Below are 72,089 nucleotides of genomic sequence, written 5' to 3'. Positions count from 1 at the left end.
ATAAGATAATTTTTCTAGGAAAAATCGGCACAGAAGAAAGTGTAGCTTTCGGGATTTCAGCTTTTTATGGCCAAAGGCTATGAAGATTTTGAAACGTCTGAAGGGAAGGATGGAGATGAACAAGAGGTTAGAAGGGTTCGGCTATGAAGGAGAAAGGAGAATAAGAAAAAGGTTGATGAAGAGAGGGGAGAAAAATGAAGAGGGAAATGGTCAAGAAACGCCCAACTTCCCTTAATGCCGAATTTATATCGACCTTAACCCTAGCCGAATTTTGCCTCCCTAAAGCTCCCCTTGGCCGGCCAACTCTTGCTCCTCAAGAGTCCATTATTCGCCAACACAGCCTCTCTAATAAACTCCTAAATTCTCTCCTTATCCCTCCTTACTCAATCTCTGAGCAACTCCAACTCTTCCTAACAGTCTTTCACTTGGCCCACTACTTACCTTTTCCATTCATAAAAATTAATCCCTTATTTCTTGTCATTGTGACTTGAACCTGGGTCCTCCCAATCATCCACACGCCACTTATAGCATTCCCAAAGGACGCCACTTAGCCACTTTACCACATGCTTCCTTGTGATTTATTTTACACAATTAATACCTAAAAGCCCAATTAACTGTAACCCTTTTTCTTATGGAATTAAAATTAATTAAAACTACCGGTTTTACCTTAAGCTTGGGCCTTCTAGAGGCCCACTAACGTACTTAATCCTACGACAAACAAACAGGACACAGAATTTTTAAATTTTTCCAACATTTTTAAAATTCCAAAAAATTGGGGCGTTACAACTCTACCCTCCTTAAAGAAATTTCGTCCTCGAAATTTACCTGGTCTGAACAGATGAGGGTATTCTTGCTGCATCGCCTCCTCTGGCTCCCAAGTAGCTTCCTCTCTACCATGATTATGCCAAAGCACCTTTACTAATGGGACAGATTTCCTTCTCAGAATCTTAACATCTCGATCCAAAATTTGCACAGGCTCCTCCTCAAAAGTCAAATCAGTTTGCACCTCAATTTCTACAACTGGCACCACATGAGTAGGGTCAAAACGGTAACGCCTTAACATGGAGACGTGGAAAACATCGTGAATCCTGTCCAACTCTGGAGGTAATTCCAACTGATAAGCTACTGGGCCTACTCGCTTCAAAACCCGATAAGGCCCAATGAACCGCGGACTCAACTTGCCTTTCTTACCAAACCTCAATATCTTCTTCCAAGGAGAAACCTTTAAAAAGACCATATCCCCTACTGAGTACTCAATCTCCTTACGCTTCAAATCTACATACGATTTTTGCCTATCAGATGCTTCTTTCAAACGGTCCCTAATTATTCTGACCTTAGCCTCAGTATCAGCCACCAATTCCGGTCCAAGAACTTGTAGCTCCCCTAGCTCTGTCCAACAACTAGGTGTACGACACCTTCGACCATACAGTGCTTCATACGGTGCCATTCGAATACTCGCCTGATAACTGTTATTGTACGGAAATCCTGCCAATGGTAAGTAGTCCTCCCAACTACCTCGAAAGTCAATCACGCATCCCCTTAACATGTCCTCCAGAATCTGAATGACCCTTTCCGACTGACCATCAGTTTGGGGATGGAAAGCCGTACTGAAGTTCAACCGCGTCCCCAATGCCTCATGCAACTTTTGCCAAAATCGAGATGTGAATCTGGGATTCCGGTCAGAGATAATCGAAACTGGGACTCCATGAAGTCACACAATCTCCGCCACATACAGTTTGGCTAACTTTTGAAGTGAAAAGTCGGTACGTACTGGTATGAAATGGGCCGATTTGGTCAACCTATCCACAATCACCCATACCGAGTCTTTCTTCGATGGTGTCAACGGTAACCCACTCACAAAGTTCATGGTTACCCTCTCCCACTTCCAAAGTGGTATCTTTACCGGCTGCAACAGTCCAGAAGATAATTGATGCTCAGCTTTCACTTGTTGGCACGTCAAACGTTTTCCTACAAACTCCATCACTTCTCGCTTAAGTCCAGGCCACCAGTACAATTCTCGCAAGTCATGATACAACTTATTCCCTTCAGGATGCATGGCACATAGTCCCCCATGAGCTTCCTTCAATATTGTCTGCCTCAAGTCAGAGTCCTTCGGAACACAAATTCTTCCTCGGAAACACAGAACTCCATAACCATTTAAACCAAACTCAGAAGTTTTCCCTTCCTTAACTTGTTGAAAACGAGTGACCAAAGACTCATCTTCCAATTGCTTTTCCTTAATCTGGTCCACCCAGGTTGGCCTTACTTGCAATTCAGCCAACAAACTACCATCATCATACAAACTCAAACGAGCAAACATTGCTCTCAGATCAGATACGGTTCTACAACTCAAAGCATCGACTACCATATTAGCCTTTCCTGGGTGATACTCGATTGAACAGTCATAATCCTTAAGCAACTCAATCCATCTCCTTTGCCTAAGGTTCAGCTCCTTCTGAGTCAACAAATACTTAAGACTCTTATGGTCTGTGTATATAATGCACCTCTCTCCGTACAGGTAATACCTCCAAATTTTAAGTGCAAAAACCACTGCTGCTAATTCCAAATCATGAGTAGGATAGTTCCCCTCGTGAGGCTTAAGCTGCCGTGATGCATATGCAACCACCTTACCCTCCTCCATTAACACGCAGCCCAAACCTACATGTGATGCGTCGCTGTACACAGTAAAATCCTTCCCAGACTCCGGCTGAATTAACACAGGTGCTTTAGTCAAAACTTTCTTCAACTTTTCAAAAGCTTCCTGCTGGGTCTCAGTCCATACAAATGGTACCCCTTTCCTTATGAGTTTAGTCAGAGGTGCAGCCAACATCGAAAAACCTTCCACAAACCTTCAGAGTATCCTCGCCAATCCTGTGAAACTCAGTATCTCGATCTTGACCTAGGCGGCTTTCACTCCAAAACTGCTTCAATTTTTCGAGGATCCACCTTAATCCCCTCAGCAGAGACCACATGTCCTAAGAAAGTTACCTCCTTCAACCAGAATTCACACTTGCTGAACTTTGCATAAAGTTCCTTCTCCCCTAACACTTGTAGCACTATACGGAGATGCTCATCATGCTTTGCTTCTGTTTCAGAATATTGTCAATAAAGACGACTACGAATTGATCCAGAAATGGTTGAAACACCCGATTCATCAGATCCATAAATGCCGTAGGAGCGTTCGTTAGCCCAAATGGCATAACCAGAAATTCGTAATGACCATACCGAGTCCTGAATGCTGTCTTATGGATATCCGTCTCCTTGACCCTTAATTGATGATATCCAGATCTAAGGTCGATCTTAGAAAATACAGAAGCCCCCTTAAGCTGGTCAAACAGATCGTCAATCCTTGGCAGTGGATACTTATTCTTAATGGTCAGTTTGTTCAACTGGCGATAGTCAATACACATCCGCATTGTACCATCCTCTTTCTTCACGAATAACACCGGTGCTCCCCATGGAGACACGCTTGGCCTAATAAAGCCCCTATCCAACAACTCTTGAATTTGTGCCTTTAGCTCCACCAACTCCTTCAGTGCCATCCTATACGGTACGATAGACACTGGCACCGTTCCAGGCAACAAGTCGATTCCAAACTCCACTTCTCGGTTTGGAGGTAATCTCGGAAGCTCCTCCGGAAAAACATATTGAAACTCCTTTACGGTCCTGACCTTATCCACTGTCAATCCCTTCTCTTCCGACTGGCTTACGAATGCCAAATAGGCCTCACAACCTTTTTGAATCCACTTTTTGGCCCTCAATGTCGACACCACATTAGACAAATAATCCCTTCGCTCACCTATCATTATAACCTCCTCACCCTCCGTGGTCCTTAACACCATTCGTTTTATAGCACAATCCAAAGTTGCCCTATGCTTAACAAGCCAGTCCATTCCCAAAATGAGGTCAAACTCTCTAAACGGCAACTCCATTAGATCTGCGGGAAAGATCTTACCTTGAGTTTCTAGGGGTACATCCCTATACCGTTTGTCTACCCTAACCGAGTGGCCCAAAGGACTTAACACAGAGACCCCACTCACTATCTTTTCAGAATGCACTCCCAATGACCCAGATATGGCATATATAACATAGGAATGAGTAGATCCAATATCCACCAAAGCAGTATACGGCATGCTAGAAACCAAAACGCATTACAGTTATGACGTCAAAAGTCGTCCTCCTCTCGACGACGAGCCGATAAACCAACGTGGTCAGAAGCCTCAAGATTTCGGCACACCGCCAGCGCCTCGACCTCGACCATTTTCATTTCCATTTTCGCTCCCACCTTGTCCACGTCCTCTCGGTGGTTGTGGTCCACCTCTCGCGGGTTGAACAACCTTCAGACAAGAACTTTGAGCTCGATCGCTCTCGTAAGGCGATCTTTAACTCTATGCTCCATAGATCCGCATCGGAAACAAGCACCAGAACATTTCCTACACTCACCCAAATGTACCTTTCCACAGTCTCCACAAATTGGCGGTCTAACCACATTCACCGGAGCTGCTCGAACTGGCTCATCCACTCTCGCCTTTTGACATTCTTATTTGCTCCACCGAAGGTCCGAATCCTCCGAAATGGTTCGATCTTTCGACGATTCGCGCCTCAAGACGCTTTACCTCCTCAGCTATCTTAGCTTTTTCCACCAGAACCGCGCAATCCCACTCCCTCTGCGGAGCAATCAGCACCTTAAGGTCATCTCTGAGTCCATCCTCAAAGCGAACGCTACGCTCATACTCCGTAGCGACTATCCCCACCGCATACCGGCTCAGCCTCAGAAACTCATCCTCAGACTCAGCAACAGTTTTACATCCTTGGACCAGATTCAGGAATCTCTTCCTGCGGGCATCCACATAACTTGCCCCGACGTACTTTCCTTTAAAGGCTGTCTTAAACAGCTCCCAAGTAACCCTATCAGCTGAGGTTCTATCCCTCACGGTGAGCCACCACTGATAAGCCTCATCTCGCAGCAGCGATACGGCCCCCTTCAGCTTCTGCTCCACCGAGCCGTCCAAGTCATCCATAATTCATTCTGTGGCCTCCACCAATATTCTGCCACATTCGGGGCTACACCAGATACGCCCCTAAAGATCTCCGCTCCGTTAGCTCGAAGCCGTTCAGAAATCGATCCTTGAATTCCGTTGCCCGAACTTGCCCCGGCAACCTTTTCCAGAACTTGAAGCACAGCCTGCGACAAGGCGTCATCCCCGGCACCACGATCATGAGACTCCACTTCTGTTGCCGATGGTACCGGTGCATCTGCCGCAGGTATATGTCCCGAAGATGAAGATACCGCTCGGGCCCTTCCTCGGCCACGTCCACGGCCTCTTCCACGAGTGGCTCTTGTACTCATATCGTATTATCTAATTATGAATTTTATGCATTAATATCATTCCAATGTTTATTACAGATGTTTTATGATTCAGATAGTAATTCAGAGTTGGTTTTCGCAGAATCGATGTCTAGCTACAGTTTCAGTCTTTTAGCAAGCTTTTCTAGGATTTCAGTAGCATCCTATCTAGAGTATTCTAGTAAAGTTTCAAGATGCATGATATTCAGAATATATTTATAAAAATTCAGAATACTTACAGGCTTGGCCGGAGATTCGGAATGCCACCTTCAGAAGTCCGATTTTAAAATGTAATTTTTTTTTGACATCTTCGTTTTTGTAAACTCATTCCACGGCTGAGTTGTTGCAACTTGGCTCTGATACCACAAAATGTAACACCCAAAACCCGGCCTAGACGTTATGACCGGATCCGACGTGCCACATCAAAACGTTAAAACATTTTTCCATTCTAAGTCTAAGAAATCGTACTTGATGTTCCAAGGATTAATTCATTGAGGGTTAAAGTGAATGGAAGCTGCGCACCAGGTAGGAAACCGGAAAAAGGAGGTGAGTCCATCGGACTACTTAAGTACCAAGCTCTTTCGGATCTAATCCTAGACATGCACACCGTTATTGCCACACTCTAACATCGCGTATATTTTTAGGTTACCATTGAAATTATATCTATTTTAGAATAAAATATATTTAAGTTTGTAAAACGTTATCATAGCAGAAGCCTTGTTTGTAATCGTGTTACTTCGAAATCAGTTTATGTTTTTGGAAAACGAACCCTAAATCTAGCCCATTTTGATAGTTAATATAATTTAAGGTCATCATGATAAGTTATAAATCGAAACCCAATTAAAAATAATCATAAGCGGCCTTATTACATAACAAAACCCAAATCATCAAAGTAAAGAAAATTGAAGCCCAAATCACCAGAAGAAATCCATATTACAGAACGAGTGGCCACTCCGAATCCCTCGCAGCTCCAAGCCCACTATGGCTGGGGATTACCTGCATGGATGAAAATAGGGGATGAGTTTGGGGAAACTCAGTGTGTAAAATTAACCCAACCATAGCCCATATCAGCTCAAACCACAGAAACAGAATAAATTGGCCTTAGCCCATAACAGAATATAGAATTAAGCCCATAGGCCCATAACAGATCAAATCAGATATTTCATGTATACGCAAAACCCAACACATAACCAACCACATACACCCCCTTACCAACCTTTCACCATGTGGGGAGACTACTCGACCCACCCAACCGCTACATCGCCACGTAATTATGCATGGTCGCGAGAATGTATAATGTGACAGAGTCACCAGATACAGATAATCGTGGCAGAGCCACCAGAACAGAAATATGTGGCAGAGCCACCAGATCAGATAATTATGGCATAGCCACCAGGACGCTTCCTCCAAAATATAACCCATGTCCCCATGCAACAAATATTCATTCATGGCATACATCATATAGATTTAAATCAACATGCTTTTCAGACAAAATTAACCCTAGGGGCATATTGGTCATTTACACCTAGGGGTATCATGGTAATTTTCCATACATAAGGGTATTGTAGTGATTTAGCTACTTCTAGGGTTTTCATGCATATCCTATCCATTTACGTACTATCAGAATACTTACCGCGCATACTTACCAAATTGAGCCCGTTCGCCCATGAACCCGATTTTTGGCCCATTAAGCCCACATTATCAAAATGTATGAAATCACACGTACTCCAGTTTATTACCTTCAGAATACCAAACATTCAAACCCAACTATCTTACGAGCATTCGCACACTCGCAAATTCCCAAAATACCAACTTTCAGGCATTTCGACTTTTCGGTTTTTGTCGATCTAGTCTATGAGAGAGTGTCAGTTACACACCTATTTTGCGACGATTCGTTGTCGAGATCCACGTACGAACTGCCTACAATTAAATCACTAACATATTACTCTAGATATCGAATTAATACTGAGTAAATAGCCCCTTACCATATTCGGCCAAACATGCTTAGAACCTTCTTGCTCTTACCTTGTTGCCGAACTATGCCTTAAATCCAAAGATCTCGATCGTTCTCATTGGTCCAAGCCCTTGATCGCAGCCTCTAAATCACACCATTTACCAAAGGTAGCAGTTATTACAACCCCTTAGGGCTATAAGTCCAAATCGATGACCTCCCTAACATTTAGGGATTTCTGCCTTTCCTAAAATACGAAAGAAAGACTATGTTTTGAAACTACTTACCACCGATTCCTTCGACCAATGTTTCCAATTGATGCCTACTTAAATCCAATGCCGCTCTACCCTCAAACGATCACCAAAGTCAAGCCTTCAGTGTTTTCAATATTCGGCTAAGTCCCTATGAAATTGGGGTTTTCAGCTTTTTTACAACTGTGTAGAAAAAGATGAATTAATAGGGTTTTACTGTGGTCTTGTCGACAAAAACTTGAGGTTTAAAGGAGGAAATAATCGGCCAAAGATGATAAGCAAAATAAGAAAATTTTGCTAGGAAAAATCGGCACATAAGAAAGTGTAGCTTTCGGGATTTCGGCTTTTTATGGCCAAAGGCTATGAAGGTTTTGAAACGTCTGAAGGGAAGGATGGAGATGAACAAGAGGTTAGAAGGGTTTGGCTATGAAGGAGAAAGGAGAATAAGAAAAAGGTTGATGAAGAGAGGGGAGAAAAATGAAGAGGGAAATGGTCAGCAAATGGCCCAACTTCCCCTTAATGCCGAATTTATACTGACCTTAACCCTAGCCGAATTTTGCCTCCCTAAAGCTCCCCTTGGCCTGCCAACTCTTGCTCCTCAAGAGTCCATTATTCGGCCAACACAGCTCTCTCTAATCAGCTCCTAAATTCTTTCCCTTATCCCCTCCTTACTCAATCTTCTGAGCAACTCCAACTCTTCCTAACAGTCTTTCACTTCAGTTCCACTACTTACCTTTTCCATTCATAAAAATTAATCCCTTATTTGCTGTCATTGTGACTTGAACCTGGGTCCTCCCAATCATCCACACGCCACTTATAGCATTCCCAGTGGAGTCACTTACCCACTTTACCACATGCTTCCTTGTGATTTATTTTGCACAATTAATACCTAAAAGCCTAATTAAATAGAACCCATTTTTCTTATGGAATTAAAATTAATTAAAACTACCGGGTTTTACCTTAAGCTTGGGCCTTCTAGAGGCCCACTAACGTACTTAATCCTACGACAAACAAACAGGACACAGAATTTTTAAATTTTTCCAATATTTTTAAAATTCTCGAAAATTGGGGCGTTACATATTTGGTTTTGGGTTGTAATAAGGCTTATTTTTCTGGGATTATTTTATTTTATACCCTATATTTTACTGATAACAATCCAAAATGGGTTAGACTTAGGGCGCGTTTCCAAAATGATAATTGTTTTCAAAACAACGCAACAATACAATTAATCGGTTTATCAAAAATATCTACTTAAATGAATTCCAACTCGTTTTTCTCAAAACCTAACCTCGCACCAATGTGTGGCAATGGTTGTGGGCATGTCTAGGATTGGATCCAATCAAGAGCTTGGTACTTAAGCAGCCTTCATGGCTCACCTCCTCTTTGGATACCTACCGGTGCATGCTTCTATTCACTTTATTAACTTAGCAAAGACTATCTTTTAAAACACTAAGAAGGACGTTGAAAGAGGCATGGGTATTCTTAAAAACTTTAATGTGACACATCAGATCCGGCCATAACGTCTGGGCCGAGTTTGGGGTGTTACACCTCTAACCCGTATCCGATGCCAAAATAGGGTTACGAGGCATTACTGGATAATACATCTCATTCACATACATTTATACATTCATTATCGAAATCCATTCACAATGTCCCTTATAAGGCTCTACAAGACCTTAAAACATGCTTAAAAGTGGTTCGGGACTAAACCGATAACATTTGTAAACTTTGAGAAACTTAGAAAAAGTTTTAACGTAAAAGGGATCACACACCCGTGTGAATAGGCCATGTTCCTCACACGGCGACCAGACACGCCCGTGTCACAGGCCGTGTGAAAACAGGACATACATACTGACTTGTACCACACACGGTCAGTCACACGCCTGTGTGTGAGTCCGTGTGGCACACATGGCCAGTAGACACGTCCGTGTGTCTAGGCCGTGTCAAACCTGTAGGGTATACTGTCTTAATTCGAAAGGGTACCCCAAGGGACACACGGCCGTACACGGCTGAGACACACGCTCGTATCTCTGCCGGTGTGGACAAAAATAGGCCATGTGCAAAGCCAATTTGCCACCCTTCTCACAAACACACCTAGTAGCCAAATTGATACCATTTCCAAACACTTATAGGCAGCCAAAACATACCAATTCATACACATATCATGCCATCCATCATCAACCAATTCATGCTTCTCAAACATACCAATTTATTACCCACAAATCATACCAAAATTTACTATTCCTCAAACATTGGTAACTAACCAAATCAACATCCATTAGCTATATCCACAACTATGGCAAACATACCAAAAAAAACCATTATATAAGGCATTATATGCATCACATATATCACTTATCAAGCACATAACTTAAGCCAACTTAAATTGCTAAAAACATACCAACATTTACATCATTAACAAGCCATATCACATGGCTAACATCATTGCTCAAAACATACCAAAATGACACTAGCCTATACATGTCGTATACCATATATATAAGCTTCAAAAGTACCATAAAATTCATCGATAGTGTGACGATGCTCTTGACAATCCTCGAGTCCAAGCCAGCTTTGACTATCTATAAAACATAGACAAATAACACACAGTAAGTTTCATAGCTTAGTAAGTTCGTAAGTAAATAGCTCAATTCATCAAATAATATAGTTCAACCATTTGCTCATTATCGAATCAACATTACATTAACACAAACCTTATTCATGTCTCAAACATGATTAAATACCATTTCGTTAAACTTTCTCAATGTAGTATTTGAATAGGTTTCGTACATACTCGTATCACCTTGCAGTAACCTCTTTCTCAACCACGACATTTATTTATCCATTGAACCATTAGGGTTAGAATTCGGATACTCAAGAATCACAAACGATAAGTACCTATTCTATGATCCGTAGCCAAATCAAGGTAACTTATCCCGGAGTACCTATGCCATGGCCCGTAGCCAAATTAAGGTAACTCCTCTAAAAAAAATCAAGGTATTATTCACACCCAAAGTGCCAATATCATGGCCCGAAGCTAATGCATTAACTTAATGACATTACATTAGCATTACAACTGTACCTAAGGTTTAACTGGGAAGTTTCGCGTGTCGATTTCATCGTCGAACACTTTCGTATAGTCGTATTTACAATTCAAACATTATCTGTAATCTCATAAACATTTTTATGCAATATCAAAGCATATAACATCCATTTATAGAAACAACGAAACTAGCCGATTAATCGAGTACTTTTTTCTTGCTTCGATCTAAGTCTGAATTTCTCTTTTCTTGATCTATATAATATCAAATTCAACTTGTATATTCAACTACACATTCATTTTAACCCAAAAATACCTATTTGGGAATTTTTACACTTTAGCCCCTAAAGTTTCACATTTGTTACAATTTAGTCCCTATTTCATAAATACACAAAATTCACAAAAATCCAATATGGCCCATGCTTAGCCGAATTCTCTATAGCTTCATAACAGCCCATATTTTTATTTATTTCCCACTTTTAACCACAACATTTTACATTTTCTCAATTTAATCCCTAATTGATATTTTTACTCAAAATCACTTTACAAAACATGTAAAACTATCAACAATTATTTATTTTTCATCATCATCTATCACAAAGCTCAAGCATTCATCAATGGAAACTCACAATTTTAGCAACAAATTTGAAAATTAAGGCACGGGCTAGCTAGTACTCAAAGCAACGATCACAAAAAAGTAAAAATCATCAAAAATTAAGCAAAGAACATACCTTAATCAAGGATTAAAGGTGCCGAATCTACAAGCCCTAAATGTTCTTCTTTTTCTTTGATATTTTTGGTTCATGAATGCATGAATTAATGAACATTTTGTTTTGTTTTAACTAATATTAACTTAATAATCAAATACCAATTTTACCCTTAATGAAAACATTATAAAATCACCTATTTATGTCAAATTTCACTATCAAAGGTCAAATTACAACATAAGGACCTTTCATTTATTAAGCCATGATAATTAAGCACTTTTAACAAATGGAATGCAACTTTTGCATTTTACGCGATTTAGTCTTTTTTCTCAAATTAACTACTTAAATGATAAAATTAGCTTACGAAAATTTCACACATATAAAATCACATACTGTAAACATCAAAAATAATATTAAAATAATTTCTCAACCTCAGATTTGTGGTTCCAAAACCATTGTTCCGATTTAGCTAAAACCAGGCTGTTACAACTCTCCTCCCTTAGGAATTTTCGTCCCCGAAAATCTTACCATCGAATATGTTTGGATATTACTTTCTCATAGCATCCTCGGGTCCCCACGTAACTTCTTCAACCCCTTGTCGATGCCATAACACTTTCACTAATATAATTTTCTTATTTCTCAGCTCTTTGATTTCACGGGCTAGAATTTGGATCAATTCTTTACTGTATGATAAATCTAGTTGAATTTCAACCTCAATCGGGGAAATAACATGTGAAGGATCAGATCGGTATCTTCTTAGCATCAATACATGGAATACGTTCTGAATCTTTTCTAACTCAGACGGTAATGCTAGCCGATAAGCCACTGATCTGACTCGCTCGATGATCTTATACGGTCTGATAAATTGCAGACTCAATTTAGGTCATCATGGATCAATTGACCAAGTCTGCTCACTTTATTCCGATTCGGGCAAACTTTTCTCTTCAGAAGTTGGCGAAGTTGTATATCTCCAAAATAGTTAGACTACATGGGGTTTCGGTGTCGATTATTTCTAACAGAGATCCTCGTTTTACATCCCGATTCTGGAAGAAATTACATGAAGCTCTGGGGCCGAGATTGGACTTCAGTACTGCATTCCATCCTCAGACCAATGGTCAATCTGATAGGGTGATTCAGATATTGGAGGATATGCTTTGGAGCTGTGTGATTGATTTCCGAGGTAGTTGGGAGGATTATCTGCCATTAGTTGAGTTCACTTATAATAACAGCTTCCAGTCTAGCATCCAAATGACACCTTACAAGGCTCTGTATGGTCGTAAGTGTTGTAACCAACTATGTTGGACTGAGTTAGGTGAACTTCGATTTTTGGGTCCTGAGTTGGTTTTTGAGACCGAGGATAAGGTTAGATTGATTTGTGATCGTCTGAAACTGGCTTCGGATAGACAAAAATCGTATGCAGATCTGAAGAGGCATGATGTTGAGTATGCTATGGAAGACTTTGTCTTCCTTAAGGTTTCACTATGGAAGAAGGTTCTGAGATTTGGTCGTAAGGGCAAGTTGAGCACTAGGTTCATTAGGTCATATTGGATTTTGAAATGAATAGTGTCGGTTGCTTACTAGTTGGAGCTACCTCTAAAGTTGGACCGTATACATGATGTTTTCCATGTCTCATTGTTGAGGCAATATCGGTCGGATCCATCTCATATTGTCTCTATTTAGGAGATTGAGGTCAGACCAAACTTGACTTTCAAGGAAGAGCCAGTTCAAATTCTGGATCGAGATGTTAAGGTATTGAGGAGGAAATCCATTCCATTAGTGAAGGTGCTATAGCGGAATCATAGCACTGAGGAGGCCACGTGGGAACCTGAGGACTTGATGCGTCAGCAATATACTCATTTGTTCTGATCAGGTAAATTTCGACGTCGAAATTTCTTTTAGGGGGTAGAGTTGTAACGCCCCAAAATATTTGTTTATGTTACTATAATTGTTTGATACAAATCTGTATTTGCTTCAGTGGTTAAGTGTTCTAGGTGTGTGTGTGTGAGAGGTCCCAAGGTCGAGCCTTTGTTTTAGCAAATTTTGGCTATTTTTGGATCTAAGCTCTACCTTTGCTCGTTGGGCTTATATTAAATTGTTCATTTATTTATATCAGAATGAGCCTGCTGGTTCAAGTGGTGTTTTGGAGGTCTTGTGTTTGAGTCCCTGGACGAGCGTGGGTATTAAGTTTTTGCTCAGTTGACTTGGAGAGTCTCGATTGAGTTGGGATTCTAAGAAATGGGAGAGAGGGGAGTAATTTGAGGGATATGGGGATAATTGTTAGTTAATTTTTATTTTTATTATTTTTATTTTGTTTTTTTCAAATTCCCCAAAACTCTTCCAGCTTTTGACGTCTATTTTCCCCTCTTCTGTGCCAATTTTTCCTTGCCTATTTTCCTTCTTTTTGATTTACCAAAATTGTCTCCGTTGTATTCAACATTTGATTGTGCTCATTCAGTAAGTAATTCTTTTGCCATTACCTTTTTGTTTCGTGGTTACTCTTCTAAAAGGGGGTTGTTTGGTTCTTCGTTTAGGGGAAGTTTGAGATTTTGTTAGTGATCCTCCAGCGATTTAAGTGTTAAGGGTTTCATTCCATCATCGGTAAGTATGTAGATACATTGTTGGATGTAGTGAGTTTCTGTTTTAGTTTAGTTCCGTTAAGATTTTGAAGAGGATACTGAAATTGGGCTTTTAGATACATTGTTTTTAGGGTTCAATAGGCTTAGGAGTGGTTTCACATCAAACCGATAACAGGTGTGTACCCGAAATACAGAAAAGCAAGATTTAGCGAAAGTCAAAAAACCCTACTGTCGATGCCACACAACCGTGTGGTAGGCCGTGTGTGACGACACGGTCGTGTGATCGATGAAGGATAGGCTGTGTAGAAGAGACGACCGAGTGATGGCCGGAGTGTGGCCATGTAAGCCACAGGGGCTAGGCCAAATTGGGCGTGTGGGCTCACACTGGCAGGCTACACGGGAGGATTGCTATGACTATAGCCCTTGGTAAATTTACCAAAGATGAAAATGATTTATTTGATATTATGGTCGTGTGATCCATACGGGTAATGCCAATCTGGGCGTGTAGGCCCACACGAGCATGTGGGCCCATTTATCTAAATTTTTTCCTAGGGTTGCATTAGGTCATCCCAAATGACTATAGGCCTATTGTAGGGTCGATAAGGGCTAATTAAACCCTAAATTGTATGAACTGTCTGTTTGATATTCTGTCCTGATTAGAATTCTGATGCATGTCTATTTGCACTATTATTTGCTATTTGTATATGATCATAAGCATGTGAGCATGTTAGATTATTTTTCTATACTTGTATATTTCTGTATCTAATACTGGGGTTAGGATGATGTATATTGGAGGAAGTGTTCTGAAAGGCAATTTACACCTATTATCTATCAGCATGGCTGCATTATATCTATTATATACCACATCAGTACTATATGGTGTGAAGGGATGGGTGAGTGTTCTAAACCCCACATGGTGTGTAGGGATGGTCGAAGATGGTGTGTAGAGGATGGGGGTAGGATTCTGATTCTGATTTGTGTATCTGTATCTGTAATAGGCTTAGGCCCGAATCTGTACCTGACCGATTCTGTTTTACTATATGTGTTTGCATGCTTAATTCTATGAGGTTACACACTGAGCTTACGTAAACTCACTCCTTTTTGTTTGATCTGTTCAGGTAATCTATAGAGTTAAGCGGATCGGTATAGCAGGGGACTTGAAGGTGACCACCTATTATGTACTATTTTCGATTTGGTTTTACTTTAAAATTTTGATTCCTTTCTGGGTATTTTTTTATAAAATGTGAAATTTTTGGACTGTTGTTTTAATTTGGATTTGACTACGTATTATGCTTTTAATGTTGCCAAACTCGACAAAAGCGCAGATTTTACCAAAAAAAAGGTTTTACAAAAATATCGAATGATTTTTCCTAAACTTAACGATTTTATAAGCTTCCGCTAAAAAGAGGTACGTCTGAAGATACTTCGACTAATTAAATAAATATTTTGGAACAAATATAAACAAATAGGAGTTAAATATCGGAATTGGTTTCTACCGAGATAACCCCATTTTCAAAAATCATTCCATGTGAGATTGCCAGATTTGGCCATAACATCTAGGCCAGGTTTGGGGTGTTACAAGATGGATCTGATTGATATCTTCTAAGCATTGAAACATGAAAAACATCATGAATTTTCTATAATTCTGCAGGTAAAGCTAAGCGATATGCAACTGGTTCCACTCTTTCCGTAATTTCATACGGTCTAATAAATAGAGGATTGAGTTTCCCTTTTAGGCCAAACCTCAAAATTTTCTTCCAATGCGAAACTTTAAGAAATACTTTATCACCAACAGAATATTCAATATCTCGACGTTTCAAATTTGCATATGATTTCTGCCTGTCAAAAGTTGTTTTCAATCTATCTCGAATTTTCTTTACAATATCTTCCATTTCTTGAATTAATTTCGGCCCAATAATTTTTCTTTCACTCAATTCCATCCAACAAACATGTGATCGATATCTACAACCATATAAAGCTTCAGACGAAGCCATTTGAATACTTGATTCAAAGCTATTGTTGTATACAAATTCAGCCAAAGGTAAGTAACGCTCCTAACCTAATTCAAAATCAATAACACAAGCACAAAACATATCTTCCACAATCTGAATAACTCACTCAGATTGCCCATCAGTCTGTGTAACACCCCTAACCCGTAACCGATATCGGATTAGGGTTACGAGGCATTACCAGACAGGCAGAACATTTCAGACCAATTCAAAATCACAGATATCATATATCGATAATACAGAAGAAGTCAACACTAATTCATTCATCAATGTGGTTTATGAGACCTAAAACATACATTTAAGGAAAGGTCGAAACTAAACTGAACCTATACAAAATTTTCAGAACTTAACCAAATCGTTTAAATTGTTAAAGTCACACGCCCATGTGACAAAGCCGTGTGGCATACACGGGCACTAGACACGTCCATGTAAACCAACCATGCCGAAAATAGGTCTTATACTAACTTTTTCAAACGGCCAATAGGCACGCCCGTGCACTATGGCTGTGTTATACTTAGCTAGTTGCTGACTTTAGCCCACGGCCATATGACACGCCTTGTCAAGGCCGTGTGATTTTTAGGTGACTACTGTTTTTCTTACATGGCCACAAGGCACGCCAGTGTCCCTAGACCGTGTGGCACAATGCAGGCTTGGTTTAAGCCAATTTGCCACTTCCCTTTTTGGGCCAAACCTACAAGAAATGATATACAACATTCATACCAAAATTTTCAACCAATTCCATGTTCAAAACATGCTTCATTCTATCAAAAACATATTAGCTCATTAAACACTACAACCATGCGTCATTTGGCACCATTAACTAAATACCAAAACTATATACAACATTTCATTTGCTAGCCAACTCCCATGGCATAACATATGCACATCAAAATTTATAAACATAGTCCTTCTAGCCTATACATGTCATACTTTAAAATATATACACTTTCAAAAGTACCAAAATGAGATCGATAGTGTGGTGATGATCCTCGACTATCCCCGAGCCTTCAGTAGCTACGATAACTGTAAAACAGACAATAAACACACAGAATAAGCTTTCAAATGCTTAGTAAGCTCGTACTCAAAACATTCATAATATATGAACATAAAATGATAACCTATGAGTATTTACACAACTTCAATCCATATAACTATATCAACTCAATGATACTCATATACATAACATCATCTACCACTTAGACAATGTACAAACCTGAAGCTTCTCATACTTATTCACTTTGTACTTACCTCATGTTGAATGTTATAAGACTTTCCATAAGTTAATCGTATTTTATACATCAGCACACTTAGTGCTATAAGGTTAGCCAAAGCTAAATATTTCCACACACTTAGTGCCATCTCAAATAACCCATACTAAGTCGGTATCGCACACTTAGTGCCTCAAGTAGCCGAAGCTAGTTAAATCACACACTTAGTGCCAAAGCTAGTTTAAATCACACACTTAGTGCCAAAACTTCCATTTCATCACCATAATATCCAATTCAATGATATACAACCTATGTATAATACATACATCAAAATACACTTAACATCATATTTTAAGTACGAACTTACCTCGTACTCGGAATTTGTCGACTCGGACTATCTACTCGATAACCTTCGACTTTCCTTGATCTAAGTCCGAATTCCTACTTTCTTGATCCATATGTTTTTCAAAATTAACCCTTTTATTCACCAATTAATTCAATTTAATCCATAAACACAAATTTAGGGCAATTTGCAAACCAACCCTTACATTTTCACATTTCGACACTTTCGTCCCTATTTCATAAAATCACAAAATACACATAATTTGCATACACACAAGTTTAGCCGAATTCTTCTAGCTCTCAAAAAATTCCATGCATTTCATTTATTTCACATTTTAGTCCTTCAAAATAACATATTTACCATTTAGCCCAAAATACTCAATTTCATCAAAATTTCAAAGACAAAACATTTAAATCCAACTTCAAGCTTCCATAATTCATCTATTAACATCACAAAACTCATAGTTTCATCAATGACAAATTTCAAGTCATCACCAAAATTTGAAATTAAGACATGGGCTTTGTAATACACTAAGCAACGATCACTAAAACGTAAAAATAAACAAAAACCGAAGCAAAAACATACCCGAATTGAGCTTCCAACTAGCCGAACCCTAGAACTCTTGATCTTTTCTTTTTGTTCTTTAATTTTCGGTACAAACAAGGCATATAATGCCTATTTTCATGTTTTGTTATAACATATATTACTTTAATAAACATTTTCCCATTTTGCCCTTTTATAAACAATTATAAATTCACTTAACACATGCCCTTATATGTCCATTCAAACTTCTAATGGTCAAATAACCACATAAGGACCTTTACTCTAGAAATCCAACTCAAATAAGCACTTAAACATTTAGCACACAACTTTTATATTTTATGCGATTAGGTCCTTTTTTGCAAATTAAGCATACAAACAGTTAAATTTTCACACGAGACTTTCACACATGCCAATTCACTTATCATAGAAACATAAAATAATATTAAAATATTTTTCTAACTCGAATTTGTGGTCCCGAAACCACTATTCCGACTAGGGTCAAAACCAGACTGTTACAGTCTGTAGGTGAAAAGTTGTACTAAAATTAAGTCGCATACCAAGAGATTCGTGCAACTGTTTCCAAAATCTCGAAATGAGTCGCGGCTCTCGATCAAAAATTATCGACATAAGGACACCATGCAATCTCACGATTTCTTGAATATAAACTACAACAAGCTTTTGAAGTGACCAATCAGTCCTGACTACAATGAAATGAGTTTATTTCGTAAGTCAATCAACCATCACCCAAACAACATTTTTTTTACTTGCTGATAAAGGTAACCCCATTATAAAATCCAGCATGATATAATCCCATTTCCATTCAAGAATAGAAATAGGCTGATCTAATTTGGTAGGAACCTGATGTTCTGCCTTAACTTGCTAACAAGTTAAACATTTAGCCACATACTCAACCACATCTCTTTTCATTCCTGACCACCAATAAGATTCTGGCAGATTACGATACATTTTCGTTCCTCCAGGATACAAAGTAAAAGGACTATCATGAGCTTTGTGAAGTATCAACTCTTTTAATTCAGAAACATCTGGAACACAGATTTGGCTATGAAATCTCAAACAACCATAATCATTAATGCTGAAATTTTCTAATGTAACATTCTAAACCATTTATGTTTTCTTCGCCAACTTGTCATCTTCTAACTGCGTTGACTTGATCAAATCAAACATCACTAGTTTAATTTTTAATTCAGCCAATAAGCTTCCATCATCATTGATACTAAGCTGAGCAAACAATGCTCACAATTCAAACGCTACTTTTCTACTTAACCCATCAGCTACAACATTAGTTTTACCAGGGTGATAATCAATGACACAATCAAAATCTTTCAAAAGCTCTATCCAATGACGCTGTCTCAAATTCAACTCCTTTTGAGATAGAAGGTATTTGAGACTCTTATGATCAGTATAAATATAACACTTTTCACCGTACAAATAGTGTCTCCATATCTTTAGAGCAAAAACCACAGCAGCTAACTCTAAATCATGTGTCGGATAATTGCGTTCATGCATTTTTTAACTGACGAAACGCATAAGCAATCACTTTTCTGTCTTGGATCAAAACACAACCAAGGCTGTTCAATGAAGCATCACTATAAATGAAAAAATTCCTTTCCATAAGAATCGAAGACCTTTAGTAGATTACCTTTGAAGTTATTCTTATAATCCTATATTTCCTTTTTACTCAATTGGTCTCTTATTTCTTTTCTTTCCACTTAACCAAAAATCCGTTTTTCATTTAGTTTTCCTAAAATCATCTTTATAATTCTGTAGTTCCTTTTTGCACATATTTACCTAGCTTATCATTTGTATTCATTCTTTATTTATCACAACTATCTTATGTTAATCATGACACTATTCTTTTATCATTTTTTTAAGACTCTTCTTTGTTATACTTTTATATTCTCATTTTCATTTCCTTTCTTTTCTTTCTCTTTTCGAGGCAAACAATGATTATCTTAGCTATGGACTAGATTTATTACTCTTAACCCAAACCTCTTAGAAATCTATTGGCCCGGCTGCTGCCAACAATCTCCTCGAGGTAATTGTTCTTTCCAAAGTTTGTCTCTTTTATTACACAATTTACAAACTTTACTATTTTTTCTTCTTCTTCTTCTTCTTCTTCTTCTTTTCACACTTTAGATCGCTCATTCTCAAAATCATTTCGCTACCTTTTTATATTCTCTAAAGTACTTACACTATTTTTCATGGTCAATTCTATTCTTATATTCTATAATCTATTTTAAATTCTTTTTTTATATTCAATTTATCCTCTTATTAATACCCATTACAAACTATTTCTTGGTTTTCTCAACAATTTTGAACAATTCTTTTTTACCTTTCTTTTAGAGCCATACTTAAAGCATCTTTTAGAAAATATCCAATATTCACCTCAATGAGATTTTCTTTTTCACATTTATCACAAGGTCGAATAATTCTTTTCCTTAAACCTTTAATACTTGCCTTAGAGATAACCTGAGACCCTATTTTATCTTGCTCTTCATGTTCGTATACGAGTACAAATTCTCAAGCTTCTTTACCTTTCTTAGTTAATCGTGATAGAATTGAACTTGTCATCACTCTTTCTTAATTCTTTTCTCTTTTCTTCTTTTCGTACTTTTTCAAGAAAACCTCCAATTCATCTTCTTACTAGAATTTATACCTTAAAAATATATCATTGATAATTTTCACATTTTTTAACAAAAATACTATGCTTCTTAACTATAACTTATCTCTATTAATACATTATAATATTATATACCATCAATCTCTTAGAATTATTATATTCTCTTCATTCAAGAACCTATATTTTCTCTTATTCTCTTATTAATATTGATTATTTACTTAACTAAAGTCTTTATTTCTTTCTATTCTTCTTTATTAAAAAAATCATTTTCGATCTTCATAATTGGCTTTATTTCTTTCTATACTTCTTTATTAAAAAAATCATTTTCGATCTTCATAATTGGAAAATATTACTATTCTATTCCACTTCTCATATTTCTATTGTCTCTTCTATTTCCAAAATACTAACCTTATATTAATATACCAAACTTTTCATTCAAAAGCTTTAACTTTCTAAGTTCTCATTCTGTACATGTACAACTATATATATACTCATTTTCCTTCCCATTCACTAGTCCCTAACTTTTACTTTGTATTTACTTTTAACCACTTAAATCCATTTCTGTGTCTTCTTCCATCTCTGATTCTATATCTTCCCCCAGAAAATTCTCTATATTAAGTTCTAAATTCTCTTCAAATTCATCTTCTACGATCCAATTTGGAAATTCCTCAGGATATTATTTCTCTTCCATCTTTATAACGGGTATTGAATCTATAAATTCTCTTGTTAATTTCCTAACAACTAATTTTTCCATCCATGGCATGTCAAAGACATTTTGCTTCCCAGTCAACTTTCGTGAACCTACGCTTTGTCTTGCTATTTTCCTTGCTCCATCAAAGATTATATACTTCACGTAGTCTATAACTATATTCCAATAAGTTCATGGTACCAATGTCTTCCAAAGTTGATCTAAAATCATTTGATGCTCTCATTCTATTAATGTCCCTCTAAGGGTCAAGTATTACACTTTATTCTTTCTAATCAGTTCATGACCATTCCATTAACACTTCTTGCATCTTTCGGTTTATAGTAATAAGGTGTTGACCAATGTCTTATTCTAGTTTTATTCTATAATCTTACACTTCTCTCATCATACTATGAACTTTCTCCTTCTATGTTGAAGTTGTTATCTCATTATGCAATATCAAATTTATTGTCATTTCTTCCAATATCTATCATAGAAAATAATTTTTTATCAAATTTTAGTATTTATCTATTTCCCTCTTGAATCATTACTAACTAATTCAAAATCATTTCCTTATCAGTAACAATTTAGATTTTCAAACTTATCAATACTTCTAATATTGATATCACATCTCCTCACATCAATATATCCTATATGGCATGTATTTCTAGACTCGTTCTTTACCCAGAAATCAAAAAACCAAAACTCTAATACCACTAAATGTAACACTCCTATACCTGGTTCGACCCAAGAAACCTGATATAAGGATATTAAATTTGGTGCCAAAGTGATTTTGACTAATCACTAATATATTTAAACATTTAAAAAAAATTTAAGCTCATTTAAGCTTTCATAACTTATATTTTTGTCCCTACTACTTGGAACACACTTGATCTTCCTAAGTACATACCATTCTATTCAAAATTTTGAAATATATCCTCTTGGCACTTGGAGATGTGATGAGATGGATGCTCACAATCTCAATTACAACTCTTCAAAATCACTGTATCTAATCTGTGCACAGAAAACAAAATTGTACGCTGAGTAAAAACTCAGTGGTATTTCTATAATCCGAATTTTTAAAAACAAGATAATATAATAGGCACAATTAAATTATAAGGACATATTAATGTCTAGTATCATGACTATCATTTTTTTTATTAAACAATATCCTAATTCACACAATTGCTATATAAATGGTTATTCATATATCAAACCATATTTATTCATACAATGGCATTAGTCACATAATACTTAATTCATGAATACATCATTATATACCATACTCAATTTTCATCACTTGCTATATAATAGCTTTCCATAATTTGTTCACATATTAATTAAAGAATGGCACTATCCATTCCATAATCAATTCATAAGTATATAACTCATGTATTCCATGTATTTACAACATATTTCACATTCTATTTTCAATTCACTATATCAATTTCATTTCTCATACCAAGCCATTCCAATATCAATTATAAAACTTTATTATATGTTTATCTCTATTAACACGAATCGGACTCAGGCAGATACATTGATCCAACCAACACACCAGTTTGGTACCCAGTGCCTCATCGGATAATTCAAAGTAATAATTTGACACCCAGTCTCTCATCGACTAAATCGAAGTAAATTGGCACCCAGTGCCTCATCCAATTAATCCGAAGTAGTAAATTGACACCTAGTGTCTCATCGACTCGAAGTCGAATAAATTTATGAACTCTTCTAATCCTATGGTATGCCATCTGTATCTGACTCAACTCGATACAGTTAATAGGGTTTAATTTCACATTTCAAATATAATCAATATCTAATACCGATTTTTCTTATAATCACATAATTACACATATAATCATTTCAATACAAAATTAATTCATTCTAGATATATATATATATATATATATATATATACCAATTCAATTCATATATATATATATATATATATATATATATATACCAATTCAATTCAATCATTCAATTATCAAAATATCAATTACTTACCTCAACACTTACCATATACATCAAATAAAAATTACAACAATTAATAACTAGTTTCGGATTATAGAAATACAAATCGGAAATTCTGAGCTATTCCTCGTCAACTTTATCTTTTCCCTTTTCAGTCGAGGATTCAGGTATGACGTTAGCTACAAAATTGAAACAATTAAAATTCATTAAGACAATACAATTCAATCTCATATTTAATATTTCAATTTTTTACTCAATATTTTCCTAAATTTCAATTTAGTTCCTAAACCGAGACTAGCTTTATTTCTTCACAATTAATCTTATATTTTCATAAAAATTCTACTTTAAACTAAATTTAAATCCCTATTTTCACTTAAATTCCTAAATTTCAAATTTTCACAATTTAGTCCCTAATACTCAAATTTTACAATTTATTTTAAAATTCAATCTTTTTTCATTTCTAACTTAAAATCTATCAATTTAGTCCCTAATACTAAAATTATTTAACATAGACAACACTTAAAAACTCAATAATTTCTAAAATTTCAGCATAAGTCGGGTAGTATTTAACATCGAGATTCCAAAAACATAAAAATTACAAAAAAGGGGACTAAATTAACTAACCAATTGAACTTGGAAACTTTGAAACCCTTGGTCGTGGCTTCCTTCTTTCTCTTTTTCTTTTTCTTTCTATTTCGTTTAACCTTCTCTCTTTCTTTTTGTTTCTTTTATTTATTTTATTTACTTATTATAATATATAATATAATATATGTACTTAATAATTAAGATATAATATTATAGTATTATAATATATATATATATTTTTTTTTAAATTTAAGTTTTATAAATATCTATCTTATGCCGCCTCATTTATAAGCAATGACATGATTTCTTATTTAGTCCCTTTAATTTTTCTTTAATCTATAATTCAACTTTCACCATTTATGCAATTTAGTCATTATACCTAATTACTTTTAATTCATGCAAATTCACCTAACCAAAACTTAATTAACCACACAACTAGCTTCGTAAATATTTTTGATTTAAAAAAAAAGAGTCCCAAAAATGCACTTTTCGACACCCGTGACTATTGGGTCGTTATAGGTATGTCACATGATCATCCAAAAATAGATTCTGACCTTTATTTGACATTGTATTATATAAGGTGAACTACTTGTGTTGTTGTAGGTATGTCGTACGATCATCCGAAGTTGGATTAAGACATGATCGGTGCAAATGAAAGTGGCACTTTGGTGCAATTGAATGTGACACTAATGGCACTACGGTGCAATTGAAAGTGATTGTTTCGCGTATCCTAAATGTTCTATTGAGTCTTTTGTGGGCGAAACGGAAAGTGTTAAGTGAAATCAATAGAGTCTGCAAGTGAAATATGGTAAGATTGAAAATGAAAATGAGTATTTAATGATTAATTAATTAAATTAATTATGTTACATTTAAAGTTCTAATATGTTAAATTTAATTAAGGTATTGGTAAGTTTAATTATTGATGTACTTACTAATATTTTATAAGCTTAACGTGTTATTTTTCAATGCGTAGGTGGTAGAGGCTCGAATTGACGCTTTAGAGTGAGGATAAAATTCCATCTCAAGGTTTGGAAAAAAAAGGTATGGTTTTGATATTTTGGTAATAGATTATGGCATGTACTTAGGTTTAAACAAAGTATGTGTGTAAGATTTATATAGGAGATTTTTTATCAACTTTGATTGAGTTATGTGTTAAATTATATAGTGTTAAAGGTTGAAAATAGGCTTATGGAAATGAAATACTGGCTAAATTAGTTGAAATATGGTAGATGAGTATTGTTTAGGGTGTTAAGAATGAAGTATGGAAAATTCATGAAAATAGTGCACATCGCGAAAATGAACATACCACCTCACAACTAGACCAAGTCAGAGAGCGGTGTGGCAACATTGCGACGTTAGTCTAAAATTCTAAAAACTTTACAATTTAGTCATTGATAAATATTAGACTACTAAAAGAGTTTTCGTCAACTTTTACAGAACTCAGACATGAGTTTGAAACATGTTGTAAAATGTATAATTATCCTAATAACTTGAACGAAATGATAAAATGGACTAAAATTAATTGTCATTGCTTCTGCAACAAATGTAGCATTCCAATATCTTGACTCGACAATCGAGTCGGGTATTAAGAATGTTACAAGTAAGCCTTTTCTTTCATTCGAGATCATCTTACTAAATAGGTTTACATGTAGCAGCCCATTTTCAATAAAATTAGAACAGTAGTTTCAGTACCACAAATTTGATTTCGGAAGAAAAATTTTATTTTTATATTATTTTATTTTATGGTCTATAGTATGATAGGAATGTCGCATAAAAAATTTCGGAAAGAAATTTTACTGATTACATGTTTAATTTGATAAATGACCAAATTGTACAAAGTGCAAAAGTTGAATTCTAATAGCTAAAATGATTAAATAGCTATGGAATTCAAAATTTGAGGTCCTTAAATGGAAAATAGACCATTAAAAATGCTTAGTGGTTAAGGATGATGATTCATCCATGGAAAATAAAATAAAGAAAAGGATGAAATTGGAAAGTGAAATAATAAAATATGATAAATGATAAATAAAAAATAAAAATATCATCATTTTTATCATCTTTCAAAAATTAGAAGCATGGAAACCCTAGCCGTGGAAACCTAAGCTCAAGCCAACTTGTTTTGCTTGATTAGGTAAGTATTCTTGCCCGTTTTTAATGATTTTTATATTTCTGAGATCGTAATAGCTTAATCTAGCTATCTCGGGGATTAATTTGCAAAGTTATCAAGGTACTAGGGTTTTTCCATGGATGAACAATGATTAATTATGAAGTTTTATGGTAGTAAATGAAAGGTTGTTAATAAATAAACAACTTTTGTAAAGAGAATTTCGATTAAATAATGATTTAGGGACTAAATTGAAAAGATGTAAAATTCATGGAAAATTTTTAAATTTTATGAAATACATAGGCTTTAAATTTTACATGTAAAAATCGGCTAGGCTTGGAATAAGGATTAAATTGCATGAATTTTATTTTTCGAGCATAGGGATGAAATCGTCATTAATTAAAAGTTTAGGGGCAAAATGGTAATTTTTCCTAAGATGTGAATTGAATTGAAATGAACATGAATTAATGTTAAATTCATTCATATGGATTCGGATAGACCAAATTTGGAGTTAGAACGAGGAAAAGAGAAAATGTCGAATTAGTAGATTTTACATACACGAACATTTGTCGAGGTAAGTTCGTGTAACTAAATTGTGTATATTTATATGCTTGAATTAAATTTTGTGTATGTGAATTGTATAAATGCCAAATATATGAAATTGGTTACATGTCCGATAAAGCCCGATAAATATTAAATCCCTTTTGAATAATGGAATTCGATGGATATAGGATTTCCTAATTGGTTGTGGTCCTGCATGTGTTGCGAATACACCACAGCTCCTACGAGCATCCTGTTATAAGCCCTCTCAAGCTTCCTGTTATATGGTTCCTACAAGCATCTTGATCGGTAGTGATCTTGCATGTGTTACGAACTACCACAGCTTTTTGTGAGTGTCCTGTTATATGATCGGTTGTGATCCTGCATATATTGGGACACAAATGCAGCTCTTTGTGAGCGTCTTGATATGACTCGCTTGAACTTCTCGATATATGGCTAACCGGAGCTCCTGATTAAAGGCTCTTCGTGAGCTTTCTGATTAAAAGTTCTTTGTAAACTTCCTGATTATGGCTCTTATGAACTTCCTGTTATATAGCTCGGATAAGTTTCCTGATAGGCTCTATGTGAGCTTCCCGATTAATGGCTCATTGTGAGCTTCCTGTTGTATGGCTTGAGAGAGGATTTCCCGATTATGTGCTTTAAAGAGCACTCCTGAATATGAATTGATGGATTTATGATTTGTACACTTCGAATGTACTACCTGTGCATCAATCGATGTTTTCAATGATTTAACGGGCAAAATCCTGACATGAGAAAATACGAACATGAAATTAATTAATACACTTATCTGCCTGAAATACATGAAAATGATGATACATGATATATGGAAATACGATATGATAATATATGAACATGGAATTTGTTTGATGAATATGTTCATCCATGATTATAAATTTGTACACCTTGAGTGTAATACCTGTGTGACACTAACATTTCAAATGATTTAATGGACAAGGTTCTGACATGAAATAATTTGAACTTGAGACAAATTATTATGAAAATGTACTCGAAATACAAGGATATGATTTGTATATGTTATATGAATACATGATGTAGAAAGTATATGTATATGGAAATCTAATTATTGTTGAGCCCATCCATGTTTCTTGATATTTATATGAAATATATAACTAACAAGGGTGATGAGGATATGTGTTAGGGCTCGTGATCAAGTTGATTGAATGTGCCTTGTATGTTTGTATTGAATTTAAATGAGTGGTAAGTTAATTACCATGTTATACAAACTTACTAAGCATTTCATGCTTATTCTATTTTATTTTCCCTTGTTTTATAGTAATTCAGAGGCTCATTGGATTGGAAGCTTGGCAGAGATCACTTACACTATCCATTAGCTTATTTTGGTATATATAAATATTGGTAAATCAATTATCGTTATAATGACATGTATAGGTTAATTGGCCAATATCGGCATATAAATGCTTTAATTGTAACTAGCCATTGGAATGGCTTGTGATGGATATGTTTGGTATGTGTTTGAAACGGTTGACTGATAGAAATTATATTGGCATATTGATGATTGAATTAAGTTAGCATATTTGATAAGATATGCATTGTAACACCCCAAACCTGGCCCAGACATTACGACAGAATCCGGCGTGTCATATTGAAGCGTTACTAGAAAAGTCATGTTTTATCTAAAGTCTTTCTTAGTGTTTAAAGAATATCTTCGTTATAGATTAAAGTGAATGGGAGCTGTGCACCAGGTAGGATGCCAGAAAAGAGGAGGTGAGTCAATTAGACTGCTTAAGTACCCAGCTCTCCACGGATCCAATCCTAGACATGCACACAACCATTGCCACACTTTAACTAAGTGATTGTTCAGGGAAAACCAATTCGTTTAAAACCATTTGGAAAGGTTATTAATTTTGAAAACGTTTTCGTTGCGGAAGCTTTGTTTTGTTAACGTGATATTTTAAAATCAAGTAACCTTTTTAAAACACGCCCTAGAGCTATTCAATTTCAAACCATTAAAACAATATCATATCTAAGCTAATAAAACATACTAAAAACAATTAAAAATAATTAAAGCGGCCTTATCACAAATTAAAAACCCAAAAACATAAAGGAAATAATCTAAAATAAAAGTGAAGGTATAAACACTTATTTTAAATAGTCCACATGGCCACTCTGAATCCCTCCAACTCCAAGTCCACTGATCTAAGGCTCACCTGCAAAGATGGGAAAAAAGGGGTGAGTTTGGAAAACTCAGTGTGTAAAGTATCCCAACTAGAGCCCAAATTAGTTCAAGCTTTACTGGGCCGAAGCCCTATTCAGAAATTAGAGTTAACTGGGCCTTAGCCCATATCAATATTAATTTGGGCCATAGCCCTTTACAATATCAGAGTATACTGGGCCTAGCTCATATCAGTATCAATCTGGGCCGTAGCCCTATTACAAGTCGAGATATATTGGGCCTTGCCTATATCAACACAGTTGGCCCATCTAGTCTACTAGTGGGTGTTGTTTACACACCTGATTTGCGACAAATGCTACTAAAATCTCCCACGATATCCTACAATCGTCACTAGACATATCAGATCCAAAATACAATGGTAACCATCATAAACTTACTTACCATAATTGGCCATCAATACATATGACCCTTGAGATCCTACCTTTGCCAAAACTAGTGACTAATCTCGATCTAATCGTTCCTCTTGTCCAAGCCTTCGATCAGCAGCCTCTAGATCACACTAACACCAAAACAAATTAATCGTTACAACCCTTAGAGCCTCAAGCTCCAATCGACAGCCTCCCTATGCCTTTAAAGATTTCGGCTTTTCTAAAACCCGAAATAAAGAATAGATTTGAGTACCTACCTCAGGTTCTTTCAATCAAAATGATTCCACTTCAGTTTCTACTCAGATCTGATGCAGATCCAGCCCTTAAACACTTTCAGAAATTGAATCGCTATATGTCCCTAAAAATTATGGTGTTTTCGGCTTTTGGAACTGTGAAGAGGAAGATGATTTGGTATGGTGATTTTGCAGTGGTATTGCCGACAGGGGTTGAGGTTTAGAGGATGTGAAAATCTGTGACAGCCCTGATTTGACCCTAGTCGAAAAATGGTTTCGGGACCACAAAACCGAGTCACAAAAATAATTAGATGTTATATTCTGTGCTTATTGTATGTGTGAATATTTTGTGCCTTGATTTTATCAATTAGGTGTTAATTTATAAGAAAGGACTCATGTGATAATACTTGAAAATGTGATAGGTGAATTTTAAAGTGGCCAAATAATGCATGAATTTTGACATGGGGGACTTGCATGTCAAATGGACCACTTTTAATATAGTGGCCGACCATATTGATGGGTGATAGATGATATATACATTTTATTTAAGCATTATAATAGGTAATGGCATTATATTATGAAATAAAAAATTGATTAAATAAGAAAAGAGTGATAAAAACAATGTGTATTCATTTTTCTTTTATTCATTGCCATAACTAGAAAAAAAAATATATATATATATATATAGAAGAAGCCAAGGCATTCGGCCATGGTTATTTCATAAATCAAAGGTATGCTAATGTGATTTTTATGAAATTGTTTATGAAATTAAATTGATAAATGCATTGTATAGTTAACCCATGGTTTAAATTCATGAATCATTGAACATATATGTATTCGGCAAGTTGCTAAATTGTGATAACTTGATAGTTTTTGGAAGGTGTTGTTTAGATGTTAAATTAGCTTATATGATGTTTGAATGAGTGTAATGTTAATGAATGAATAAGTTGAATTCATTGTTGAGAAGTATGAAGTTGAAGTTGTCGTATATATATATATATATATTTTTAGGAAAGGAAATTTGTTTTTATTTAAGATAAGCTTGTTAAATTTGCCCTTATTATTTCCGGATAAGTTACTTAGTTAAAGAAAATTTTTAAAGTACTTAGTTAATTGATAATATGTTAATGGTGTGTGTATAAAATGTTTGAATGTTAAATAGGTTATTGTTTCAATGACCGAATGTGCCAAAGGCTAATGCATGGTCTAGTTGATCAATATGTGTTAAAGGAACGTGAATAAATATCTATTTGATGAACTATATATTCGAATATATGGTTGAGATATGTATATGGAAATATGATAAACCATATGAGTTTTGTGTTTGTGTGTGAACTAAGTATACAATGAATATTCGGCTATGAAAGTCATAGGAATTTTGGTAATGTACATATTTGGTCATTAGGGTTTTATGTACTTTGGATATGTGAGATATGTGTTAAGGTAAGTTACTTATTTGATATAAGTATTCGGTCATAAAGGTGTACATGAGGAAATGTTAAATAAATTGTATTAAATTGCTTAATGTGATTAGAAATGTGTATGACCATTTTGTAATTGAGCTAAAAGTAGCTATATGGCCTATTAAATTTGTTGTCATATCCGGCCATAAGCTAGCATGATGGGACTTTAATAAGTTAAATTTTATTTGAATTAGCACAAGAGCATAAGGAGCCAATTTTGGATAAAGGGAAAGCGAATCTAGTCGATTAGTCAATCCGTAGTTATTCGATAAAATCCAAGGTAAGTTTTTAAGTGTTTGTGTTTGATCATGTTATATGCTTAAGAGCTGAATAATAATAATTAAGAAGATGTTTGATTGTATATATATATATACATATACATATGTTCTTTGTGTTGAATAAATATTAAATTAAAGTTATGAGCCGTATGTGACTAGCATATCTAGTCGACTTTGATACTATCAAATGATGTACTAAGATATTTGTTCCAATGTGGAAATTAAACCTTATGTGGTTGAAAGGATGAAAATCTTTGTTCACAGATATGTGTTTCAGTTATACGTAATTGAAGTATAAATTATGAAAGTATGAAAGAACAGGTGAATTGTTCATCAAAATGTGATATTCGGGCCTCGGCCTAGCAAGCTTTAAGCTGGTGAACAATATTATCGGGCTACGGGCCTAGTAGGCTATAATGTTGGTGAGATAATATCGGGCTTCGGGCCTAGCAGGCTATAATGCCGGTGAAATGATATCGGGCTTCAAGCATAGCAGGTGAAATACCGGTGAATGAGTTCAGACATAAAGTCTAGCAGGCTTCGTGCTGGTGATGAATTCGGGTTTAAAACCTAGTAGGCTAAATGCCGGTGATTTGATAAAAGTCAAAGACTATGAGACCTTGTGTTAAATCGACAATTGAATTTGTTCAATACATTAAGTTGGCCAGGTATGTGATATATACTTATACATGTTAGATCGATTGGAATTGAATCATGAATGTGAAATGAGAAGCATAGGTGAAGATGTCATATGTGTATGTGCGTATTTGGTCATGGTGAAAGGTTATGTGAATTATGTGAAATACCATTTAGATATGATTGACGAAAGTAACTATGGTTATGAAATGGTACAATGGTTGAATTCGGTTCAATTAAAGTTGACACTAAAGTATTTAAATACCTATGTCATATATGTGAGTATGGGTAAAACCATCGTAAATTATCGATAAGGGTGGGCTATGTGCGGAACCATCTTATAATTGCTAATTTGAACGGTTGTGTCCTAATCATTGAGCATGATGTATTGTATTGAGATTATGCTTAAGTGAAATTATAGATATGTGATGAAATTGATTGGTGATATACATGTTTAAATAATATGAATGCAAAGAATGTGTGAAAGAGTAAATTTGTAATAAATCTGCTTGGGACAGCAGCAGTAATGTGATTTTGGAAAATCACCATAAATTGTGGGAGTTGATTTAGAACCTGAATAAATTATGTAATTAAAGCTTAATGAGTCTAGTTTCTTATAAAAGAAACAGTGTAAGCAAAAGAATTGCTGATAATGAGATATTTGAAGTGGAATAGGACAGAGTCAAATGACTTCGGGGTTCCCTATTCTGTTTTGAGAAAATCATTATAATTTATAAAAAAATGGTTATAAGATAAAATTTATATACTTAGACTCCTTAATGAGTCTAGTTTTGAATGAAATCAACGAGAACATATTTTGAATTCTGTACAATGAAAAATTTTATTCGTAGTGAAGAGTGGTCAGATTAGTCAAATAGTGAAATAGGGGAAACTTTAAGAAAAATCTGGTATTTATTGGCCAAACCAAAAATTCTGAAAATTTTATGGATATAATATATATGAGTCTATTTTCAGGAAAAATTAACGGCAATTAATTTGGAGTTTTTTAGCTCTAATTATAAATAATTTAGTGACTGTTTCTTAGGAAGACAACTTGTAGTGAATTTGTGATTATGTTGTAAACATTGATAAAACTTGTTAATGAGTTGTTTATTGATTTCTTATGAACTTACTAAGCGTAAAGCTTACTCCCATCTTCTTTCCCATATTCCCTAGGGTTTCCAGGTTAGCTCGGGTTGGAGGCCGTCAGAGATATTATCACATTGTCGTGTCTATGCTATCGACGTAAGTAAATCTTAGTGTTTCGAGTCTATGGCATGTATAGGGTTTTAAAATTGAATATGTAATATTATGATTAAGCCAAAGACTTTGGCTTGTTATTAAGGTAGTTTGATTATTCATATACTTGTATGTTATTATCTCCTGTGATGTGGTTTATAGCATGTATATTTAGAATTTGATTTGTGATTCATTGTTGAGTAAGTAAATGATATAAGACTAAGATATTGGTAAATATTTAATAATGCCTCATGAATGTTTTGGGGCCTTGTAAGCCCGATTAAAGGATAATATACACGTGTATGAAAAGTTTAAAAATTGATCAAAAAAAATTTACGGCCTAGTTTTATATAAATGGTTGAGTTTAAATCTGGTAGCACCTCGAACCCTGTTCCGGCGAGGGATACGGGCGAAGGGTGTTACAAAATCGACCAAAAGAGATGAAGAAAATAGGAGGATTTTAACTAGAAGAATCGGCACAAGAAACAACTTTCGGGATTTTGGCTTTTATGGCAATCTGCTATAGAGGTTTAGAAAAGAATGGGAATGAAAGAGGAGATGAGTAGAATGGTAGGAATGTTTCGGCTAGAGAAGAAAAGAAGGAGAAAAAGAAAATAGAAGAAGAGAGGATAAGAGAAGGAAGAATCCGACACTCAGAAGATCTAACTTTGCTTTTTTCGGCTTTTTGAGGTACTGAGAAGAGAATAGAATGAAAGGAAAGGCTCTAGGTGGCTAACCCTAATTCGGCAAAACAAAAAGAAAATAAAGCTTGCCCTAATGGCCATTCAGACCCACGGCCCAACCTTCCTAAAGCCCTAGCCAAATTTCCACTTAAGCTCTATCACATGCCTGGCACATGCACACAAAAAAAATAAAAGTAACAACACGCTTACCTTGTGACTTGAACTCTGGCTCCCCCTAAACATCCACACGTCACTCCCCAAACACCTAGGTGGTGCCACATGCTACTTTACCACAAATCTTTTTGTGTCCTATTTTACCACCTCATTTTAAAAGCCCGTATCGCCAGAACCCTCTCTCTCCAAAATTAAAAATTCAGGAATTGCCTCAAATTAAATTTACTCTTGGGGCTTTTAAAGGCCCACCATCATACTCAGACCCACAACAGACAGTCAAAACACAATATTTCTAAAAGTCATTGGAAATTATAGAAATCTTGAAAATCTAAAAAATTGGGGCGTTACAACTCTACCCTCCTTACAAAAATTTTGTGCTCGAAATTTCCAACTACCAACAAACCATATTACTCAAGTCAAACCACTATGCTTCTGCTACGCACTCTGATTAAAAATAATTCTTAGTACGACCTAGAACATCTAATTACCAAAGTAAAAAAACATTTATCAAGCACGCATACAACTCGTAACACACACTTAAATAGAATAAGCTTGGCAATCCTGAGCTCGATGCTCCTTGGACCCACATCTAAAGCATGTTCCTGTCTTCCTATGGCATTCACCCGGATGACGCCCGTTGTAGTTCTTGGAGGTTGGAAAGTTTGATCGTGTCTTAACATGTTTCACAGAACAAGGCTCGGTCTTTCGAAAACTAGAATCATTCCTCTTCTTACACTCCAAGCACTCTGCTTGAAGCGTTTCCCTAATTTCCTTAACCTTGGTCTCCAATACTTCTTCTACCACTTTTCTTACTAACTCGGCCAGTGCCTCAGTCCCAAGCTCCAAGTTACTGCTATCGAAGTTGGCAGACTTTACTTACCCTCAGAATCCATATCAATACTCTACATTACGGGCATGCATAACAATAACTACCAAGATCTCGATTCAAAAATTTCAGTATTTATACAGATGTCCTATGCATAAAGAGTATTTCAAAGTTCTTGTTTTCACAGTATCGTATCCTGGCCACAGACTCAGTCTTCTAAAGTTTTCAGTTTTCCCTACTATCTCAGTTTCTACAGTTTCAGTATTCTAGGGTTTTTAGTATTGGCCTAGCTATAGTGTCATGATATGGTCTCAGTTCTATCTACAGAAATATCTTAATACAATATAGTATGAGTAACAGAAATACTTACAGACTTGGTGCCGGGGATTCAGTGTGCCACTTCTTCGGTTATCAATTTTCAGAAACCCAGAAAAACTTAAACCATTTTAAGATTGAATCCTTAAAACATGTATACCTTGTAAAATATCTTTGAAAAAAACTTTCCAAAACCGTTTCCAAAATACCCTAAGTCTAGCAAAATTTTTCGAAAAGCTTTTTCGACCCGATCTACAGCCGAGTTGTTGCAATCGGGCTCTGATACCACTAAATGTAACACCCCAAACCCGGCCCAGACGTTACGACCGAATCCGGCGTGTCACATTGAAGCATTACTAGAAAAGTCATGTTTTATCTAAAGTCTTTCTTAGTGTTTAAAGAATATATTCGTTATAGATTAAAGTGAATGGGAGCTGTGCACTAGGTAGGATGCCATAAAAGAGGAGGTGAGTCAATTAGACTGCTTAAGTACCCAGCTCTCCACGGATCCAATCCTAGACATGCACACAACCATTGCCACACTTTAACTAAGTGATTGTTCAGGGAAAACCAATTCGTTTAAAACCATTTGGAAAGGTTATTAATTTTGAAAATGTTTTCGTTGCGGAAGCTTTGCTTTGTTAACGCGATATTTTGAAATCAAGTAACCTTTTTAAAATGCGCCCTAAAGCTATTCAATTTCAAACCATTAAAACAATATCATATCTAAGCTAACAAAACATACTAAAAACAATTAAAAATAATTAAAGCGGCCTTATTACAAATTAAAAACCTGAAAACATAAAGGAAATCATCTAAAATAAAAGTGAAGGTATAAACACTTATTTTAAACAGTCCACATAGCCACTCTGAATCCCTCCAGCTCCAAGTCCACCGATCTAAGGCTAACCTGCAAAGATGGGAAAAAGGAGGTGAGTTTGGAAAACTCAGTGTATAAAGTATCCCAACCAGAGCCCAAATCAGTTCAAGCTTTACTGGGTCGAAGCCCTATTTAGAAATTAGAGTTAACTAGGCCTTAGCCCATATCAATATTAATCTGGGTCATAACCCATTACAATATCAGAGTATACTGGGCCTAGCTCATATCAGTATCAATTTGGGTCGTAGCCCTATTACAAGTTGAGATATATTGGGCCTTGCCCACATCAACACAGTTGGCCCATAACAAAACAGTCTCATATGATTAATACATAATAACCCCATCCAACCCTACACTTGCCTCCGTCCATCCCTACACTTCCTGTGGAGAATAAATCACCCACGCCATCCTTACACTTATAGTGTTAGCACCGGTTGCGACACTAACTATAATCCGCAGCAAAGCTGCTTATATCAGAATATGTGGTACAGCCACAAGAACGGGTTCTTCCTCCATAACAAGACCCAACCCCATGTAGTATGACATGTATGCAAAATATATAAAATTAACAAGGCATGCTTCAGAAAGACAGTCAGATTATAGCGTAAGAAGAGTTATTTACCCTCGAGGGGCGTAATCGTAAACTTACCCTTTTAGGGGTATTACGATAATTCTACCTTACAGAGGTATTTCAGTAATTTTATCATTCTTTTAGGGTTTCATGCTCATTACAGTTATTAACGTGTCTTTAGAATACTTACCGGATGTTTTTACCAAAATGGGCCCGTTGTCCATTACCCAATTTCGGCCCATCGAAGCCCAAATTCACCGAGGTGCATGAAATTGCGCACTTTGCAATCTTACTATTGAAGATACCAAAATTATCAATACAAACAATCCCACAAGCACTCGCACGCTCGCAAGTTCTCGAAATGCTGGCTTTTCAGCTTTTCGGCTTTTACCAATCTAGTCAACTAGTGGGTGTCGTTTACACACCTGATTTGTGACAACTGCTACCGAAATCTCCCACGATATCCTACAATCGTCACTAGACATATCAGATCCTACCTTTGCCAAAACTAGTGACTAGATCTCGATCTAGTCATTCCACTTGCCCAAGCCTTCGATCAGCAGCCTCTAGATCACACTAACACCAAAACAAATCAATTTTTACAACCCTTAGAGCCTCAAGCTCCAATTGACAGCCTCCCTATGCCTTTAGGGATTTCGGCTTTTCTAAAACCCGAAATAAAGAATAAATTTGAGTACCTACCTCAGGTTCTTTCAATCAAAACAATTCCACTTCAGTTTCTACTCAGATCTGATGCAGATCCAGCCCTTAAAAACTTTCAAAAATCAAATCTTAGAGATCTAAAGATTCGGCTATATGTCCCTAAAAACTATGGTGTTTTTAGCTTTTGGAACTGTGAAGAGGAAGATGATTTGGTATGGTGGTTTTGCAGTGGTATTGCCGACAGGGGTTGAGGTTTAGAGGATGTGAAAATCGACCAAAAGAGATGAAGAAAATAGGAGGATTTTAACTAGAAGAAATCGGGACAAGAAACAACTTTCGGGATTTCGACTTTTATGGCAATCTGCTATAGAGGTTTAGAAAAGAATGGGAATGAAAGAGGAGATGAGTAGAATGGTAGGAATGTTTCGGCTAAAGAAGAAAAGAAGGAGAAAAAGAAAATAGAAGAAGAGAGGAGAAGAGAAGGAAGAATTCGACACTCAGGAGATCTAACTTTGTGTTTTTCAGCTTTTTGAGATACTGAGAAGAGAATAGAATGAAAGGGAAGGCTCTAGGTGGCTAACCCTAATTCGGCAAAACAAAAAGGAAATAAAGCTTGCCCTAATGGCCATTCAGACCCATGGCCCAACCTTCCTAAAGCTCTAGCCAAATTTCCACTTAAGCTCTATCACATGCCTGGCACATGCACGCAAAAAAAATAAAAGTAACAACACGGTTACCTTGTGACTTGAACTCTGGCTCCCTCTAAACATCCATACGTCACTCCCCAAACACCTAGGTGGCGCCACATGCCACTTTACGACAAATCTTTTTGTGACTTATTTTACCACCTCAATTTTAAAAGCCCATATCGCTAGAACTCTCTCTCTCCAAAATTAAAAATTCAAGAATTGCCTCGAATTAAATTTACTCTTGGGGCTTTTAAAGGCCCACCAGTATACTCAGACTCACAACAGACAGTCAAAACGCAGTATTTCTGAAAGTCATTGGAAATTACAGAAATCCCGAAAATCCTAAAAATTGGGGCGTTACATGCATATATGTTAACTTGGTAATTTAAGTAAGTGTGTATACTTGATTTTATGAGGTATTATATCATGTATAGGACTTGATTTTGAGTTGGGTTAAATGACTTATAATAGCTTGTGAATGTGTTAAAGTGTTGGTGTAGGAGGATAACAAAATGGGGTGAGAAATTTGGCTTAGAAAATAGCCTGTTTTCGTCCACATGGGTGTGTGTCTCAGCCGTATGTGACACACGACCTAGTACATGGGCGTGTAACCTGGCTGTATGTCCCTCGCATCTTTAAAATTTCAAAACAGAATACCTAGGTATTTACACACGACCTAGCACAAGGGCGTGTGTTTTGGTCGTGTGACCCAAGTCAGAGAGTAACACGGCCTGAGACACGGGCATATGACCCCTGCACCTAGAATTTTTTTTTGAGATTTTGCGAAAAATTCTCTAAGTACCCAGTTTAGTCCCGACTCGTTTCTAATGCATGTTTTGGACTTCGAGGGTTCATATAAGGGACTTTATGATTGACTTCTGATATGAATATTGTACGATGTGGAATATTTGTTATTTGATCTATAAATTCGGGTAATGCTCCATAACCCTATTCCGGTGACGAATTTGGGTTAGGGGTGTTACATTTCAGTTGGAAGAATAAGCTACTATCCAAGCCTAGTAAAGTGATCATTATTAAAACGTTGGCCCAAGTTTTACTATATTATTGGATGAGTGCCTTCATGATATCGTTAGGTATTTGTAATGAGCTCCAAAGAATGACGAACCTTTTTTGTAGGTGTTCAAGGTCAAGTATGATAAAAAGTACTCACTGGGTTTCTTGTGACAAGCTTTGTGTGCCTAAAAAATTCAAGGTGTTATGAGTTTTTGAAATCTCAACTCCTTTAATTTAGCAATGTTTGGGTAAGCAATGTTAGCATCTTGTTGCTAATATGGAATCTCTTCCTAGTCGAATCTAAAAAGTCAAATATTATCGAGATGGGGATTTTTTTAATGCTTCTGAGGGTAGTGATCCTTTTTTTTTTTTTTTTGTTTGAAGGAATGCCTTTGTGGCCATGAATTTGCTTTTTAAAGGTTTTTGTTGGAGGTCGAGTAGTGGAAACTCTATTCGGGCTTTTAAGACAAATTATGTTCTTACAAGAATAATTTTGTCTCTTTATATTTTTAATAAAACTAGTAAAAAAATTGTATATGCTGACATTTGAACTCACGACACTAACATCTATAAAACAATTTCTCTACCACTTTGACCAAAGTTTTATTTTGATATTTATATACATTTCAATATTATTACACAATTTTTAACTCATGTTGTTTACATATATTGATAATGTCATTGATTGAATTGGTGTCACAAGTTAACTCGATACCAACTCAAGAAAATTAATAATATTATTATAAACCATTAGAGTGCATTTAATATTCTTAATATGATTTATTTATTTAAATTTTCTTTTAATCACAATTTAAACTAATTTTATTTTAATTTCATACATATTACAAATGTCTTATTATTAATTTTAAACTTTAGGTTTCATTATTTATTTTTATTTTATGTTAATTTTAAACACAAAAATATGTTTTAAATCGTAGTTTTTATAAACATACTTATGTAATAGAATTTTAAGATTTTATTTAAAAGCGTTGAAAAATTATGGATGGTGATATTAATGTATTGTAGATGAAAGTCCATCCAATAGAAGTTGAATTTTTTAAAAAAAAATTGTAAGGTTTTTTTTTCTTTCAAAAACATGAAAAAGAAGAGAAAAAAAAAACGGTGTCATTTGCAGTTGCAGCGGTTAATTATGTTATGCGATCGTAAGAATCGGGCAAAAGAAATAAACAAAGAAAACAGCGCTTAAAAGTCGCAACGAACTTGCAAGCTTGTATAAGATGAGAAATCTCACTTTTACCCCTATTGATCTTTTGTGTTGACTGAAAAGGGTAGTTTCGGTATTTCATTACATCTTCAAAATTCCCGGGTCAGCTTAGGTGTGTTCTTCCTTTTAGAGCTCTTAACTAACTCGTCTATAAAAAAGCTTAAAAACTTCACCACTTTCTGTATTTTTTTTACAAAAAAAAAAAAAACAATTAGAGATTAAGTAGGATGCAATCGAATGCTTTTGAGCTCGACGTAGAGGCGGGCAATGAGGAGTCATTTCATAGACCGTCGAACGCAGAGGTGGTTGAGCAAGATGAGGAAGATCTTATATGGGAAGCGATCGCTCGGTTGCCTTCGGTGAAAAGAGGACGCTTCGCGATTTTGAGAAGGACTCCATCGGAGATTGAACATAGTGTAGGAGGCGGAGAAACTGGAAGTACGGAGACGATTGATGTGACCAAGCTAGATCGAGCTAGAAGGGAACTAGTTGTAAAGAAAGCATTGGCTAGTGATGATCAAGATAATTATAAGCTTCTCTCTGCTATTAAAGATCGCCTTGATAGGTAATTCGTTTTCGTTGCGGTTTTAATTAATTTGTTGTTATTAAGTAAAAAGTATTCACTTCTTTTTCTTCACAAATCACGAGTTGTAATTTTTGGCCTAGGGTGCAGAATAAAAGAAAACTTGTTCTTGAATAGAAAACAAGGTAGAGTTGATGGGCATTAAATTTGGATATACGTAACTAGATGTAAATGAGAATAAAATTTTGCAGAGTTGGAATGGAGGTGCCAAAGGTTGAAGTAAGGTTCCAGAACTTAAACATCAATGCCAATGCAGAAATTGGGTTAAGAGCTTTACCTACTTTAATCAACGTTGCTCGTGACTTCTTTGAGGTTCGGTAACTTTTACGTATCTTTCTTTTCTTTCATATTTTTGTAGGTGAAATCTGTGATTCATTTCTGGTATTCTTTTATATTCTATTAATAACCGCAATTATGTTGTTTGACAGTACGCCTTAATGGGTTTGAGGATTTTACGTCCTAATAAATTCCAGTTACATATCTTGAAAGATATCAGTGGTATCATTAAACCAGGAAGGTAATGTAAATATTTACGGTTCACATGAGGGCGCAAATTTAAATGATCTTGTAATTTTCCCATTACTTTGCTGCTTGTTTTAGGATGACGTTGCTTTTAGGACCACCAGGATCGGGCAAATCCACCTTGCTTTTAGCTCTTGCTGGGAAACTTGATCGCAAATCCTTGAATGTAAGTCATGCTTGCTTGCCATCAACTTTTGGGGAAATCACACGATATAACTCATTTGCATACCTGTTCCCGTCATTTTCACGAATCACTTCGTGTCACCTTTCAAGTTGCTTTTCTCTCCATGTGATTCGTGAACAACGCCTGGTGAAAGGACGTAAGTATAATGCCACTGGTCAAAAGCAATTGCATGTATTAATTTGGGTCTGCTTGACTGTGTAGCCCAACCTTTTTTATGTATGAAATTATAAATCAAAGGCTGTTGGAACGTGAAGTAGCTCTTAACTCTTAAGCTCTAGTCAATACAAAAAAAAAAAAAAAGGTTGTATTTTACGCTGTGCAGGTGAGTGGTGATATTACATACAACGGCACAAAACTTGATGAGTTCTATGTTAGAAGGACTTCAGCATACATTGGCCAAACAGATAATCACATTCCAGAGCTAACTGTTAGAGAAACATTTGATTTTGCTGCTAGGTGTCAAGGTGCAAGTGAGGGCATGGCAGGTTTGTTTACTTCCAATATCACCAAATATTAGTCACTTAAATTTCACTTTAACTCACACTTTCAATATTAGGTTTTGCTTAAAAACAGTCTAAAAAATATTTTTATACAAAATTAATTCAAATACTATGATATATTAATTTGGTAACAGGCAATCGGTATCATGAAGTTTAGTACATTAGTTAATATAATAAAATTGAACAATGTCTAAGTAAATCTTAAGAGAATAACTCCCGAAACATTCTATTTATATTGGGTACCCAACGTGCACTCACTCAATTAAAATTGGTTTAATGATGTAAAAAGTTTTCAAAGTTTTTTAAAAAAAATTGTAATTGAGTCTCTCTTTTTTTTTACTCAATTAGGTAGTTGAACTATCGAAATGCATCAAAAAAAACCTTTTGATCATTAACTTTAATAGTTGACCATTAAAGTTAATTGCCTCTAACTTTTTTCAGTTAAAACCACCACGTGTCATAACCATTATAAAAAATATAAAAATCAATAAAATTATAAAATTATTAACTTTTAATACAAAATTTAAAATTTATTAAAATAGAAAAGAATTATAAAACCGTAAAATATATATAATCTTAAACTTTTATAAAAATCATAAAAATTATAAAATGCATCAAAAGACCCTTTAACCATTAACTTTAACCATTGGTCGTTAAAGTTAATGATCCCTAGTTTTTTTCAATTAAAGTCATCACATGTCGCAACACAACGTGACATGTGGTGACAAATGATAAAAATAAAAATCAATAAAAGTTATAAAAAAATTATAAAATACTTCTTTTGATAACACATGGTGGCTTTAATTGAAAAAAATTAAAGACAATAAACTTTAACGATCAACTATTAAAGTCAACAGTCAAATAACTTTTTTTTAATACATTTTGGTAATTCAAAAACTTAATTGAGTGGAAAAAAAAAACATGCGACTTATTTTTTTTTTTAGAAAAAAATTTGACCCTTTTTACACCCTTAAACCAATCAAAATTACTTTCATTGACACCATTAAAGGAGGACCTCAGTCCCAAAATTTTGGAGAAATTAAAATTGTATTTTAAATTTTAAAAATTTTAATTATACCTTTAAATTTATTTTTATGAATCTCATTAAGTTTTCTAAAATTTTAAAAATTTAATTAAACTCTAAAATATTTGTAAATTCTAAAGCTTCTAATTTTTTAAAAATCATTAAAATGAGTAGATATTCTCAGATTTTTAAAATTTTGATTAAACTTAATGCGAATTTCCCAATTCCTACCTCTTCAGCATTGCGGTCTGCAAATACACAACTCTCTTTTATGTCAATTATGACGAAATTGACCTCAGCATATATAGTTTAGCTGGATAATATGAAGTCAATCAGGTCTAAAGATTTACATCATGTTAGTTTAGAAAGATATTAATTTACTTATATTTTTGTATTCAGGATATTTATATTTTTATCTCACCACTTTTCTCTTCTACTTAATTTATATTTATAGGGTGTATGAAAGATTTAACCAAACTAGAAAAGGAAAAGAATATACGTCCAATCCCAGAAATTGATGCTTTCATGAAGGTTAGCTTTAAAATATGCTTAATATTTATTGTTGAGGAAGGTTGACTCCTTTCTTCAAGTGTCATTCGCCCATGACCCACAGATCTCTTAATAAATTCGTTGTTATCTTAGAAATTCGTTATTATCTTAAGTTGAGTTTTGTCATCCGATTCTATCTAATATCTAAATTGACGATAGAATTCATGAAGCGATAGTACCTCAGTAGATTGAATCATGCATGACACACAACTATCTAATAAAGGGATCTGAACATCTCACACTTGATAAGGGTTTGAATCCTTGTCCTTATATAGCATTTAAGGGCATGTATGTTATTACTTGATCAATAGTCCGACCTTTTTCGAAAAAAATTTTGAAGTGTTGCCATCTAAAACCAATCGACCTCTCAACATATATTATGAGAGATTGGTGTCTTTGTTTACATTCTTTATTTATTTACTGCATTATTGCTTTTACTTTGATTTTGCACAGGCATCATCCATTGGGGGTAAAAAACATAGCATTTCAACAGATTATGTCTTAAAAGTGCTTGGTCTTGACATATGCTCAGACACTTTCGTTGGAAATGATATGCTTAGGGGTGTCTCCGGTGGCCAAAGGAAAAGAGTTACTACAGGTATCTCTCTTGATACAATTTCGTCATCACTGAATTCTATCAAATAAGATTCTATTTTTGTTTAGTTTAAACTCTTATGACACAATTTTGAATTAATTTATGGAAGACATTACTTAAATTATCATTCAATTTTTTTTTTTATGGAAGACATTACTAAGGATTATCATTCGCTTTTTTTTTTTTATTAAGGATATGATGAAAGGTTGTACAAAGGTCAAATATAGGACAACTGCATTTAACCACTTCATCTATAATGGTTTGGATGATGCATTACTATTTTGTTACTTTGCATCAAATTATAATTATTTGCACTGTCCCCATGCAGGAGAGATGATTGTTGGGCCGAGAAAAACTCTTTTTATGGATGAAATATCCACTGGACTTGATAGCTCTACAACGTTCCAAATAGTAAAATGTATGCGAAATTTTGTTCATCTAATGGAAGCAACTGTACTTATGGGTCTGCTACAGCCTGCACCGGAGACATATGAGCTATTTGATGATGTAATGTTGTTATCCGAGGGATATATGGTGTATCAGGGCCCTCGAGGAAAAGTTTTGGAATTCTTTGAGTCATTAGGATTCAAACTGCCACCGCGAAAGGGTGTTGCAGATTTTCTTCAAGAGGTATTCATTTCTTTATAGCTACATATATGGTTGGATCTTTTTTAAGTACTTACCTAGCTAGTTGTTGTTGTCGTCGTCATTGCCATCAGGTGACCTCTAAGAAAGATCAAGCTCAATATTGGGCTGATCCGTCGAAGCCATACGTGTTCATTCCCGTTTCGGAAATGGCCATTGCATTTAAAAATTCCAGATTTGGAAAGTCTCTGGAGTCAACACTTACTGCACCGTATGATAAATCTCAAAGCCATCCTTCAGCTTTGTCCAGAACAAAATATGCTGCATCAAGATGGGAGCTTTTGAATTCTTGCTTTGCGCGAGAAAAACTACTGATGACAAGGCAGAGCTTCCTTTACATTTTCAGGACATTCCAGGTATGCTTTGGGTTGCCACTTCTACGCTTGTTATGTTTACCGATCACATTTACATCATAATTTGACACTGACATTCTTAACCATCTATGGTTTGATGATATATGAAGTGAGAAACTTTTGTGTATTATGCTTTTTCATTTTTCAGTAATAAACTTCTGTGTATTATACATGACTAAATATTATGACTTTTTTTTGTCATTAATTTTTGTTTTGAAGCTTTTCTCATGTATTTCACTTTTGAATTTATGCATTACGTGTTTAAGGTTGCATTTGTGGCTTTTGTCACGAGCACAATTTTTTTAAGAACAAAACTGCATCCGGTAGATGAGATTAATGGCAACCTCTACCTCTCATGCCTTTTCTTCGGGGTGGTCCATATGATGTTTAATGGATTTTCTGAGCTATCCCTTCTCATATTTCGGCTTCCAGTATTTTACAAACAACGAGATAATCTATTTCATCCTGCATGGATATGGTCCGTCGTCAGTTGGAGTATTCGTGTACCTTACTCTGCTATTGAAGCTGTAGTATGGTCTTGTGTTTTATACTACACTGTTGGTTTTGCCCCTTCTGCTGGGAGGTATCTCCTATTTCACACTCTCCCATGATGTTTTTGCTATCAGAAATTTCTTCTCATTATTTCTAGTTTTTGGATTCAGATTTTTCCGCTTCACGTTCGCCCAATTTGTATTACACCAAATGGCAGTTAGTCTATTTCGAATGTTGGCTTCCCTTGCTCGAGATTTGGTCGTTGCAAATACCTTTGGGTCTGCTTCACTTTTACTTGTATTTTTGTTGGGTGGATTTGTTATACCTAAAGGTATGTTGTCTAATATATTTTATTTAGGAATTAAAGATAAAATATTTTTGTTGCTGATTCTTCAAAAAGAAATACATATATATATTGTTGATTGATTTACTCTTCTTCTTTTAGACCAAATTAAGCCATGGTGGGTTTGGGCTTCATGGCTGTCACCATTACAGTATGCGCAAAGAGCAGTTTCCATTAATGAATTCACAGCTACAAGGTGGAAAAAGGTGCATTAATCAACATGCTTTCTTCAAATTTCTGTTTATTAGTAATGATTAATATGATAACGTGTAATTGTTGAGACATGTTTCAGATATCTGCTATTGGAAACAATACAATTGGATACAATGTGCTTCATCAACATGGTTTACCTTCTGCTAAATATTGGTATTGGCTTGGAGTTGGTGTGTTAATAGGTTATGCAGTGATTTTCAACATCATCGTGACACTGGCCCTAGCCTGCCTGAATCGTGGGTTATCCTTTAACTTATTAAAATCATTCACAACTTCCTTTCTCTAAACTTCATCACGTGTCCAAAGATTCTCTTATATAGTTTTTCTATTCACGACAGCTTTAAGTAAAGGCAAGGCAATTGTACCTGAAGAGACAGAAGAAAATTCTGTTAGGAAGGATGGTTAGTCATATTTGATATATGCAGCATCAACTTATTTTTCATATATACGGCTCGTATGCCTGTTTTAAAGGATTGTGGTAATTCCTTCACAAGTTTCAAAATATCTCTGCAGTTGAAAGCGAAAAGTTGACATCAGATTCTTCATCTGCTCAGGGCAGCAGTAAGAAGGGAATGATTCTTCCATTTGAACCATTAGCAATGACTTTTCATAATGTCAATTACTTTGTGGATATGCCTGTGGTATGATTCTTTAGTGTGTGTTTTTTTTTTGTTTTTTTGCAGTTATGTATATATTTTACTGATGTGAAGCCTCATTTTTCAATTTCCCTCTTTCCTTTTGTCAAATATCTTAGGAAATGAAAGCACAAGGCATACCTGAAACGAGATTACAGCTCCTCTCAAATGTTAGTGGAGTATTCACTCCAGGTGTTCTTACTGCCTTAGTCGGGTCCAGCGGAGCGGGAAAGACTACATTGATGGACGTGCTTTCCGGAAGGAAAACCGGTGGATACATTGAAGGGGATATTAAGATATCAGGATACCCAAAGGTACAGGAAACATTTGCCAGAATTTCAGGATATGTTGAGCAAAATGATATACATTCTCCTCAAGTCACAGTTGAGGAGTCTCTCTGGTTTTCCTCCAGTCTTCGTCTTCCCAAAGAAATTAGCAAAGACCAGAAAATTGTGAGCTGCATAATCCTTTCAGCAATTTATATTTGTTTTGTACTTTGTCTAGTTTCACTTCACTGCATTTCTCATATTCGTTTTTGCACACTTACCTACAGGAGTTTGTTGAAGAAGTGATGCGTTTGGTAGAGCTTGATACACTAAGGAATGCTATAGTTGGTTTACCAGGTAGCAGTGGCTTATCGACAGAGCAAAGAAAACGTTTAACTATTGCGGTGGAGCTTGTTGCAAATCCTTCCATTATATTCATGGATGAGCCTACATCTGGACTTGATGCACGGGCTGCAGCAATTGTGATGAGAACTGTTCGTAACACTGTTGACACTGGAAGAACTGTGGTGTGCACTATTCATCAACCCAGTATTGACATTTTTGAAGCATTCGACGAGGTTTATCCGAGTATAATGTTTTAAATGCCATTGCGATAGCTAGGTTAAGAAGCTTAAATAATACTTTGATTTTCATCTAAGTTTGCCTATAAATTTTCATATCTAGCTGCTGCTTTTGAAACGAGGAGGTCGGGTTATATATGGAGGGAAACTTGGAGTGCGCTCGCAGATTTTGATTGACTATTTCCAGGTGACTTACACTCTCACTGTTACTATCATTGTGTTGAAGAGAAAAACATAACTAAGTAAGAATGATACGCTGATTACTCACTTTCATATTTACAAGAATACATTGAAGATCAGTCTTTAGCGAAATGCTATAGATATGTCACGAGGTGCATTGCTGTTAAGATAAATTTGAAATTTTTATTCCGCTTCATTCCAGAATCCAAACTATCTAAAAACTATGAAGCACGTACGCACTGGAGAACCCCTCATACCAATTTCGTATTAGTGTCTGACATAGACATGTTAGAATATGTACCGAACATGTCAGGACACACCAAAAAAAAAAATTTGAACATAATCTGCTACGGTCAAGACACGTGTATACATAGGATTTTGGAGGTTGAAAGTGGCTGAAAACATCAAAAGTGGTAGAAATTTTTTGTTTAAAATCTTGGTCTACGCTTTATTATTAAGATTTCCTAAAATCCACTTTTATTGGTTGACAGGGATATGATGAGGGTATTTTTTAAATTCATTCTGACACCGTTAATGGTGGTCAACAATGACAAAGTTATTTTTTAAATTTTTAGGTAGAAAAAGATGGGTTGAAGAGAACAGATGAAAAGAGAGGAAAGAAAAAGGAAAACAAAACAAAAACTTCTTAATTTTACCATTTAAAGCTTTTTTTTTTTTTGGTAGGTTTGAAAGATGAAAAATTGAAAAATTAGAAAATTAGAATGATAGAAAAACGAAATGATGAAAATAAAAGAAAATGAAAATGAAAAAAATCTAATCTTACCCTTTAAGACTTTATTTGAAAGAGTGAAAAGAAAATTAGAAGATAATAAATTAAAAAGTATAAAAATATAATTATAGAAAATACTATTTCTCTTTGCATAATCATGTTTGGTAAGGAAGATTGAAAAATTAGATCTATTCATTAGTTGGTCCAGAGAAAATAAAAGAAAATAAAATGAAATTTTGAAAATGAAATTTTTGAAAAATAAATAATTTTTAATTAATATACATCTTTCACTCATTTTCTCTCCTACCATTTCAATTTGGAAATGTCCATGTTCTCTCAAATTTTTAAAGATATATCTCCATGTCCATATCGTGTCATACTTGTATTGCGTGTCCGTGTTTGTAAGTCATGGTCTAGAATACTTTGAGTAATTAGTATGCAATTTAGGCACAAATGCCAAGCTTTATTGTTGGCATTTTATGTATGCATGGTTTCAGACTATCTGGAGCATTCAAAGAGTAGTTAGCATGCAAGTTTAAGATCAAGCAAACTATAACTACAATGCACTAAGGAAACTATATGCATTCACATTCCTTTAGACTTCTGTTTAGGTATTTACGAGATTTCAACATATTCACAAATTAAAATAATTATCAGAATGGAGATTATTTATATCTTCATATTTCTTTACTCTAATAGAGTATTGATGGCATTCCCTCTATTCCTGATGGATACAACCCAGCAACGTGGATGCTTGAGATTACTAACCCTGTAGCAGAGCAGAGAATTGGTAGAGATTTCGCAGATATATACACAAATTCTGCGGAGTACAGGTAATTATTGTGTTGTCATGTTACTAATCGGTTTAACTTGCTCTCAAGCTGCATAAGTAGACATTTTTGATATCCACGTTACAGGGAAGTGGAAGGTGCCATTACGCGTTTGAGTGTTCCTCCTCCTGGTTCACAACCATTAAAATTTTCTTCCGTATATTCACAAGACCAACTGTCTCAGTTCCTAATTTGCCTCAAGAAGCAAAACCTTGTGTATTGGAGAAGTCCTCGTTACAACTTGGTGAGGCTGGTTTTTACGACGGTGTGCGCATTACTATTAGGCTCCGTTTATTGGGATGTTGGTAACAAAAGGCAAGTAACGTTGGTTACTTTATGTTTTGTGCTGAAGTCCAAATACTCGAAAATGGCTTAAACAAAATCATTGTTCATTTGACCTCTAATTTTCGTCATGCATGTCTATGATGTCATTTTCTGCCATTGTTCTACAAACCTACTAAATCATTTGGTGTGCATATTGTTTGTACAGGGATACAACTAAAGGTTTGTTTATGGTTATGGGTGCCCTTTATTCCGCATGCTTATTTCTTGGGATCAATAATGCTTCCTCAGTACAACCAATTGTATCTATTGAGAGAACAGTGTTCTATAGAGAGAAAGCAGCAGGATTGTACGCTCCAACTTCTTATGCTGCAGCCCAGGTAATTAGTTTTAGTATGCAGTTTATTTTGTCCTAAACAATTAAGTACTAACACACGCTTCGGTTGTTTTTGGAATAGGGCCTTGTGGAGCTTCCATACATTGTTGCTCAAACAATTTTGTTTGGGGTCATCACATATTTCATGATTAATTTTGAAAGGACAGCTAGTAAGATTCCTTATTCCACTTTAACAACGCCATTTTATGTAATAGAGTGATGGTTGCCCTGCTATTTCTTTAAATTAAGTCGTCTTTTATTTATTTTTGTTTCAATTTACCTACCCCCAAATGAACCAACTCCCAGGGACTCTAGCCTGCTAGAGAATGAATGTGGCTGTCTTTCATATGTAATTAGAAACAAACATGACTTTCTTTTGATTAAAATATATGTATTTCATGAACCCAGTATCTGATTGTAGTCGGTACTAATTACTAGAAATATATGTGACCCAATTGTCTACAATAAATGCAACTTCGCTTATAAGAATCTCTCTTATTATGCAGGTAAATTTTTCCTTTATCTTATCATCATGTTCCTTACCTTCACCTATTTCACCTTTTATGGTTTGATGGCCGTTGGTCTCACACCTTCTCAACATATGGCAGCTGTCGTCTCTTCTGCCTTTTACTCTTTCTGGAATCTCCTCTCTGGTTTTCTTGTCCCAAAGCCAGTAAGTAGTACAGAGCTCTCTGCATATTCTACTGTTGATCTCATATTTCTAACATTCTCATTTCTAGGTATTTTGGGTACAAGTTGCTAATTTGTTCTATAAAGTTAGTGGAGCATTAGGGCTTTTATTTTTATAAAACATGTGGCGATACTCCACAAAAGTACTTGTATCTAGGGAAATGTTAAGGAAACCACTATTCAAACCTTTGATTTGGGTCTATGGTTAAATAATCCCTGCTGTTTTATTTTTTTTTTAACTTTTGCTCTTTCTATAAGAGATCAATTGATTTATGTAAATTATTGATAGAGAGTTGGTATTTAGGAAGTTTGGTTCCCAATCATGGAATGAACCATTTTGATTTGGAGTGCAGAGAATTCCAGGATGGTGGATCTGGTTCTACTACATTTGTCCAGTTGCATGGACTTTAAAGGGTATTATAAGCTCTCAGCTTGGCGATGTCGAAACCATGATTGTTGAACCGACATTTAAAGGCACCGTGAAAGAGTATGTATCAACAGTCTTTGGCATTGATTCCGATGTAACAGGACTCGCGGTGGCTGTACTAATCGGCTTTTGCATCTTATTTTTTGGTGTCTTTACTTTGTCTGTAAAATTTCTCAACTTCCAAAAGAGATAGAAGGATGAATTTGAGAGCTATGGTCTCATTTTGTTGATGGTTTCCTCTTAAGTGGGAAAAACCAAACAAATTCATGAAAAGCTAGTATGTTGCCGACCTTCTTCGATGATATCTACTTAAATTTGGTGGTCATTAAGCTAGCAAATAACTCAATCACTCATTACAACATAGGAAAAAAGAACAAATATTGTGTTTGCTGTTATTGTTGATATAGCAACTATAGTTCTTCTTTTCTTTTTTGATCAATTATAGCAACAAAAGTTGGTTGTGATGGTGAACGTAATAAACATGCTAGCCTTTATTGTATCTTGTCATCTTGATTATTGTCAAAGTCGATTATCAATAATATCTTAAAATTTTTAATAATTTGACTATTCATGTAATGTTTGTATTTTTTATGGTAAACAATATTATTAACAAAACAAAAAGAGTAACCAAGACACAATAAATGAGGGAAATCTAAATCCAAGCCAATATGCCTCCCCACTACACTTGGACCTAAATCCCTCAAAAAATATTAAAAAGAAATACAAAATCGTAATGAAAATAATTAAGTAAAAAAGGAGGAGAGTTCCAAATAACATTATGAGCATATAATAGTGAGCGGCCTTATTTGCATTACAACATGTCCAAGGATAAAGCTTGAAAATACTTTCAAAACTAAAGTCTTGAAATAAAAGACTAAATTCTAACACTAACGGCAACGAGAACACAAAGCATCGATGGCTACTTTGCAATTAAACTCAACCATTATATTGTCAAAAAACAAAGAGAGACTTAATCTACAGGGGGCCTCTTGAATGGTCTTAGTTTCAACAAGAATTGGTTCCAATGTAGCATTCAGCATAATAGCTTGCCCTTTAATAAACTGACTCTGGTCTCCGCGAACAATAGCTACCAAGACAATTGCGTTCCATTCCAATAAGATAGAACTGTCCATATTACATTTAAAACAGCTAGATGGAGATCTCATCTAATACAATAGATGAGGAGACTACCCAAATGATGCACCTTCTACACATTAGAAAACCATATTCGCCTCTTGCCAATCCTGAAAAAACTTATCTACAAAATAAACAATTTGGGAAGGTTGAGTCACTACTTTCTTCCAACAAAATAGGTTCTAATAAATAACAAGAAGACGTTCTACAAGAGTGGAATTTGAAAGATGTAACATGTAATGCATAAAATCAATAAACAAAGTATGAGCAAAAATCATTCCAACATTGTTTTAAATAGCTACAACAATTTAACAATGCATGATAACATGCGCCAAACTCTCAATGTCCCCACATCTAACATAACTTGGATCAATAGCACAACCTTTCTCAAGTAATCTAATTTTAGATGGAATAAAATGTTGCAACGCTCACCAAATAAAAGACTTAATTTTTGGTGAAAAAACCACGTTTAAAAGCTAAGACCAAGAACCATCAACACCCAATAATGATATGTTAGTGCTAGCTTGGAGTGCAACACGATATCCTAACTTCACATTGTACCAACCATTTTTAGAAAAATGCCATATAAGTTGGTCTAGTGGCCTAGAATACGAAAGAGGGATACTAAAAATTTTCTTAGCATCTTGAGGTGCTAAGAGACCTTTAATTGTAATGACTCGGTTTCCAACGATGTTGAAAATTGCGATTTTGGAGTCTCACTTGCATAAACTGAGTTTGCAAATATAAAATAAGAATATTTACATTAGAAAAATATATTAGAGTGTTAGCTTGGAGTGCAACACGATATCCTAACTTCACATTGTCCCAACCATCTTTAGAAAAATGCCATATAAGTTGGTCTAGTGGCCTAGAATACGAAAGAGGAATACTAAAAATTTTCTTAGCATCTTAAGGTGCTAAGAGACCCTTAATTGTAATGACTCGGTTTCCAATGATGTTGAAAAATGCTATTTCGGAGTCTCACTTGCATAAACTGAGTTTGTAAATATAAAATAAGAATATTTACATTAGAAAATATATTGAAGTTCGGTTAAGTAATTTAGTCGAAAAAATAGTTAATTAAGGATCACAGACTAAATTGTAAAAGTTCAATCTCTATTGAGTTTAGTTAAGAAAATTTTTAAGGACTTATATAGCAATTATCTAAAGAACTAAAATGGTTAATAAACCAATTTTAATTAGTGGATAGTGGATTTTGATAATGATGTCCCTTTAATTTTTGTAATTAGGATTAAAGAAAATAATTTAGATTAATTAAAGTAATAAATCATAATTAACTAAATTAATCAAGATTAAACCTTAGTATAAATAGCTCAATTTAGTGGAAAGAAAGATGAAAATCAATTTTCTTCCTCCACCATCAAACAAAAAGAAAAGAAAGAAGAAAAACCTCCATTGCTAAAAGCTCTATTCAACCATTATTTCAAATAAGTCTATTTTTCTTTTATTTTTATGGAAATTGAATCATGATAGCTTAATTTAGCTAGCCTATGTATCAATTTGATCAATTTTTGAAATTTTAGTAAGTTATCATTGTTGAGAAATTGATGAATTAGGCTTGAATTTGATATATATTAAGCTTAGATTATGAAAATGACTAAATTGTAAAGTTTAATAAGCTTGGTTGTTAACTTTTAACATTAGGGATCAAATTGAATAAAGTGAAAATATGTCATAACATTATGCTAGGAATAGAAAGTATAGAGTCCCTAATGAGTTAATGTGAAATCGTATTTTGATCCGATGCTAAATACTAAAAGATATTTTTATCTCAAGTTTAGGCACTAAATTGAATAAAATGAAAAATATGTTTGACATTATATTTGAATGTGAATTGGATGAATTCTGATATTGTTCCTTTGTTAATTATCAATCGTAGATAAAGATGACACCAGGCCATCAAGAAGGAAAGAAAAAACGAGAGTTGTAACACCCTTAACTTGACCTGATCCAACAGGTCGGAATCTTAGGTATTACTTCACAAACTTAGCAAAATTCCAAAACAGTCAACGATTATTCTTTTCTTAAAACATTTTTCTTATTTTTATATTTAAAGATTCAATATTAAAGAACAAAAGAAAGGTATTTAAAAATAAAATAAAGTAATACATCAAATTAATTAAAAAATTTATAACACTAATAGTTTGCTAAAGACAGACTCTCAGGATATAATCCTACAATATGCCAAAATCTAAAGATGTCCACTGTATGCATAATATCCCAGATCGCCATTTCTATGGCGTACTCCTGACTTGTCTCTCCAAGCGGTCTCATTTATACAGCATAACCTGAAACATAAACAAAGCATTTATAAGTTACATGAGCTTAGTGAATTTGAAACACATTTTACCTTTTAACCTTTCATGCTAAACTCTTCCTCCAGATTATTTAGTTTATCAAATTTGTCTTCAACTCATACTTTTACCTCATCAAGCAAACATACAAGTACTTATGCACCACTTACCATACTTAATGAATCATCCTTAACTTAATTCATTGGCTGACTTCATATCTAACCAAACAATACTACCTCTGCTTCTCTATTTAGACCACTTGCATCGTTTATTCCAAATCATCTGCTCACAAACATTGTTCATTGGCATATACTTACACGAATAATTCGAGAGTCAAAACATGATGTTATTCAAATATGACAGATACCAATAACTCATATTTTCAATCCTTACATATCACAAATGAAATCAGACCATTGAACACTTGTATATCTATTATCACTGAGAATACATCCATATTCTAAACTGACAAATGATCACAGTGGATAACCTCCTTAAACACACAGATTCATTCGATTACATCACAGGACTATTCAATCCAAAATAACTCCAGACATAATACAACTTTACCAAAGTCTTATCGATTAGAGAACTTCTCATAATTTATCCAGAACTTAACACATGGGCACCACATAAACTTAACAGAGTATGCTATAAATGCCAAACAAAATTTGCCATAAAGGTCAAATAGAATACGCCACAAAGGCACATATAGGATACACAACATAGGCTTAGCAGAAGTACGCCACAAGGGCCAATAGAATGTGTCTCAAAGGCCAAACAAAATTCACCATAAAGGCATTACTGATAATGCCACAAAGGCCCTATTTGGATGCCACCAAGGCACCACAAGAACTGTCATGTATGCAATATGAATTTGCCTTTACTCACATCGTGTGAGGTTTACCCATCATCGCCCTAGGATATGCAGAAAACCCTAGTAGATAAATACGGCTAATCCACTCTTTTTCAGAATGTGCCATGGCCATGAACTTTCTTTAGAATTGTCATATTGAAATTCGTGTTTACTGTCCCAACGAGCTTCATCAAATGCCACCACAATGTTAAAACCCACATCACATAATCTCATAACACTTTGTTACCTCAATTTCTCCAACATTTTCAATTACGCAACTAATATCTAACATACGTACACATTCAAGTGGGTTATACTCAATTCTTTAACCAGATCATGCTTCAATACACATTTCACACATATCAATACGTTTATGTATCACAATATACATTTCAGACACATACGCATAATTGTTTCATAGAATCACACACTCATTTTTTACAATTCATTACATATTTGACTCACAATGTAACAACTCGATTTAGATCCTATTCAGAATGGTGGTTTTGAGACCACGAATCCAAATCAGAAGAATATTTAAAAATTATTTTCAGTGTTTATTATGTGTGAATTTATATGTGTGAAATTTTCTTGCTTTAATTTTATCATTTGAGTGCTGATTTAATTAAAATGACTTAATCGCGTAAAATGAAATTTAATGATTAAATGTGAAAGATGCCGAATTGATATTGTCTTTACAATATAAAGTACTAATGTTGTAATAAGGCTATTTTTTATATGTTTGGACGGTTTTAGATATGTTATATATGGTTTTCTAATTAAACTTTAAAGGTTAAATATGTAAAATAGTAAATAATATATAATATATCATAACATAATTAAAAGCCATGTGAATGTGTTCATAATTTTGACCGAAAGTAACAAAATAAAGAAAGAAAAGAAAGCTTTAGGTATTCGGCTCTTTGGAAGCTTAATCAATGTATGTAACTAGCTCGGTTTTTGATAATTTTTACGTTTTTGAGATTGTTACTTCGAGTACTACAAAACCCATGCTTGAATTTTTTATTTTGATGAATACTTTGAGTTATGCCATTGATGAGAGCTTGTGATTTTTGTTGTTTGATGATGAAATATGAAAGATATGTTTTAGATTAACATATTTTGTATTGGAGTTTTTGATGATTTTGATTAATTAAGACTAAATTGCAAAAATAATAATTTGAGGGACTAAAATGTGAAATAAATGAAATATATGGATTTTTTTAAGAGTGGGTAAAATTCGGCTCAACATGGGTATGCTGAAATATTGTGTATTTTGTGTTTTGTGCAATAGGGACTAAATTGTAAAAAGTGTAAATGTCAGGGGTAAAATGGTAATTTTCCCATTTATGTGTTTTTGGACTAAATTGAATGAAATTATATTGAATTAGTTTATTTTGAATACATTTAGATCAAAAACCAAAGAAATCAGATTTGGATCGAAGGAAAAACTAAAATCATCAATTAATCGTCTCGTTTCAATTACCGTTGTCCAAGGAAGTTTATAAGCAAATAAACGTAGTTATTTTTTTTAATAAAAATAAGTTACATGTGCTGAATTGATATATTGGAGAATGTATAAATGATAGCCAAATATGTGTACACTTGGGAACTATGTTTACGATTCGATTCGACCAAGATTTGATGTTCGAAAAGCCTCGTACGAACCTTAGGAATAGCTAGGATACATAATCATGACATAGGATTTTCGATATGTGTTCTCATGTAAGACCACGTCTAGGACGTTGGCATCGATATGTAATTTCGAGTAAGACTATGTTTGGGACATTGGCATCGTAATTGTGATTCGTGTAAGACCCTGTCAGGACAGTGGCATCGACATGTGATTACATGTAAGACCACGTCTGGGACGTTGGCATTGTACGATATGTGTTATAATTTGAGTATCCTTTTTAATTCCGAATGGTTCAAAGGGCAATGATAAGTTACGAATGAATGTGGAAACAAGTTAAAATGAACAGGTATGTGACAATTTATTACCTTTTCGGATATAAAGTAAGTTGATTATTTGATATGTGATACAAGTTATATATGACGTTAATGGTAGTGATTGTGTATATGAAAATCTATATGTGGATTAATGTACAAGTATGTGATATTAATGTTTGATTTTTGAGCTTATATTCGGCCTAATGTTACATGAAGAATAAATTGAAATGTGAAATTCATATTGATATTAAAGGATTTATGTGGATTCAATTAGTAGGTATTTGAAATGTGAACCTTAGAACGTGTTTATAGGGAAGTATATATATATTCGGCAAAATAAGGTCTATGTGATATTAACCATGTTAATAAAGCAATGTGTGTTTGGAAATGTTATAATTTATGTATAGATAAATGTTTGGTAATTAAATTTCATAAGTATGGCTTGGTTATGCCTTAATAAATTATCAATGCCATCGAGATAATATTTGAATTAAGAATTGAGCTATGAATGAAGTGAATGAAACCATAAGTCTAAGTATATAATTGGTCATCTCCGGTTTAATGATATATATATATATATATGTATGATATGGAAATGTAAATTTCATACTTATGCCAAATTTTATATGTGTATTTGTTTATATGGTAATTGAATGTGAAATTATGACTAAGGAAATGTGAATTGTATAAATGTATTATGATAGTATGTATTCGATCAAGTGAAATTTTTATTGATATTGAGTATAAAAGATGATTTTGGAACGAATGCATGTTTGGACAAAACTTATTCATGTTTAGTTATATGTGGATATTTGAATTTACAAGTATGGTTTGGTTATGTATTATTAAATTATTATTGTTATTGAGTTAATGTTTGCTTATGACTTACTAAGCTAAGATAGCTTATTGTGTGTATGTATTTTTACTTCTATTTATAGATTTTGGAGACTAGTTGCAGGCTCGGGGATCGTCAGCGAAGTCTATCACACTATCGACTGCTTTCGGTACTTTTAAAAGTTGAATTAGAAACATATGGCATGTATAGACTATACTACTTTTCGAATATGGTTGAAGTTGTATATATATATATATATATATATGTATAAGCCATGCGAAAATGGCTTGTCCATTTTGTTAATCTTGGAATTTATGCTTTGGCTTGATGATTATGTTTGGTTGTGGTTTTGGTTGATTTGGTTTTGGTATATATAAGTATGGTTATGTTTGATATTTTACTCATGAGTTTATTGATTCAAATATGTCTTGTATTTGGTTTTATTGAGAAATGGGAATTTGTGCATTTATGGCTAAAACTTTGGTTTTATAATGATAGGTATAAAATTTGATTCATAGTGTACTTTCATTGAATAGCTGAATGTAAAATGACTTAATATGGTCTTGTGATTTGAAAAAAGTATATTTCCTATATGTATTTTAAAGCATATGAATTTAACTTGTTTATATTCGGCAATTGTATTTGGATTTTGACCATTTGAATAGTAAATTTGGATGCTTTGTTGTGTGTTTTCAAATTCTGTTAGTTTATTAATAATTATTGTTGCAGTAAGAGATATATGTTTAAGACATGATATTTATATATAATGAATGTGTTAGCTTATTAAAATTCTTTCATTAAGTAAAGAAATGGATAAGAATTATGTTGGTAAATTAATCATATATATATATTTACATACAAGTATATGAAGTGATGGGTTGATTTATATATAATGATATGTGCGTAGTTGAATATGTATTTGTTGAATTGGTCTTGAATATGAAGTTTGTTATATTGCAAATACATAGTTGTATTGTTCTTAATGTGAAATGAAAATTTTGGATAATGTTTGGAATTAGTTCTATGTAAGAATATACGCTTGTAAAGAGATTTAGTAAGTTAAAAGTGGACATTGAAATATGCATTACTATAGTCGGCCAAGGTTTTGTAAAGTGACTAATGAATAGTACTTTAAGTTATAAGGAATTAAGTTTGTTATTGTTAGAATTAAGTGACCCAAATTCTTATTTAAATAAAATACGATGGAAAATAAAATAAAAGTAAAATCCATATAGAACTAGACTTCTTTTATTTTATTTTAGAATAAGGTTTTAAACCTTATTAAACTCCATCTATTTTATATTGATTAGGATAAGGTGTTTCAATCCTACTAGAATATGGCTTTGCAAGCCTATAAATAGACATAGTCTATTCCTCTTGTATTTGAGTAAAAATTTTTCGACATAGTGAATTTTCTTCTCCTCCGCCCGTGGTTTTTTTCCGAAAGGGTTTCCACGTAAAATTTATGTGTTCTTTATTTTTATTTATTTTATTCTATTTTATTTTTCACAAATTGGTATCGAGCTTCCGGTTATTCATCTCGATCACGGTAATGGCGTCTTTGAAGTATGAAATTCATTGTTGGATCGCAACACCGATTTGCGTTGTGGCAAATTAAGATGCAAGCGGTTCTTGCAGATGGATCTAGAGGATGCCCTGCTAGGATAGATAAGATGCCTTCGACATTAACAGATGAAGAGAAGAAGCGTAAGGATCGAAGGCATTAACACAATTACATCTCGCATTTGTCCAACGAAATTTTGCAGGATGTGATGAAATAGAAAACCGCCACGCATTATGGAAGAGGCTAGAACAAATATGTATGTCGAAAACTCTAACAAGCAAGTTGCATATGAAGCGGCGTCTTTATGCTCATCGCTTGGAGGAAGGTGCGTCGTACACCTAACACTTAATGTTGTTTAAAGAAATTCTCTCAAACTTGGAGGCCATGGAGGTTCAAGATGATAAGGAAGATCTAGGGTTGATTCTACTTTGTTCGTTGCCCCGCCTTATTCAACCTTTAGAGACACGATTTTATATAGCCATGAGTCTCTCACAATTGATAAGGTTTATGATTCTTTAACCTCGTATGATAAGATGAAGCATCTTGTGGTTAAACCCAACTCTCGTGGAGAGGGTCTCATTGTTCGTGGGAGACAAGACCGGAATGTTGATGATGATCGTGGTAGAACACAGAACGGAATCCTCGTGGTAAATCTAAGGGTAGATCGAAATCTTCAAACAGAGGTAAAACTTGCAACTTCGCAAGAAGAAAGGGCACATTAAATCGAAAGTGCTATAAGCTACAAAATAAGATTAAAAGGAGGTCATGAATCAAAAGGAAAACAGCCGAAAATTCCGGTGAAGTCGATGTTGTAGAAGACTACAGCGATGGTGAACTTCTAGTTGCTTCATCAATGATTCTAAAGTAAGCGAGGAGTGGATACTTGATTCAGCCGCACCTTCCACATGAGTCCCAATCGGGATTGGTTTACAACTTATGAAACAAGATCTCAAGGTGTTGTTTTGATGGGAAATAATGCTTCATGTAAAATCGCAGTGTTGGAACAATTAAAGTTAAGATGTTTGATGGAGTTGTCGAACACTTAGTGACGCGGCATGTTCCGAATTGAAAAGAAATTTAATTTCGTTGAGTACTCTTGATTCAAAAGGGCATGATACACAAATGAAAGTGAGGTTTTAAAGATTTCCAAAGGGTCCCTTGTTGTGATGAAAGGGCAAAGAAAGATTGCCAAGTTATATGTTTTACAGGGTTCTACTGTTACTAGTGATGCAGCTGTCGCTTCCTCTTCCTTGTCAGATGATGATATTACTAAACTTTGGCATATGCGCCTAGGGCATATGAGTGAGAATGGCATGGTAGAATTAAGCAAAAGAGGACTTCTTAATGGGCAAGGAATTTGCAAACTGAATTTCTGTGAGTACTGTGTTTTTGGGAAGCAAAAGAGAGTTCGATTCACTAGAGGAATCCATAACACGAAGGAAACGTTGAGTATATCCATTCGATCGTGGGGGCCCGCCCAGTGCCTTCGAGAGGTGGAGCTAATTATATGCTAACCTTTATTGATGATTTTTCCGTAAAAGTTTGGGCGTTCTTCCCAAGCGTAAAAGCGATGTGTTTTCCACATTTAAGTCTTGGAAAATTATGATTGAAAAACAGACGGAAAACAGATAAAATACTCCGCATGCATAATGGCTTAGAGTTCGCTCGATGAGTTTAATAGATTGTGCAAGTCGAAGGATCATGAGACACTTGACGATTCGTCATACTCCACAAAGCAAAATGGAGTTGCGAACGAATGAACAGAACGATCATGGAGAAGGTTCGATGTATGTTGTCAAATGCCAACTTACAAGTCATTTTGGGCGTAAGCGATTTCATCTGCATGTTTTTGATCAACCGATCTCCATCCGCTGCCATTGAGAAAAGACTCCACAAGAGGTATGGTCCGTAATCCCGCTAATTATTCCGATTTAAAGATTTTTGGGTGTCCGCGATGCTCATGTTGATAATGGAAAATTGGAACCGAGATCCATTAAATGCGTTTTCTTGGTTATAAAGTCGGTGTAAAAGGCTATAAGTTATGGTGTCCTAAAAATAGAAAAGTTGTGATTAGCAGAGATGTTGTTTTTGATGAAACCGCTATGCTACCTAACTTATCTCTTAAAGACTCTTCCAATAAAGAAAACCAAAAGCGGTGGAGCATCGATTAATACGTAATCAACTCCTCAAGCCAAGATAAAATTGAGAATAGAGTTGCTTCTTCACCGCAATACTCTATCGCCAAAAACAGACAAGAAGAGAAATTAAACCTCCAAAGAAGTATGCCGAGGTTGATCTAGTTACTTATGCTTTAAATGTGGCTGAAGATATAGATGCTAATCAAGAGCCATTTAATTATTCCGAGGCGATTAGTTGTGAAGACTCGTAAAAGTGGATGTTTGCTATGCAAGAGGAGATGGAATCACTCCACAAAAAAGTAACATGGGATCTTGTAAAACTTCCTAAAGGTAAAAAGGTCGTTCGTTGTAAATGGGTGTTTAAAAGAAAGAAGGACTCCAGGAGTTGAAGAACCCGGATATAAAGCAAGGCTTGTTGCAAAGGGTTACACCAAATTCCGTGAGTGGACTTCACAGATGTGTTCTCTCCAGTTGTTAAGCATAGTTCGATTCGAGCTTTGCTTGGTATTGTTGCCATGCATGATTTGGAGCTTGAGCAGTTAGATGTAAAACCGCATTTTGCATGGAGAACTTGAGGAAGATATTTACATGCAACAACCAGAGGGTTTTATAGTCTCGTAAAAAGAAGACTATGTTTGCTTGTGAAAAAGTCCCTTTACGGTTTGAAACAATCACCAAGACAAGGGTACAAGAGGTTTGATTCCTTTATGACTTCTCATGATTTCAAAAGAAGTAGTTTTGACAGTTGTGTCTACTTTAAGAAAAAGCAGTGATGGTTCTTTTGTGTATCTACTTCTTTATGTTGATGACATGTTGATAGCAAAGAAAAGATAAAAGAGAGATAAGAAAGGTTAAAGCCCAACTAAGTGAAGAATTTGAGATGAAAGATTTAGGACCAGCAAAGAAGATACTTGGTATGGAGATTCTCGAGATAGAAAAGTAAGTAAATTGTACCTAAGTCGAAGGGGTACATTGAGAAAGTTCTTTTGAGTTCAATATGCAGAGTGCTAAGCTGTTAGTACTCCTTTAGCGACCCATTTCAGACTTTCATCTACCTTATCTCCTCAATCGATAATGAGATTGAGTATATGTCACATGTTCCATACTCTAGTGCAGAGGATCTCTCATGTATGCTATGGTTTGTTCACATCCGATTTATCATATGCAACAAGGCAGATTAGCGATACATGGCGAATCTCGTAAAGAACACCGGAAAGCGATTCAATGGATTTTAAGATACTTACGAGGCACTACTAATGTTTGCTTACGTTTGGAAGAACTAAAGATGGAGTTATAGGGTATGTTGATGCTGATTTTGCTGGAGACCTTGATAGAAGAAGATCTCTCATAGGTTACGTCTTTACAATCGGAGGTTGTGCAATTAGTTGGAAAGCCACTTTGCAAACTACATACGCTTTGTCTACCAATCGAAGTCGAGTACATGGCGATTATTGAGGCTTGTAAAGAAGCTATTTGGTTGAAGGGACTATTTAGTGAACTCAATGAAGACCTTCAAATCAGACATGATTTTGTGACAATGAGTGCCATCTTTCTTACAAAAGATCAAATGTTTCATGAGAGAACAAAACACATTGATATTCGGTATCATTTTGTTCGTGATATTATTGCTCGTGGTGATATTGTTGTGAGCAAAATTAGCACTCATGAAAATCCTGCAGATATGATGACTAAGTCACTTCCTATAACCAAGTTTGAGCATTGCTTAGACTTGGTTGGTGTTCATTGTTGAAGTTAAACCCTTAAGGGTTTTTGGAAGAGGTGAAGAACTTGTTTATTGAAAGTTCGCGATGAAGAACTTGTTCATTGAGAATTTGTGTCAAGGTGGAGATTGTTAGAATTAAGTGACCCAAATTCTTATTTAAATAAAATACGATGGAAAATAAAATAAAAGTAAAATCCATATAGAACTAGACTTCTTTTATTTTATTTTAGAATAAGGTTTTAAACCTTATTAAACTCCATCTATTTTATATTGATTAGGATAAGGTGTTTCAATCCTACTAGAATATGGCTTTGCAAGCCTATAAATAGACATAGTCTATTCCTCTTGTATTTGAGTAAAAATTTTTCGACATAGTGAATTTTCTTCTCTCTCGCCCGTGGTTTTTTTCCTAAAGGGTTTCACGTAAAATTTATGTGTTCTTTATTTTATTTATTTTATTCTATTTTATTTTTCACAGTTATTTTCTAAATGGTGCCAAATGGAACTTGCCAAAAATGAGATGTGTTTGAATATCTTCATTTATTATGTCTTATATATGTGTTTATAGATTGTAATATTATATTATATTTATGGTATGAACAAATGCAATGAGATAAAATAATATGTTCAAGGCTTATTCTTATGAATTATAAATCTGATTATGTGTTTTGAAAGTACCGCAATATGATTTGCAAAGAGATTAATTTAATTTAATTTAATTTATATTAATAATTATCTGTTTGAAGAGTTTCAATAAAATTATGCATATGATTATTCAGAAGTTATGTTTCGTCTGGTAATACCTCGTAACCCCATTCTGGCGACGGATACGGGTTAGGGGTGTTGCACACAAGGACACAATACCATATATTTTCAACATTCATACCAGTACCTACACATCATTGGTCACAAGAGAACTATCTAGAAAGACTTGTAAGAGTCATTATTAGGGACTCACCTAAGCCTCACCTATTGCAGCTTAAAGTTCTAGACTTTGACATCTTTCCCGAGCCAACAGCAACAACTACTTAAAGAACACATATTCAACATTAAAACCCATTTACACACAGATTGTTAACATCTCAATCATGGATAACCCCCATGCAAGACCTTGTACTAACAACTTATTGTTCATATGCCACTTACAAACTTACTCTTTCAAAACTTTTCATGCAAAGCGGTGATACTTTCTCGAAGATGGAATAACCTTTGATTTAACCAAGAACATTAGCTTCTAACTTAACAAAGAAGAAATAAAATTAGATTTGAGAGGAAAGAATCAAAGAGTAATATTGTAGAAAGAAGAACATTCCTCAAAACCTTTCTCACATATATATAAATATCACCTTATTCCACTTAATGAAACTTAACAAGTGTCACTTAATTCAGTATTTGTCCTTCTTAATGGCTTACAATTTTCAAGAGAAACATAAATAAAAATCCTGCATAATGGATATGAGACTAGTTAATCCAGTTGGTTCTTACCAGGTTACATTACAACCTAACTAGCACAATACTCAGACAAACAAGGCATACTATACATTTGGCGACAAGCAATAATCACCTTTTTGTTTAACAAAATCCTTTTTCTTTAAATAGTAGAATAACCTAAATTAAAATCTTTACTTACTTAGATGGCGGCTACTATACGCCCTCTCTCTTATTCGCCAAAAAAAATAAATGGATGGATTACACTTTGCCAAATAGAAAATTTTACTGCTACACGCCTTTATCTCAGATCCATTAGACTTATAGTGTGACAAGAGTCGCCAATGAGTGACACGAGATTTTGGTTTGTGCTTTTATGATTCGAGATCAATCTATTTATTTTCATATTCATGGTATATTGCATGACTGAGTATCAAGGTGAGTTAATAATGGTCGTATGAATTGATATGTGACTCGCATGCACAAAAAAAAATAATTTTATAAAAAAAGTGCGGTGTTAACTGCAAACATACAATGTCAATTGTAATTTTTGTAGTGTCAATTAAACACTATATTATTCCAATGATCGAACCCAATGGATTACCGATAAAGCAATTACTAATTTAATCGAGTAGGAAATTATAAGTGTGAATTCCAAAATAAATTGTTTATAAACTAAATTTAAATTATCAATTAAACTAACTAATCTAATTTTCTTCCCTGTTGCTTTAGACAATGTAAATGATAAAATGATAGTTGGTTGATTTGTTAATAGCTAACTAAGCTAATAGACCTATACCAATTATATTGATTGTAACTTTTAGCTAGGAATGCCACACCTTGAAACGTTAAGTTAAGGTTGGAATGGTAATTTTGGGGATTTATTTGAAAAGTTTATAAATTGAGCGGGTTCTAGTAGAAATAAGAAGATTTGGCGAGCTGGTTGGGGAAATGTTGGATTTTAACCTTGGCTCCGTTAAGTTTGAACTAAGAATATGTCTTAGTGGGTGACATGATGATTATGGATGTACACTTGGCTATTGAATATGATTATGGAAGTGTGTGAGTAGTATATAAAGGATTGACATTATTCTTCGATGTGGTTCTTTCATTTTTTTTTTTATATTTTTTCTTCATCTTTTTCACTAGTCTAGTTGTAAGATGTTGGGAAATGTATCCATATTGTAGTAAACATGTAACTGTTTTATATTTATTCGAACAATGAATAAATAAATAAAGTTAATTTTACATTTCACTATTATGTCTTTTGTATTTTATCTTTCATATGCATAATGAAATTGTGACAAACAAATATTAGCTCATTGATTGTCTAAGTTCAAACTGAAGATAAGCGGCATTGTAAGAACGTTTTCATTACGAAAAAGATAACTTACTTTAGTAGATAATCTAAATGAGTTTGTAATCCCATAAAAGAATCAAAGTGAACATTTTATTCAAATATTAAGAAGGATTATTATGTCGTCTATAATTTTAATTGGGGAGATGACTAGTCTTGGCTATCAGAATAGTTGACTCCACGAGTAGAGACATAGATGTATTCATTGGTAGAATGTTACATTGGATTGGACCCAAGATAAATTAATTCTGAATTCGTTTGTGAATTAATTCACTTGTGACGTTTATGGTGTGATTTACCTAAATCCCGAGTTAGTCATTAACCATGCGTATGTAACTCATGTGCTTTGATATAAGTGGAGGCTTATGCTTTAAAGATGATCGAGCTCATAGCTGATATGTTGGGTACATGACTTGTATATGGCATGAATTTACTAGCAATAGTGAAATTTATAGCTCAATTAAAGAGTTAATGATATCTTCTCATTGGCATTGTGTGGATTGATAAATATGGAACGTGGTAACGGGTTACTTATTCTTGAACGAGCAATTTAGTTATTTGTTAACGGTGATCATATTAATCATTAAAAAGACACAATTGTGACAATAATATAAAATAATATTGTATTGAGTGAACGAATTTAACTCAAATATAGAATCAATGATATCATATGAGGGTAACACACACATGACGAGGCCATTGGACTAAACAGTTGGATGATTTACTTTTGTAAAGAGTATACAATAAGGAGTTTTCAATCATGGTACATTTTGTGGACTAACTCCACGACTAGGTAATTGTGAATTATCAGAATGATGCTTCTGGACATAATTGCAATTACTAGAATCTAATTGTATATGTTTGATTGGTCCCTCTGCTAGCTCAACAAAAGCTCGATTGGACTGCATTTGAATCAGAAAAAAATTCTACGACTTTAGAAATAATTTAATTGAATCGATTTATTCAATGTGAAATTAAATTAGGTGGTTGTGAGAATTGTTCAACTAGAGAATTTGATTAAAGAATTGTAACACCCCTAACCCATACCCAATGCCGGAATAGGGTTACGGAGCATTACCAGACTTGCAATCGAACAAACAGACATTTCATGTTCATCTTATATTAAAAAAAAAACCATTCATAAACAATCATATAGTCCCTAATACAAGCCTTCGAGGCCCAAAATAGACATTAGAAATATTTTGGGACTAAACCGAGTGCTCAAGGAATTTTTCAGAAAAACATTGAAATTTTTCAAAGTGCAGGGGATACATGACCGTATGGCCAAACACACGGTCGTGTCCCAGCCCATGTCTGTGCCTATGTAACTCACTGACTTGGGTCACACAGCCAAACCACACGCCCGTGTGTCAGGCCGTGTACAATTCAAAATGACCTCACACGCTCGTGTGCTAGGCCGTGTGCTAGGTCGTGTGAAAACTGAAGGGTATACTAACTTGTGTCACACGACCAAGCCACACGCCCATGTACTAAGCTGTGTAAGGCTACTAACTTGGTTTCTTTAGAAGTTATAGGGGACACATGGCCGTGTCACCTGGCCGTGTGTCACACAGGGTTGAGACACACGCCCGTGTAGACAAAAATAGGCCATTTTTCAAGCCATATTTCTTGCCCAAATTGGTACCAATCTAAACACATCAATTAGCATATGACCAAATCATAAATAGGCATTCAAACCAACCAAAATCAAGCCTAAAACATGCAACATCATCACCAACAACCATGATGCCCATAGGCACCTCAATTTACCATTTATAAACATGCCAATTATGTCTCGAAAATCTACCTAAATGGGCAAAAGCATATATATGTATCATTGTGCCTAAAACTTAACATGTATGCCACTTATCAATCTCACAAACCAAACATTCACATGGTAACCAGACACCATATATAATAAGGCTATTTGCATATTTACATAACAAAATATATCAAATACAAGCCAAATCAAATGGCTAAATACATGACAAAAAATTAGGCAACCATTGGCCAAAATGACTTATACATTCCATTAAAACCAAAATGTATAACCAAAAGTGCCAAAATAAGAGTTTGATAGTGTGATGCAATCTCCGACAACTTCCAATCCGAACGAGCTTCTGAACCACTATAAAATATAGAAAAACAAAACAGAGTAAGCAATTAAGCTTAGTAAGTTCGTATAACTAAAATTACAACTTACCTTTCAACCACAATTTTGGAAAGTAAAATTAAGGCATAAAACAACTCCATTTTGGCCCAAAAGCCTAACACATAATCATCAACCATGTTAGCCATGTATTCATATGTCAAACATATATATATCACTTTTCGTATTTCACATAAATACCTGTACTAGTTTGTATCGAACTTGTATAATCCTTGTAACAACACTGTGCTCATTAAACCACTCAGAATAATATCAGATACGTGGGTATCTCGCACACTATGTGCCAACACGTTGTCAAAACCACTATTATCTCGTATCTCGTATCAATGCTCTCTCTCGAGCCATAACTGGGTTTGCTCACATGAGTTGTCAATCAAAACGTAGCTACACGGTGCTGCTCACACAAGCTATAAAGTAACCGTAACACATGCTGGAAACTCAGCCACCGGTAGGACGTACAAGACTAGCACCTAAAATACAATAACCCCTAATGACATGTCATTTGTATCCTATCTAAAGGTTCAATCGGGGTCCATAAGTCACCGAAACTTCGTTGAATATTTCTGTGGATTCGTATTATCAAGAATATAATAATAAAAAATTTAAATCAAATATAATTTAATGCTTATTAAACATACAAACTTACCTCGAATTTGTACGGAGAAAATCGATCGGTTACTCCAACACTTTATCTTTTCCCCGATTTAATTCCATATGTTGCTTTTATTGATCTATATAATCAAATTTAACTAATTTAAACCTCATTCTATACAATTCAATCCAAAAATCATGTTATAAAAAATTACCATTTTGCCCCTATACTTTTGACTTCTTTACAATCTAGTCTCTAGGCTCGTAAAATGAAATTCATGCAATTTCACCCCTAACCAAGTCTAACTAAATTTAATATATGTTTATAGCAGCCCATACATTTCACAATTTCACACATTTCCACATAATTTTCACATTTCTCAATTTAATCCCTAATTAAAAATTTCATTAAAAATCACTTAACAAAAGTTGTTTAACTCCCAAAAAAGATTTATTTTCTTCCATTAAACTTCACAAACAACTAAAATGCTTTTATGGTAAAACCCTAAACTTTCAACCATTTTGCAAATAGTCCCCTAGTTAGCTAGGTTAAGCTACAACGATCCTGAAAGCATAAAAATCATTAAAAACGGGATGAGTTTTCACTTACATGCAAGAGACTTCTTAGCTAAAATTTTCAAGCTCTCCAAGGCTTCCTTATGCTGGAAAAATCAGCTCATGCATGAATGAAAAAGATGACCCTTTGTTATATTGTATTTTTTTCATTTATTTACCTAATTACCAAATTACCCTTACCTAACTTTAAAATTTTCATAATTATCAAGCCATGCACATCCACTAATTCAATTAATGGTCTAATTACTATATAAGGACCTCTACTTTAAAGTTCTATAGCTATTTAACACCTTTAGCTAATAGAACACAACTTTCGCACTTTACGTGATTTAATCCTTTTCATCAAATTGAACATGTAAACGCTAAAATTTCTTAACGAAATTTTTATACGATAATACTATCATTCTATAGATCACAAAATAATATTAAAATAATTTTTTTTACATTATATTTGTAACGACCCGAACTTTAAGGTTATAGGAAAAGTGTATTTTCGGGTCTTTGTTTCGAAAAATAGATTAGAAAATATTTATTAAAAATAATTACGAAGTTAATTGAGTAATTAAATAGGCTTTAATTAAGTGAATTTAGCGTAATTAAGAGGAATTAGGAAAAATGACTAAATTGAATAAAGGATGAAAGTTGAATTGTAGATTAAAAGAAAGTAAAAAGGATTAAAATGGTAATTAAGCCATTGACAATAGATGAGGCGGCAAATGGAAGAAAAATCAAGATTTTTTTAATTATGTATATTAAATGTTATAATTGTTATTATTATGGTTTTATATTAAACTATTATTATTATTTAATAGGTGTTATTATTAAATAAATTAAAAGAAAGACAAGTGTATGGTAAAATAAAATACATGTGTAATAAATATTGTACATACATTTGTAAAATATGTATGTATTTACTTATTATTTAAGTAAATAATTAATGTATTTATTATCATTAAATTAATATTATATGATGAATAAATTAAATAAAGACAAATGTGTGGATATGATTTGATACAAGTGTATAAATGAAAATATATACATTTGTAATACATGTATTTAATCATTAATAGATATTTATTATATATAAAATATATTTACTAATTAAATGATCATATTATAAGATTTTTATGAAATAAATATACTAAATTATGACAAATGTATGGTTATAAATGGATACAAATGTATTAATAATACACACATGAATAAATAAATAATACTTACTATTTAAGTATAAATACATGTATATATATATATATATATATATAAGTAAATAAAAGAATAGAAAAGAGAATAGAAGGAGACTAAACTGAGAGCAGGGGAAAGAAAGAAAGAAAAAGAGAAAAGAAAGATGAAAATGGAAAATTGAAGGTTTGAAGCTTGAAGTTTTAACAGATAATGTTGTCTCGGGAAATCTAGGCTAAGCAAGGAAAAATGACAAAGACAACGGGAGTTAGCTCTAGAAAATACAGTTTGTATTTCTATAATCCGAACTTAATACTTAAATTGTTGGATTTATTATTTAATATATATATATATATATATATATGTAGTAGGTGTTTTGAGATGATCATTTGAATTGGATTGAATATTGATTATATTGAATTGATTTATGAATATATGTGAATGTTTGAATTGAAATGAATATTGATGTGGAAATTGAATAATAAATATTTGTTATATTGGAAAATATATGTAGTTGGAAGTGTGATGAAATTGATAGAAAAATGTGATTATTGTGAAATTGAATATTTATTAGTGAAAAGTAAATGGAATTATATTGAATTGAAAATATATAGTTAATTAATTAAAATATGAATTAATTGAAAAGTGAAAAGTGAATTAAATACCCTATTAACTAGTCGGGTTAGTCGGATATAGTTGGCATGCCATAGGATATGGAAGAGTACGGGTTTTGCCGGCTTACTGATCAAGCACTTATGTGCCAACTACCGTTACTGTTACCGATTCGACACTTTATGTGTCGGATATTGTTACTGTTACTATTACTATTACTGTTTCGGATTTGTTCCGATAAGTTACTCTGTGTACCGTACTGTTACTGTTACTATTCTGAATTTGTTCCGATGAGGTACTCGTATTGCATCGCCATCTTTATCTTTATCTTTATCGCTTCGCCGGCCGATGAGGCACTATGTGCCGTCCTGGTGTGTTGGTTGGATCCGTGTATCCGTCTAGGCCTGAGTCATGTTAATAGGGGTAAATAAAGGAACTGGAAAGATTGATCATTCTTGAATAATTTAATTGTTATCAGTATATCGATTTTCTTGAATAATTCATTATTCTTGAATAACCGATCAATTGATTGATACTGAATAATTGATTATTATTGAATAATTGATTGTTACCGAATAACTGACTATTATTAAATAAATAATTGTTCTGATTGACTGATCGTTAATGAATATTACTGATTGATTAATTGCTATTGAAAAAT

At 34.3% G+C, this 72,089-nt stretch overlaps 1 protein-coding gene across 1 annotated transcript; it reads left to right on the top strand.

The window, feature by feature from the left end:
* The first annotated feature begins 40,101 nt into the window (after nt 1–40,101).
* LOC108451401 (ABC transporter G family member 31-like) lies at nt 40,102–51,632 on the top strand. The gene is made up of 24 exons (XM_053031231.1): nt 40,102–40,562; nt 40,772–40,892; nt 41,009–41,097; nt 41,181–41,268; nt 41,609–41,771; nt 43,265–43,341; nt 43,813–43,957; nt 44,283–44,584; nt 44,674–44,955; nt 45,219–45,535; nt 45,615–45,775; nt 45,890–45,993; nt 46,080–46,236; nt 46,339–46,401; nt 46,514–46,641; nt 46,755–47,087; nt 47,189–47,479; nt 47,586–47,669; nt 49,092–49,225; nt 49,310–49,537; nt 49,713–49,884; nt 49,963–50,050; nt 50,387–50,553; nt 50,924–51,632. The coding sequence occupies exons 1-24, from the start codon at nt 40,225–40,227 to the stop codon at nt 51,188–51,190; spliced, it is 4,299 nt and encodes a 1,432-aa protein (XP_052887191.1). The 5' UTR covers nt 40,102–40,224; the 3' UTR covers nt 51,191–51,632.
* Nucleotides 51,633–72,089: the final 20,457 nt, after the last annotated feature.

Source organism: Gossypium arboreum, chromosome 7 (assembly GCF_025698485.1).
Source record: "Gossypium arboreum isolate Shixiya-1 chromosome 7, ASM2569848v2, whole genome shotgun sequence".
Taxonomy (NCBI): domain Eukaryota; kingdom Viridiplantae; phylum Streptophyta; class Magnoliopsida; order Malvales; family Malvaceae; genus Gossypium; species Gossypium arboreum.
This window is presented reverse-complemented; position numbering and strand designations above follow the sequence as displayed.

Bases quoted from the DNA above. Each gene is read 5' to 3' on its own strand.
- LOC108451401 (XM_053031231.1), top strand. From the start codon at position 40,225: ATGCAATCGAATGCTTTTGAGCTCGACGTAGAGGCGGGCAATGAGGAG. The intron at 40,893-41,008 runs GTTCGGTAACTT...GTTGTTTGACAG, and splicing joins TTGCTCGTGACTTCTTTGAG to TACGCCTTAATGGGTTTGAG. The intron at 44,585-44,673 runs GTATTCATTTCT...CATTGCCATCAG, and splicing joins TTGCAGATTTTCTTCAAGAG to GTGACCTCTAAGAAAGATCA.